General features: G+C 44.8%; 2 protein-coding genes, 1 long non-coding RNA gene and 2 pseudogenes across 7 annotated transcripts; 3 read left to right on the top strand and 2 right to left on the bottom strand.

The window, feature by feature from the left end:
• Positions 1-23476: 23476 nt before the first annotated feature.
• On the top strand, positions 23477-23937 carry LOC133885778 (uncharacterized). The gene is made up of 2 exons (XR_009903257.1): positions 23477-23546; positions 23636-23937. It is a non-coding gene; the product is annotated as an uncharacterized LOC133885778 (long non-coding RNA).
• Positions 23938-33599: 9662 nt separating this feature from the next.
• LOC133884995 (large ribosomal subunit protein uL10c-like) lies at positions 33600-45246 on the top strand (annotated as a pseudogene).
• A 279-nt stretch (positions 45247-45525) lies between these two features.
• On the bottom strand, positions 45526-49592 carry LOC133883903 (transcription factor IIIA-like). 4 transcript variants are annotated; one of them, XM_062323301.1, is made up of 7 exons: positions 49457-49592; positions 49164-49367; positions 48925-49068; positions 46877-47156; positions 46315-46550; positions 46068-46211; positions 45526-45952 (listed from the first exon to the last, which is right to left on the bottom strand). In XM_062323301.1, the coding sequence occupies exons 2-7, from the start codon at positions 49341-49343 to the stop codon at positions 45788-45790; spliced, it is 1149 nt and encodes a 382-aa protein (XP_062179285.1). In that variant the 5' UTR covers positions 49344-49367; positions 49457-49592; the 3' UTR covers positions 45526-45787. The 4 variants fall into 4 exon arrangements, with proteins under 4 accessions (XP_062179285.1, XP_062179287.1, XP_062179286.1 ...); XM_062323303.1 differs by lacking the exons at positions 49164-49367; positions 49457-49592 and adding exons at positions 47246-47296; positions 47385-47528 and having other exon boundaries at positions 48925-49065; XM_062323302.1 differs by lacking the exons at positions 48925-49068; positions 49164-49367; positions 49457-49592 and adding exons at positions 47246-47296; positions 47385-47528; positions 47954-48201.
• Positions 49489-53972, top strand: LOC133883902 (thylakoid membrane protein TERC, chloroplastic-like; annotated as a pseudogene).
• A 1938-nt stretch (positions 53973-55910) lies between these two features.
• On the bottom strand, positions 55911-58371 carry LOC133883904 (uncharacterized). 2 transcript variants are annotated; one of them, XM_062323305.1, is made up of 4 exons: positions 58215-58371; positions 57446-57543; positions 56888-57102; positions 55911-56438 (listed from the first exon to the last, which is right to left on the bottom strand). In XM_062323305.1, the coding sequence occupies exons 2-4, from the start codon at positions 57536-57538 to the stop codon at positions 56159-56161; spliced, it is 588 nt and encodes a 195-aa protein (XP_062179289.1). In that variant the 5' UTR covers positions 57539-57543; positions 58215-58371; the 3' UTR covers positions 55911-56158. The 2 variants fall into 2 exon arrangements, with proteins under 2 accessions (XP_062179289.1, XP_062179290.1); XM_062323306.1 differs by lacking the exon at positions 58215-58371 and adding an exon at positions 57823-57944.
• Positions 58372-72089: the final 13718 nt, after the last annotated feature.

The raw sequence follows: 72089 nt of genomic DNA, 5'->3' as shown, positions 1-72089 counted from the left end.
GAACAGCGCCAGCGGCGTGCCGCCGTCTGGGCGGCTCGGTACCAGCAAAGCTTGTGGTGTTATCACCAGCGCCACGTCCGGGCACGGTCCTTTGAGGTGGGGGACCTAGTTCTCCGACGCGTCCAGTCGCGCGAAGGAAAGAATAAGCTGTCCCCTATGTGGGAGGGTCCCTTCACCGTGATCGGGGTCCCGCGAGAAGGTTCTTTCAGATTGGCAGCAGAAGACGGGCAACCGCTTCCCAACCCATGGAACATTGAGCACCTGCGCAGGTTCTACCCGTAGATGGCTATGCTCGCGGCTCAGGTCAACCAGGCCGGGGGCTTCCCCCCCCCCCCCCCCCGCCCAAGTTGACCGGGGGCTACCACTAACTGGGTAAGTCACCCAACCTTGTAAAATTTGTCAATTCAATGTAAACATTAATGTGCAATCATATGTCAATTTCTTTTTTCTGGATTCCATATGTTTAATCTGTCCGGTGAGGTGCTCGGTTGTGCGAGAAAAGTTCGCTCTCTCATTTTTTCCCCGCTGATAAAAGAATCCTGATCGGTAGGCGCGCGGGCAGCTGCCGTTGACTTACGTCTAATGTGGTAGGCTGTGGCGTTCGTTGTCGTGGCTGATCTCCGGGCACTACCGAGTCCCTGGGTGCTTTGGGTAATCCTATCGCCCGAGCCGCTCGAGTAGTCCGGAGCTCAGGCCCCAGGGGCGGGCTGTCGGTGCTCGGTCTGGTCTGTCATACCCGGGCGCCACCGAACCATAGGACCTCTGGGTTATGCCTCTGCCCGCTCTTTCCACCGGTCTGGGTATTCGAGAGGTCTCGGGTCGAAAACGAGAGCAGTCTATAACAAGTACCGCACTAACAGAGCGCACCAAGCAAAGAAATTCCCTATTCTCTCTTAAGTCACAGGTCGACAATCAAAAGCAGCTCGACCGCAAGGGCCTCGATGCCCAGGTCGCTGATCGGCCCCAAGGATGCTCGGGTGGTCCTACCGCTTAGGCATAAGTGGTCGAGATCACCCGACCCCGTTTTCCTCGCGTGCCCCTTGACGCTCGGGCGCCCCGGAGGAAGGAACCAAGCCCCCGGGCACCCCGAGCTCGGAGCGCACGCCCCTCCTGGATCGGTTGGCCGGAAGGCCGACAGCTGTCCGGTGAGTGGTTAAATTCAGAGGAATTCACATTCGATAATATTTTGTTCCCGAGTCGTCCTCGGGGGCCCTCGCATTCTAATCAGCCCGGTGAGATAGCCTCCTCGCGCACAAAACCCTACCGCGTGTCTACTTTTTCCCTAGAACGACAGAACGGTCCGCAAAAAGGTGCGCCGTGCGTGCGGTAATGTCTGATCGAAGTCTTTCATGGTGGTCGTGATGTTCGGTCCGCTTTCAAGGGCTCCGAGCACTACCGAGTCCCTGGGTGCTCTGGGTAATCCTACCGCTCGAGCCGCTCGAGTAGTCCGGAGCCTAGGCCTCAGGGACGGGCTGTCGGTGCTCGGTCCGGTCCGTCTTAAGCCCGGGCACCACCGAACCATGGGGACTTTTGGTCGCATTCCCACCCGTGCGTGTCTCCGGTCTGCTGACTGAGTGGTCGCAAGGTGAAAAAGTATTCACCGGTCATGGCGTGTTCCGTGCTGGGTCGATCCATCTCCCGAGCAAGGAAGCTCGTGTCTTTGTCTCTTGACTTAGTCGATGCGGACTCGCGAGGGCTCGGGGGCCGAACGCGCCAAGACAGACGATCGGGACGACTCCGTTCTCGGGGACAGAAAGGTCGGGAATGGCCCGACTGAGTACTCCCCGGGGCTTCAAGGCAAAGCATCAGAAGAAACGCTAAGTACTCAAGAGCACCGGAGTTGCGAGCCCAAAGAAAAGCTTTCATTATATTCACAAGGAGAATACAAGCACTTCTAAGGGATCGCTCCCATATTTACATCCAGTCAAGACAAAAATAAAAGAAGAGGAAACTACTACAAAAGCCTAATCGGAGGCAGAGTCGGCGTCGGGATCATCTTGGCCATCCCCGGGGGCTGGCGGCGGCGGCACTTCCCGCCTGAAGCCGGCTGCCACCTCGGCGGCGGTGCTCTGAACTGCTTCCCGGGCGGCCTCTTCCTCGGCTTCGACTACTCCTTCCCGCGCTAGCTCCAGCGGGAAGTTCGAGTCTCTGCTCCGATAGCAGGCCAAGACGTGCTCGGCCACCGCGTGGGCCAACCCGCGCCCTTCCCGGGCGGCAAGCTCCTGGACGGCCCAGGGCAGCGCTTCAAGGCGCTCGCAGACTTGTTGAAGCCCCAGGACGTGTCGTCCGGGGGCATCGCTCTTCTTGTCCGTGATGAGCCGCCCAAGGCCGGCCCTCTCCACGGCCCGCCGCATCCGCCGGAGTATGTCCTCCAGCATCTGCTGCAGGTTGACCCGCGAGACAAAGGCAGAATGTGGCAGGAACTGACACTGAGCGTGGCAGGAGCAGTTGGAGGTGACAGGCCGCGCGCCCTCTTAAATGCGGCATCGGGCCTTTCACAGGCTGACACCTCACCGCTGGACCTCGGTGGGGGCCACCGACAAAGGACTTCTTGGGCCGTCGGGGAACCGAGTGCTCGGGGGTCACTGTTCACCTCCCCGAGCACTATCTCCCGGAAACGCCCTCTCTTGGTCCTCGGAGAACCGAGTGCTCGGGGGTCCCTATTCACGGCCCCGAGCACTCTCTCCTGGAATTGACTGCTCGGATCCTCGGGGAACCGAGTGCTCGGGGGCCGCTGTTCGCAGCCCCACGCACTCTCCCCCGGAGCTATCTTCCTTGGGTCCTCGGGGTACTTGGGTGCTCGGGGGCCACTGCTCGCAGCCCCGAGCACCCTCTCCCGGTACTTAATCTTTTCGTACCTCGCGGGGGCGATCCCCGAGGGAAGGCGCCACGTGGCAAACTGCTGGTCTGGCCTCAGGATTCGGGGACCCCTGATTCCTGATTCATCGATAGCGCCATCCTGCTGGAGGACATAGATGAGACTTTCAATAGTCTCCGCACAACCCGCCTGAATTTCAACCCCGAGAAGTGTCTCTTCGGGCCGAGGAATCGAGGCTAATCCAGAGAAGATCCGGGCCATCGAACAGATGTGTCCCCCAGCTCGCCTCAAGGAAGTCCAGCGTCTCCCTGGCTGCATGGCGGCCCTGGGGCGCTTTATCTCCAAGCTCGGGGAGCGGGGGCTCCCTCTCTTCATGCTGCTGAAGAAGACCGGTCGTTTTGACTGGACACCGGAGGCCGAGCAGGCCTTCCTGGACTTAAAGAAGTATCTCACCTCACCGCCCGTACTGGTGGCCCCCTCCGAGGGCGAGCCTTTATTGCTCTACGTCTCGGCCACTCCTCAGGTCGTGAGCATGGTACTGGTGGTAGAGCGTGACGAGTGCTCGGGGCAAGGTGCTGGGTCCCAGCTCCCGGCTGCCCCCGAGTAGTCTTCAATTCTCGCGGCTCCTCCCGACCAGGGAGTCGAGCCCGACCACTCGGCCAGCCCCGACCACTGCGCCGAGCTCGGGGGCTGTGACAAGCCCTCGAGCGAAGCCTCAGTCCGGGCCCACCGTGTACAGCGACCAGTGTACTTCGTCAGTGAAGTCCTCCGAGATGCCTAGACAAGGAATCCCGAAGCCCAGAAGATGCTCTATGCCGTGCTCGTCGCTTCCCAGAAGCTGCGCCACTACTTCCAGGCGCACAAGGTCTCGGTGGTAACAACATATCCACTGGGGCCGATCCTCCGGAACCGAGAAGGCACGGGGCGCATCATCAAGTGGGAAGTGGAGCTGGCGGAGTTCGATATACACTTCATCAGCCGCCAGGCAATCAAAAGCCAGGCCATGTCCGACTTCGGGGCGAAGTGGACGCCGGTCCCCGAGATCGACCATGAAGAAATTTCCGCATACCCCGGGCACGATCCGCCCGGGTACTGGGTCATGCACTTCGACGGCTCCCTCACGCTGAAAGGCACGGGGGCTGGAGTGGTTCTCACCTCCCCAACGGGTGAAGTACTCCGGTACATCGTGCAGCTGCACTTCCGAGCAACCAACAACATGGCGGAGTATGAGGGCCTCATCGCTGGCCTCCGAGCAGCGGTGGGCCTCGAGATTCGTCGCCTGCTGGTCAAGGGAGACTCCCAACTGGTGGTCAACCAAGTATCCAAGGAATACCAGTGCACGGATCCTCAGATGCCGGCGTACGTGGCGGAAGTCAGGAGGCTGGAGAGGCACTTCGACGGCCTGGAGCTGCGGTACATATCTCACCGCGACAACGCTCTGGCCGATGACCTCTCTCGTCTGGCCTCTGCCCGGGCGCTCATCCCAGCTGGAGCCTTTGAAGAAAGGCTCACACGGCCATCCGTCCTGCTTGCCGACCAGGATGAAGGGGAACCCTCGAGCCAAGTTGAGGGAACCCAAGCAGCGCCCTCAGTGGGAAGTCCCGTTAGGGTGCCGCCGCCCGGCGAGTACGCTACGCTTTCCGGTGGTTCTCAAGATGCCTCGTGGATCGACGAGATCCGAGGGTACTTGAAAGAAAATATCCTTCCCGGGGATGATGCCTCTGCCGAGAGGATTGCACGGCAGTCCAAACGCTATGCCATAGTAGATGGGGATCTCTATCGGCGCGGCACGGACAGTGTCCTCCTGAAATGCATCACCTGGGCAGAAGGTAGTGAGCTCCTCACCGAGATCCACAAGGCCGAGTGCGGTGGCCATGCATCGTTCCGCACGCTGGTCGGGAAGTCCTTCTGGCAAGGTTTCTACTGGCCTACAGCTCTCCAGGATGCTTCCGAGTTGGTTCGGCGCTGCAGGGCGTGCCAGTTCCACGCAAAGCAGGTTCACCAGCTAGGTCAGGTTCTCCATACCATCCCCCTGTCATGGCCCTTCGCGGTCTAGGGGCTGGACATCCTGGGTCCATTCCCGCGAGCAATCGGGGGCTACGAGTACCTCTACGTCGCCATCGACAAGTTCACCAAGTCGCCGGAGGCGGTCCCAGTCATCAAGATTACCAAGAACACGGCGCTTCAATTCATCTGCGGTATCACAAGTCGCTTCGGCGTCCCGAATAGGATCATCACCGACAATGGCACCCAATTCACAAGTGCTCTGTTCGGGGACTACTGCGAAGACCTCAGCATCAAGCTCTGCTTCACCTCTGTCGCTCTTCCTCGGAGCAACAGGCAGGTCAAGCGTGCAAATGCTGAGATACTGAAGGGGCTCAAAACCCGGACCTACAATGTGCTCGCAAAGCACGGGAAAGGGTGGATCGACGAGCTGCCTGCTGTGTTATGGGCCAACCGGACCACGCCAAGCCGCGCCACCGGGGAGACTCCCTTCTTCCTCGTGTACGGTGCTGAGGCGGTCCTCCCCTCCGAGCTCACTCTCGGCTCCCCTCGAGTGAATGCCTATTCCGAAGGCGAACAGGAACAACGAAGACGCGACAACATCGACTACTTGGAGGAGCGCCGGCGACGAGCCACCGTCCGAGTAGCCAGATACCAACAGAGCCTGCGGCGCTATCATCACCATCACATCCGGGCCTGGTCACTTGAGGTTGGAGATCTAGTTCTCCGACGTGCTCAATCACGCGAAGGAAAGAATAAACTGTCCCCTATGTGGGAAGGCCCCTTCATCGTGATCGGTGTCCTGAGACAAGGCTCGTTTCGGCTGGCTGCGGAGGATGGACAGCCGCTCCCAAACGCGTGGTACATCGAGCATCTGCGCAAGTTCTATCCTTAGGTAGACATGTTTGTGCTCAGGCCAACCAGACCGGGGGTCCCCCCCACCCAAGTTGGCCGGGGGCTGCCACCAACCATGTAAGTTACCACTTCTGTACAAAATTGTCAATATCCTCTCTTATTCCGAATTTCATCCCTGGAATCCATATGTTTAATCTGTTTGGTGAGATGCTCGATTGTGCGAGAAAACACGCTCTCTCATTTTTCCCGTTGATAAAAATGAATCCCGGTCGGTATGCGCGCAGGCAGTAGCTGCTGACTTAAGTCTGTCGCGGTAGGCTGTGGTGTCCGACCGCATGGCAGTGCCCCGAGCACCACCGAGCCTCTGGTGTTCTCGGGTAATCCTACCGCTTGAGCAAAGAGTGGTCGGGACCGCCTAGACCCCAGGGGCGGGCTGTCGGTGCTCGGTCTGGCCAGTCCTATCCGGGGCGCCACAGAACCATTGGACCTCTTGGTTGTGCCTCTGCCTGTTTACTTCGCCGGTCCGGGTATTCGAGAGGTCTCGGGTCAAAAACAAGAGCAGTCTATAATGAGTACCGCACTAACAGAGCGCACTAGGCAAAGAATCTTTTCCTATTTTTCTCAAGCTTACATATCAATAATCAAGCACAAAGCAGCCCGAACTCAAGGGCCTAAGTGCCCAGGGCGCTGCTCGAGCCTATGGGGTCCTCGGGTAATCTTACCGCTCGAACATGAGTGGTCGGGACTGCCTAGCCCTGGTTCTCTCACCTGCCTTCCAGTGCTCGAGCGCTCTGTGTGGAGGAATCATGTTCCCGGACGCCCCGAGCTCAAGGCACCTACCCCTCCTGGATTGGTCGACCGAAAGGCTGACAGCTGTCCGGTGAGTGACTAAAGTCATATGAATTTCTATTTGTACATACGCAATAAATTATTGTTCCCGAGTAATCCTCGGGACCCTCGCATTCTAATCTATTCGGCGAGACGGTCCCCTCGCACACAAAACCCCGCCCACGTGCTCGCTTCCCCGGAACGACAGAAACAGACAGTAGTCAGTGTACCGTACGGACGGTGATGGCTGACCGAAGTCTTTTATGGTGGCCGTGGTGTTCGGCCGGCTTGGCAGTACCCCAGGCACTACCGAGCCTCTGGGATTCTCGAGTAATCCTACCGCTTGAGCAAAGAGTGGAAGGGACCGCCTAGACCCCAGGGGCGGGCTGTCGGTGCTCGGTCTGGTCAGTCCTACCCCGGACACCACCAAACCGTGGGGATTCTTGGTCGCGTTTCCGCCCGCACGTGTCTCCGGTCTACTCGTTTGGGAGGTCACAGGGTGGAAAGTGTTCACTGGTCACGGCGTGCTCCGTGCTAGATGGACATGTCTCCCGAGCAAGAAGTTCGTGTCTCTGTCTCTTTGACTTAGCGGCTGCGGACTCGCGAGGGCTCGGGGGCTGAACGCTCGGGTGGTCCCATTGCTCGGACAATGAGTGGTCGGGGCAACTTCGCTCTCGGGGGAGGAAGGCAGGGCTCGGTCCGGCTAAGTACTTCTCGGGACATCAAGCGAAAAGCAAAAAGCATCAAGACAAGCACAATGGAGTTTCGATCCCGAAGAAAGGCTTCTATTATATTTCAAAAGAACCATTCTGGAGGGGATCACTCCCATATTTACAACATTCAAGAAACAAAAATCTAAGCTAATCCGCAGGCTCCGACGGGGGTGAGGACGCGTCGCTGCTGCTGCCGCTGCTCAGTTCCGACGGTGGCTCCCGCGTAAAGCATGCCGCCACCTCGGCGGCAGCGTCCCGAACAGCTTCCCGGGCGGCCGCTTCCTCGGCCTCGACCACTCCCTGCCGGACCGGCTCCAGCGGGAAGGCAGGGTCTCGGCTGCGGAAGCAAGCGAGAACATGCTCAGCCACTGCCTGGGCCAGAGCACGCCCCACCCGGGACGCCAGCTCCTGCACAGCCTTCGGAAGAGCCTTGAGGCACCGCGCGATCTCCTTGAAGCCGAGGGCGATGTCGCCGATCATCTCTTTGTCCAGCCCCTGCTCACCCACGTTGATGTGCCCGAGCCCGGCTGCCTTCACGGACTTCCGCGCCTGATGAAGGATGTCTTTCATCATCAGCTTCACGTTGGTCCGCTCGGCCTTGACGATCTCGAGCTCGTCCTTCATGATCTGCAGCCGTTCCTCGAGGCTGATACCGTCAGCTGCGTCGGCGGGGACGCCCCAGGTGGCCGGGGCCTCGGCTTGTGCCCGCTTCAGCTAATCGGCCAAGGCCACGACGGCCTGCTCTCGGGCTGCCAGTTCGGCCTCCCACTTGGCAGCCTACTCCTCCCGAGCAGTGAGGGCCGACGATGCCGAGGCGGCCTCCGCCTCGCGCCGTGTAATCTGCTCCTCCCGGGCATCCTGAGCCGTCGTCATGATCTCGACGTCGGTCTCACGGATCGCGACCTCCTCCTCCCGACGAAGGACTTCGGTGCGGCCCCGCTCGAACTAGTCATTCCAGCGGGCTAAGTCCGCCTGGGCAGACTGCACGGACTTCTCGCGCTTGCCGACCGCCTCTTCCCGAGCCAGGAGTAGCCACTCCCGAGCGAGCAGCTCCGCGGCCCGCCTCCGGGATGCCTGGTCACGCTCGGTCGCCTGCCGCTCCATGTGGCTGGCCTTCTCCTGCGCGGCGATAGCCTCGTCGCGTGCCTCCTCCAACGCCTCCCGCTCCTCAGCCACCGCGCGCATCAACCTCTCGTGGGTTGCGTGGACCGAGGTGATACGGGCCTCCAGGAGCCTACTAACCTCCTCCAGCCGCCCCCTCTCTTCAACGAGGGCGGCACGGTCCCTGTCAAGCTTGGCTTGCTCCGCCGCCACGGCCGCTTCAAGCCGCTCGATAACCTCCCGGGCGCTTTCGAGCACGTCCGGGAGGGGTTCCGGGGCATGGCTTGACGGTGGCCGGGTGCTGGGTCCCCTGCGAGCCCTCTCTGTAGAGGCGCTCGGGGTCCCCGACGACTGCCGCGCAGGCGCCACCCTCGCCGCAACCACCTCCACCACGGCCACTCGCTCCGCCCTCGGAATGCTCGGGGCGGGCTCGGACGGCGCTGGCTGCTCGGGAGCAGCCGCTGCCCTCGGCTCAGGGCAGGGCAGCGCAGGCGGCTCTAGATCCACCGGCGCGCTCGGCTCTGTGGCGGGCACGCTCGGCCTAGGAGCGAGAGCCGACCTCGGCACCTCTCGCTGCCTCTGGCCTCCTGCAGGGTCCTTGGGCGGCCTGAAAACAAAAAAGGTAAGTACCTAAACCAGCGTCCGGGCAGCCATGCTCGGGGCAGAGAGGGAACTTATGTGGACTTTGGTCCGCGGTACTGCCACCGGGACTCTGGGATTCTGAAGTCGGGGCCCTGCGGCTTCGGCCCGAGATCTTCCTTCCTCCTCTTCGGTGGAGGGCTCTAGCCCTCAGGCCGTTGAGGGGCCGCCTTGGAGCCTACCTCCGGCGGCGGGTCAGTTCGGGCGCCAGCTGTCGCGCCGCCGGCCGAGCCGTGGTCCTCGGGCTCTCGCGCCCTAGACCTGGCCTCCGTCCTCGACTCCGCGCCCGATGATTGGCCGCCCCGGCCACCCACCTTCGCGCCGCCCGCCGCCGGCCGTTGTCGTGGAGGCGACGGCGACGACGAGGATGACGACCGGGGCACGTACGACCGGGGGCGTTTCCCCTTGTCCCCTTGTCCCCACGGCCTCCCTGCGGCCTACCGCCCGCGGTGTCCCTACCACCGGTCCTGCCCACCGCCTGCCTCTTAGTCCCGCAGTTCCGGCGCCCCGGACGGTCCACCAGGCCCAGAGCGTCGAACTCCGGCAGCATCGCTTGCAGTGCCACCCGGCCCGGGTCCGCGCAGACTGCCAGCTCCTCTCGGGGCAGGACCGCCCGGGTGAGGTCCTCGACGCCGGTCACCACCCTTAGCAAGGCCACCAGCGCTCCCTCCTCCAGGTCCCCATCTGCGCCGATGTGGGTCCTCATGATATCATTCGGACCCATGTACATCCAGGCAAAGCGGGCCCACTCCCGCAGGGGCGCCAGGCGGTGGCGCAGGTAGTCGGCCACCACCATCACCGAGGTCAGCACCGCCCGGCGCAGATCATCGATGCGGTTCAGCACCGGGAGCATACGCTCGTCCTCCGCGGGGGCCGCCCCCCAGATCGGCCTGTGGGGCTCCGCCGCTGTCTCGGGCAGCGTGAGGCGGTCATGGGGGTTGACGTCGACGTAGACCCAGTCTCAGCGCCAGTCCTCCCATTTGCTCCACAGCACTTGCGGAATGTAGAGCTCGCCGAGTCCGTCCCGCAGCCAGAAGTTGCAGCAGCCGGTGACGTCCACGCCGGAGGATACCCTCTTCTTCCCGACCGGTCGCAGGACGAAGAAATGCCAGAGCAGGGCCACCGACGGCTGCACTCCCATGAACATCTCGCAGAAGTGCACGAAGATGGCCAGGATCACCACCGAGTTTGGACTCAGGTGGGCGAGTTGGATGCCGAAGGTGTCCAGCACCTGGAGGAAGAAGGTGGAGAAGGGCGGCACCAGCCCTGCGGTGATGAAGGAAACGAAAATGACGATCCGTTCTGGCCGGTCCGTGGTGGGCGAAAAGCTCACCGGCAACACCACCGACGCCTCCCGCTGGCCGGCAGGCACCGTGAGCTTGCGGACTTTCTCCGCCCCCTCCTCGTTGACGATCCGCGACTCCGACAGCACGCTGTCGGAGCCCTTGTCTCGACGGCTGCTTCCTGCCCTCGGCATCTTTCGGGGTGGGGAGTGTGCTGGAGGGGGTGGGGGAGAGAAGGTGTTGTGCGCCGAAGGAAAGGCGAGAGCTCCTGAGCGCAAGGGAGAAGAAAGCAAAGGCAATGATCGCAAGAATGGCGTAAGGGGCAACGGTTCGCTCCCCTCTCCTTTTTTATGTCCTGGGGATTTCAAACGGCGCTTTTCACGGCGCATTCGGCGAGGCGCATTCCCTCAATCGGCGTGGGTGCCAGGCGAATCTCCCTCGATCCGTGCGGTTGCCAGGCGCACTACGCTCGATCCACGCGGTTGCCACGCGCGCCGCCCGCCTCGTTATCACGCGCCTCGGAAGTCGGAGGGACACGCGTCCTTTCGGTTCCCCGCCTAGGCCGTACCAAAAGCCTGGGCCAGAAAGACCAGCACCCAAGAATAGGCCACGTGGCATCGGTGCTGGGATCGGCCTCGATGAAGACGAGGGCCCCATCCGTAGTCTCTAGGCCATCGCCTGCCAATGGGCCCGGGGGCTGCTGTCGGTGACATGGGAACCAGGGGTCCCCGAGTCCCGAGGCCAGGACAGCAGAGTGCCACGTGGCACCCTCCCTCGGGGGTTATCTCCCCGAGGTCTGAGAAGACCAAGTCCCAGGAGGGGTGCTCGGGGCTATGAACAGTGGTCCCCGAGTACCCGAGTTCCCCGATGACCCGAGAAGACCAAGTTCCGGGAGAGGGTGCTCGGGGCCATGAACAGTGGTCCCCGAGTACCCGAGTTCCCCGATGACCTGAGAAGACCAAGTTCTGGGAGAGGGTGCTCGGGGCCATGAACAGTGGTCCCCGAGTACCCGAGTTCCCCGATGACCCGAGAAGACCAAGTTCTGAGAGAGGGTGCTCGGGGCAATGAACAGTGGTCCCCGAGTACCCGAGTTCCCCGATGACCCGAGAAGACCAAGTTCCGAGAGAGGGTGCTTGGGGTCATGAACAGTGGCCCCCGAGTACCCGAGTTCCCCGATGACATGAGAAGTCAGTTCTGGGAGAGAGTGCTCGGGGCCGTGAATAGTGGCCCCTGAGCACCCGAGTTCCCCGAGGACCCGAGCAGTCAATTCCGGGAGAGAGTGCTCGGGGCTGTGAACAGTGGCCCCCGAGCACCCGAGTTTCCCGAGGACCAAGAGAGGGCATATCCGGGAGAGAGTGCTCGGCGCTGTGAACAGTAGTCCCTGAGCACTCACAGTTCCCCGAGGGCCTGAGAAGTCCTTCACCGGTGGTCCCCACATGGGCTCAGCGGTGAGGTGTCAACTGGTGAGAGGCCCGATACCGTATTTAAGAGGGCGCGTGGCCTGTCACTTCCAACCACTCTCCCCATGCCTACTGTCAGTCCCTGCCATAGTCTGGCAGGGAGGCGTGGGGACATTTAATGCACGGGTCCCATCGCGCGTCATCCGGTGAGCCTCGGGATAACGTCGCAGGGCTCAAGGCGCGACGCCTGCCACCCTACTGTGTCAGGCAAGCCCTGACCGGGCGGGCACGCGGGGCTGCTCGGAGGCTGCCTGTGGGCCCTCCCCGCAGCACTTGCTGAAATGCGGAATGATGACGACAAGACCGGACAGGGGCGCGTTTTCAACCCTCCCCGTCAAATCGCGCAGCAGCCCATGACGGTTGCTTTCCATTTATGGTGCCTTGGAACTTGCGCCAATCCTTTCTGGGCACGCTACCCGCCCCGACGGGTATAAAAGAGGGGCGGGCTCCCCGGAGAAAGGGGATCGAAGTCGGATCGGAAGAAAAATCCTTCTGAAAGAGGTCGAGTCCATCGAGTCCTTCTGAGATAGAGCAAGCCTGAATCCGATACAAGCCAACGAAGAACAAGGAGCACGAAGCTCTAGACTTAGACAAACATTCTTGTAACACAGCAGATCCCCAGAGAGACTCTCTCAGAACATTTATAGCATACACACAGGAGTAGGGTATTACGCTCAGTGCGGCTTGAACCTGTCTAAAAATCCCCTGGGCATTTACTCTTTCCTGCATTTGATCATTCCACCCCACCTGCATCTCATTTACTCCCATTTATTTCACGTACGAGGCAGATTCAATATCATCCCCCGGCCGAATCTCAAAAGGGGTCCCTCCGGATCCCTGCTTGTGGAGTTCACCCTCTGACACATTCCTTCCTGGAAGTGGGAGGAGATCAGCATGGATTTCATTACCGGCTTGCCGAAGACCTCGAATGGTTATGACTCCATATGGGTGATTGTGGACCGGCTCACTAAGTCCGCCCATTTCTTGCCCGTCAAGACACAGTACAATGCGAAGCAATATGCAGAGTTGTATCTCACCCGAATTGTGTGCCTTCACGGAGTTCCTAAGAAGATCGTTTCTGATCAAGGCACGTAGTTCACCTCCCATTTCTGGAGGAGCTTCCACGAAGCTATGGAGACTGAGCTCTTCCATAGTACAACGTATCACCCTCAGACGGATGGTCAGACGGAGGGAGTGAACCAGATTCTAGAAGATATGCTCCGAGCTTGTGTTCTCACTTATAGGAAGAATTGGGACATATGCCTACCATTCACGGAATTCTCTTACAACAATAGCTTCTAGGCTAGTATTGAGATGGTGCCGTTTGAAGCTCTTTATGGCCGGAGATGCCGAACGTCGCTAAATTGGTCCGAATCCGGCGAACGGGCTTTCCTAGGTCCAGATTTGGTCAAGGAGGCGGAAGATCATGTTCTGAATATCCGCAAGAGTCTTCTCACAGCTCAATCTCAGCAAAAAGAGCTATGCGGATCATCGTCGCCAAGACCTCGAGTTCGCAATTGGAGATCATGTGTATCTCAAGGTTTCACCGCTCAAGGGTGCTCGCCGATTCCATGTTCGAGGCAAGCTAGCGCCTTGATATGTAGGGCCATTCCAGATTCTTGCTCGGCGTGGAGAGGTGGCCTATCAGTTGGAGTTGCTGCCGTCCCTCTCCGTGGTACATAATGTCTTTCACGTCTCACAACTCAAGAAATGCCTCCGAGTCCCGACGGAAGTCGTTGATGTTGCACCCCAAGAGTTGCAACCGGACTTGACATATTGTGAGCGGCCACTCTGTATCTTGGACGAAGCCGAACGCAAGACACGGCAAAGTTCAATCAAGTTCATCAAAGTCCAATGGAGCAACCACTCAGAAGACGAGGCAACTTGGGAGCGTGGGGATAACATCCGCTCTGAGTATCCCGAGCTCTTTGAAGGCTTGGAAAAGTCGTTGTAAATTTTGCACAGTAGGAACATTTCGCATGTATGTGTTCATCGCCTTGTTAAATGGAAATGTGCATTGGATTCTATCTTTTACAGCGTGGTTCCTAGACTCATCGTGCTCTTCCCCGACTCGTACCGAATCTCGGGGCGAGATTCCTATTAGGGGGGGGGGAGGTTTGTCACATCCCAAATTCATAATCGTGTGATTAATCTTAATCATGCATCATTAGTGTCATAATTATTTTTGATGTAAATTATTTTGGCACACTAGAGCACTTTGTTTGAAATCAATTGGATGAGCGAAGGAAATTCGGGAGAGAAAATGGTTGAATTCGCAGTCAAAACGGACTCCTTTCCCTAACACGTGGGCCCCACACCTCACCCAGCCTCCAACCACTCAAGTGGCAGCCCCCACCTGCCCACTCTCTGTCCTCCTCACTCTCCCTCACGCCCCCCACCTGAGCTCCCTCTCCCTCTCACTCCCCTCTCAAGCTCTCTCTCCATTTCTTCCAAAATCCTAGCTCAAGAGAGGGATTGAAGGTATGCATGTGGTACCACTGCATTCTCTAGAGCTCATAAGCTACTCATCCATCCAATTCATTTTTGTTTTCTCAAAAGATTCGAACCGGATTTGATGTCTTTTGGTGTTCTTGGTTGAAGCACAAGGAACACCAGAGTTCTTCGATTTTCCTCCATCTCCTCCACTTCCCGACGGTCACCCAACTCCACAAGCATCTTGAGTAAGTCTCTTAGGCTCCTCATGGCAAGAATTCGTGGTTTGGTTGGTCGATTTTGAGTTTTAGTAAAGTTCATGAGTTTTTGAGGTTTTGGATCAAAATGAGAATTCAGATGAGATTTGATTTAAGAATTGAGTTGCTAGATGGTTAGTTAAGTTCTAGACTCTCTAAACTCTCCCAAACATATCCCCCTTTGGAGTAGAAAAGATCGCAAATTAATTTGGCAAAGTTTCCCCTCAAACAGGAGCAGTTCTGGAAAGTCCGGAACCTCCGAAAAATTGTCCGGAACCTCCGCATAAAAGTGCGGAGGGTCCGTAGTTACTATTCATCAGACGCGTTGAGGCTTGTAAAATTCATAATTAATTCATCCGAACTCCAAACGACATAAGACTAGTTGCGTTAGATTCATATGAGTGTGAACTACGTGTTAAAAAGGTTGGAACTCCAGAAAATATTTTTGAGAATTAGTTAGTTAATGAAATGTGTTTTGGCTTGTTTAGGTCACGGTTAGTTGTGGCCATGTCCTAAAATTATGAAACCACTTTTGATAGCATTGTATTAACATGCTCTACACATTAAAAATACTAAGAGCCATGAGATGGGTGTTTGAATTTCGTTGGTTAATGAAATATGCGCTAAGGTTTAATGAGTCGTTGAAATAGTTTCAATCTTTAACATTTCATAATTAATTGAATCTAAACCCCTTATATAGTGTATGACCATGTTTAGGTAGAGTGTGTCTAGTGTTCAAGTTGAATCGATCAACGAATCATAGAAAACACATTTTCAGCCCAGGTCCGGAGTGTCCGGATAAAAGTCCGGAGGGTCCGCACATGTCTGGAGTATCCGGAGAAAAGTCTGGATAGTCTGGAGTTTGCCTGAGTTGCGTAATGTCCGGATGTTCCACATAATTTTACGGATAGTCTGCATATGTCCGGAGGTTCCAGAGAATTCTCTGGAGGTTCCGCATTTTCAGCAACTTTTCAAATTGGTTTGAGTGCCAATTTTGGTCTAGCTCGCATGTTTGCACTTTTAGCATGTTTTGCACATCTTATGGCATGCATTGTTGCATTTCATCCATACTCATGGTATTGCACGCGTTATTCTTTTTAGAGAACGCCGATCCGACGATCCCGGAGGCCGAGTTCGATCCCGACGCACCCCACCTTTCTGATCCAGGGCAGCAAGGCAAGCAACTAACATATTTCACCCATGTCAAATTTGAAAGTCTCAATTGATGAATATGCTTATGTATGTATGCATGTGTCGGGTACCCTTGGGTAGAACCTATGCCGATTGCATCTTCCTACCTTGGTTAATTGTTTAAGTAATTTCCTTATAGCCTAGAGATGGTGTTATGTCTAGGTACGAGTACGATATACATACTTAGCAATACTTAGGTCTTTCGATAGAAGTCGAACGATGGTGTTTTCCGTTGCTCGCGAGCATAGGGATTACCAATGATTACAAATACATACTGATGGTGAGATGGTTGGTGAGTGGTGAGTATGAGACGAGATGTGGGCGGTGTTAGGGGTGTCATCTGCCTCGGTGGAAAGTCCAGGGGGCAGGTCGGGAGAGGAAACCCGAGCACCATAGACCGCTTGCATCGTTTAAGGCCGATCGTCGGGGTTGTTGGCTTTAGCACTTACCTTACTCACCACATGCCGATCTAATGGTAAGGCGAGCCGAATACCTTCGCAGTTGTGGCTTTGTGGGCGTGAACATCGACGATGTGAGCGGGCGGGCTTGTAAGAGATACTAGTTTGCTCCGGGAGTAGTTCTAGTATCGCATTAAAATCACATTAAAAACTAAGTTACCCAACATGGCACTATTTGTCTTGAACTGTTTTTCCTACAGCATCAAGGCGCATGTAGGGCATCACAGATCTATCGAAGGTTGCTTCTGCAAGTTTGATCTTTTCTGGATCTCCGAAAGGCGACATGTCATCGAACTGATTGTATTCTTTTCATTCACGGGGTCATTTATATAGAAAACCTATGTGTCGTGATTAGCAAGTACCCACGGGTCATCTTTGTGGTCTACAATACTGAGGTCGATAGTTGTGAATCCGTAGTTGTCCACCACCACGCTATTTTGGTGTTTGACCCATTTACACCGAAAAATAGGGATATGCAAATTCACTCTATAGTCGAGTTCTTAGATTTCATCTATGAACCCATAGTAGGTGATCTTTTCCCCTACTATGTCATAGGCAAATTTATGGCTCAAAACAATGTAGATTTATTACTCTCTTCCTCTACATCTAGATCTAGATCTAGATAAAAAAATCTCCATTCATGATAAAACCTTCTAAGACTAAAAAAACATCAAATTGAAGCTACATTTTTGAAATATAATGCAAGAATCATGTGAATCTACACAATTGAATCAACATTGCCACAAATTTTAGCTAATTCAACGATCTAAATGGCTAGAACCATGAGCACTCTAGGACATATTCAAACCCTAAATATGCCATAAATCTAAATCTATACTTCAAAAATATGCAACCTAGGGATGAGATACTCTTACCTTAGATGTCTCTTCCAGATAATTCAAAAACAAAACCCCTCTGTTTTCAAATTTCGCGACCGCCTTTTGAGCTGTACTGTTCAAACAACAGTGAGCTCGGTCTAAATCAAGCTACTCGTGGACATACACTATTTATAGAGATATTACCACAAGCGGTTCACATAACGAATCACTTATGAAAATTAATTTTCATAGACGATTTCTTATATAAACCGCCTATGAAAATAGCTCTATTTCTACAAACGGTTCACATAAAAAACCGCCTGTAAAAATAAATATTTTCTGAGACGATTCCTTATGTGAACCGTCTGTAAAAATAGAGATATTTTCACATACGGTCCAAAACCGTACAAAACCTTAGCCTTGTACTCAGACGATTTATCATATGAATCACCTAAAGAAATAAAATCTAAATATCTTAAAAAATAATTTTTTAAATAGTGATCCCATACTAGATGCTGGCCGGTGAGGCAGAGGAAGCCATATGGTCGATCTTGCAAGTTACCACAATAAACATATCGTCTATATATGGTCACGTGCATATGCGCCAAGTAGCTTGGTCCCATACATGATCCAAATAATGGAGAATCCAAATAAGACAATCGCCCCAGCAGGAAGGAACACGTGGTTCTCAACAATATATATATCACATTATTGTTCACTCGTACCATGCATGCTTCATCCATGCCATGCTAGTCGAGCTTCATTCATCATCTGAACATGGTTTCTCTTTGTTCCTTGAGAAATCGCATACGAAGAATATGGAAGGAAGAGGTCCTACGAGTTTGATTGTCGTTGTGCTCATCCTGGGTCTAGTTCTAGATCAGAATAATACTTGAAAACTATAGAAAATCCTAAAAAATTATATATAGAAATTTTAGGGAAATCAACAATAATACTTGAAAACAATAGAAAATTCAAAAAATATAACAAAAATATTAAAAAAACATGAGAATCCTAGGGTCAAATTTTAATAAAAACTTGAGGTTTATAGAAAATTAACGTTCATATTTTTTTGGAAATTTTATTACATAAAAGGTGAGGAAGAATGAAATATTTAACGTTCGTATTCTTAGTTTAGAGTAAAATTTTCAAAACTTGAAGTTATATTCAGAACAAATACTTGGTTTCTTGTGTATTTTTCTATTTTATTTATATTTTGGCTTTTCTATATTTTCATAAGTGTTATTTTTTTTTTCTCCTTTTTTATCATTTTCTGGTATTTTTCTTAACGGTCAGAGATAGTTGACCTAACAGGAGTGGCAAAAAGAAAAGGGAACAAATGGAGTAGTGACAAAAGAGAAAAGCGCCATTTTTTGATGGTAGAAGAGAGAATTGAAGTTCTTTCAGTGGCAAAAAGAAAAGTTTCTCTATATTGATCGATTTCTTCCATTTATATTTATAGTAATGACAAGATGGCTTTCCCACGCCCATTGCTCAAACAATATGGGGGAGGAAATTACTTATTTGACCTCACAAATTCAAACTTTCAACAGTCGCAATCAAACTTCCAACTCGAGAAATTCTATGGTTTTGCTAGTTGGATTTTCAACTCATGAGCCTCGCTTGCGGTTCGTGCAGGATGCTGTGATTGGTTCAGCTGCAGTATGTGTCATGCAATTATATTGGTGATGCTAAAATAATGTTATAAGAGTACGTGATAATTGATAGCACTATGCTTTCAACCATTGAGAGGAGATGGTGGATACTTATAGTACTATGCAGATCTTAAATAGTTGTGTGAATATTATAGCACTATTGAAAATAATATTTTTAATACATGCAGATATGATAAATGTCACAACCCAAACCCAGAATTGGGCTCGCATGTCCTCAAGAAAATATAATAACTTAGATCAAATTCTGACAACACATATGCAACCACGTGACTGTACTATGTGCACATAAACAAGTCAGTCGACATATAGTTTATCTAAAAAAAATTCTCACTGTTTCTTTCAACTATGGAGAAAAGGCAAGTGTGTTCGGTTAACTCACTGCACGCCTACCAGGAGATATTAGATTATAGCTGCCGTGAACCTTATCATAATTAAAAAAGTTTTTTAAAAAAAAAGTCTCTTATACAACCATCGAAATGAATACGAGCTACATTCAGATCATTTGGAGAGCTATACCTGAGTCATCCTTTTGTGGAGAGACGGCCCCTTTCTCTCTTTTCCTTCTCTCCTCTCCACCCTGTGAAAAATTTATCGCTGAAAAAAATGGATTAACTCGATAATCATGTTTATCAGCGGGAGCCGGTAAATTTATTTATCGACCAAAAATTTTGATAATTTTTAAATTTGGTGTCTTTTGATTCCCAGATTCAACACGTTAGCAACAAAACGCAGGCCCGCATGGCCGTAGCCCGCCAAACCACCCCTCTAATCCGAATTCATTTATATGTTATTTTTTATATCAAATGGTTTGGATATAATCTATATGGTTTTCTAGAGAAATTAAGCTCTTTTTTAAAAAAAATTGTTCAAAAAGTTTTGTCTACCGTTGGTAAAATTCTAATAAATCCGATAATACTTTTTATTGCAAACTAAGATAATTTTTTGTTACCGATAATTTTTCTCTTGCCTCCACCTCAAAAAAAATCTACATTAGATTGCTAATAAATGACTTATTTATTGTCATTGTACATGTTCTAAAGTATCTATTAGCGAGCGGTTCATTTGGTCCATCTCCAGTAAAACCAGGCTGCAATACATAGATATGAACTGTCGCTCTAAAGATGGTCTCACTCTATAGATAACCTAATGATTTGTGGTTGCATGTGACGCTCTAAACGGACCAAGAAGTGAAATTATATATTGTGATAGCCATGTATCTAATTGCACTATACCATCCCATGGAGTTACAGAAGGACATGGCTGCACCATCTGATCGCACCTGTAGCTGCATGGAAGCTCCAAAGATAGAAGTAACCAGGCGAGAGATAGTGGAAACAATTCATAGTAATTTCAACTATGCATTTTTATTTAATGTCATCATTCAATTATTTTCTTTCCTCAGACATCTCCTCTTGACGAGTAAAGTTATGGCTGGCGCAGAGGTGTAGTGTATCATTCTAAAGCATTCAATATTACAGGATGGTCTTGCAGACAAGTATGACGCCGTTGGGTGGATGAGATGGGATCTGCAAGACGGCCAGACAAGTAAGATGGTCCCATAGGTCAGCGTGCGACGTGCAGTGACAGGACAAGCATACTAGTCGACCAAGTAGGGCATACATGTCTTCCCTTCATTATCATAAGCTAGGCTAGTTAGCTCTATCAGTGTTAGATTAGTCTCAGAATTTTGCACGATCTATTTATATGTATCTCTCTTCTCTTACTGTATAAAAAACAAAGATCAAACTTGTAAGGGACGAAACTCAGTTCTGTAACAAGTTATCACAAAAATATGCTTTCAACGATTGAGAAGACAGATGGGTGATGCAAATCTAAAACTGTAGTACTACAGCACTATTAAAAATAATTGATTGTCCTTCCCCTCATCATTTCCTGTGCTTCGATAATTGATGAACTGGCATCCCTCATGAATCACACGCGTACTGTGGCCGAGTACTATCTTCTACATGGCACAATAGTTTCGTTGGCTTGGGGCCAGAAGACATTGGGTAAAGTTAATACCGTCCACGTGTCCAAAGTGGTGTCTGAGTACCATGGTAGCTCGTCACCTGAATTGCAGCCATTTCTCCCGTGAGCGACGTCACAATACTTAAGAGTATGGAGGACAAGAGTCTGAAGAGTGTGATTATCGGTGTACTTATACTGGGTCTAGTGTTAGAGGTCATCCAAGTGGAAGCTAAGAGTTGTTGCCCATCCACTTCAGCAAGAAATATCTATAACACATGTCGTTTTGGGGGTGGTTCTAGGCCACTATGTGCAAATCTCTCTGGCTGCAAAATTGTTTCCGGGAAATGCAAGCCCCCTTATGATAAACTTACCCTCTTCCCACACTCTTACTGCAATAAAAATGGTCATCAGTGCCGACTTAAAAACGTCATCAGTGACGGTTTTTGAACCGGCACTGATTACTCGGCACTGATAGTTATGGACTATCAGTACCAGTTTTTAAGCCGATACTGATAATGATTATCAGTACCGGCTGAAGAATAAAAATCAGCACTGATACATAGAATATCAGTACCGGTTCTTAAGTAAAAGCCGGTACTAATATTATACATATCAGTGTCAGTTTTTTATGTTGAGCCGGCACTGATAGACCATCCCCCCCCCTCCCCAAATATAGCCATTGCAAATGTCACATAAAGCACATGCACATATAATAATCTCAACACATAATGTATCACACACATACATAATTCATTCTCATCTCATCTCATTCATGCATACCTAACCATGTTATTTCACATGTCATTGACTACAGATCATAACTAATAATAGTTTGCAACAATAGTTCATAATTAACAGAAGTATACAAGAAAATGGTAAGAAACGATGTCATTCAATTGTTCTTGTTGACCGAGGACCCTGAACTACGTTTTTTTGCCTTTTGAAGAATCAGGTAACAACTCGTTGAAAGCCCTTATCAGACCAACAATAGCTAGACTTCATTTGCAGCAATGTCAGCACAACATGCAACTTATTGTGCTCTTCCTTACAGCCCGAGAACACCGGTGTTTTAATGTCCTCCTTCATGCGCTCGAACTTTTCGTGTTGCCTATCACTGGTGAAGTCTCCCTCCGCATTGCGCAACATTTCGTGTAGGTAGTCATCTTCGTTGTCGACAAAAGTATCTTCGAACGCTGACATAGCGATGTCTTCGTCAGCTGTCATATCATTGCCTCTGTCTTCCTCGACTGTGGGCTGCTCTTCATGCACAACCTCCTCATGTTCACCGTGCGCGGTCCAACGGATATAGCCAGGCTTGAAACCCCTGCGAAGCAAGTGTGCACGGATCTGCTCTATGCCTGAGAATTGCTTCTCATTATTGCAATCAACGCAGAGACAGCATATATAGTGATCATCACTCTTCTTTTTTGGCTTTCTGTACGCCGCGGCAGCCACACCATGAAAAAAGCATCCACGCCATGAAAGAACTCTTGGCCGCGACGGTCAGAGTTGTACATCCATGTCCAGTCCATCTACAAATTTATAATTATCATTAGTTTTACCGATCAATAAAAAACCAAAGAAATGATAACCGTGCAATATTTCAAAATGCAAATCTAATTTATTGAATTACCTGGCATCTTGATTGCTCCATGTCAGATGACCCATCACCTTCCGGCACTTAGTCTCGGTTGGAGGACCCACCTTCTAAATACTGTCGCGTCCGCTTGCGACTAGCGGGTGGATTTACCATCCCTATAGCACAATATTCATATTCAATATGTTAATCTTTTTTTACTAATTCACTACTAGAAAATTTGAGCTAGGTTTTAATCTATTTAAAGGTAATTTAAATATTCTTTTTCTTAAATCACTACTAGAAAATTGGAGCTAGGTTTTAATCTATCTAGAGAAGTCTTAAGAACAATGTTTTTCTATTTTATGTGTTTTTAAATTAATGAAACATAAATGGTTAGTAAAATATTAACCAAAAAATTATGTTAATCAACTGTTTCATGACTTGATGGTGTTTTTTTTACAGAGGATGATAAAAGAAGCTTAACAAAGTTGGTGTCATTATTTTTGGATTTCTCCTTAATTAGTTATGAAATTAATAATTTACAATATAATTAATAAAATAAAGGAATTTCGGTACACTTTTCAAGTGTGCTTGTATTTTTAACATGCATATTACATCAATGTGAACACAACAAAATTAGTTTCACCCTTTTCCGAGCTCTAATTATTTTTCTACGTATTTTATAATCTTAACAAATTTAGTTTCACTCTTTTCCAAACACAACAAAATTAGTTTCACTCAGTTTATTACAATCTAGGTGATCCGGCGAGGAATAGAGAGAAGTGAGGAGAGCATGGGCTACTTAAGAAGGAGGGAGATGTCACCATACCTTCGGCCTGGTCGGAGAGTGGCCGGAGGTGGCTGCAGTCGGTGCGGAGGCAGAGGAGGGCGTGGAGGCAGAGGAGAGCTCGCGAGGTGCCCGGCCGGCCGGAGAAGAAGGATGGAGAGGGTGCGGCCGAGCTCATTGTCAGCCTTCTGCCTAAGGGAGGGGTCCAGGGCGACGTCCAGCCGCAGCTCCTCGTTCGGCTGACCCCAAGCGCAAGGTAGAGCTCCAACAAATGGCGGGAGTGCTTTCTACTGGCGGGAGAAAAAGACGCGGGCCTTTAATAGAGCCGGCACTGAAGTATCAGTGCTGGTTCGTTCTAATAACCGGCACTGATACTAAGTATCAGTGCCGGTTCAACCGGGCTTGACCATCGATCGAGCGCGGGAAGTTACGAGCCGGCACTGATACTTCATCAGTACCAGTTTGTGTCTAACCGGCACTGATGGGGCGATATGAATGACCATTTCTATTGTAGTGTCTGGTATCATGACCACATTCTTTTCTTTTTTGTCTATTGTCTGTCAAAATCTAGAAATTCCATATTTAAGCAGAAGATGTTTAATTTGGCAGACGAATCAGATATCCGTGACTTCTGCAAACTGGGATGTATGCACTCTGTTTGTGAAAAAATATACACCGGTAAGATAAATTTATTACATATAGCTTGCTTCTTACCAGTCGCTCGTTGACAAAGGTTTAGCTTCTAATGCATGTTATTTTGGTACCAGCATTTAGCAATGAGGAAGCGAATGATGCCGTGGAACGTTGCAACGATGCATGCCTTAGTTTCTGCACCAAGGACGTTGACGCCGCTACTGTTGTTGCCTAAGCAAGTGCATGCACTGGGGTTTCACGTGGTAGTCAAAGCCATGTTGCTGTTATGTCTTCAATAATTGGATGCTTGCATGCATCCAACAAGCTGTGTCATCTTGTTTCAGTTTCTTTCTTCTATTTCGAATAAGGGTCAGGGTGATATCATTTTCTTTGGAGAATGTTATCATCTATGTCGAATATAACCTTGGCCAATGAACTTTGTAGTGATCGTTTGTCTCGTTATTAAATTTCTGTTTTCTTTTATGTTTTGAAAGTAAAATAGTGTTACAGATTTAGTTAAAAAGAAGTAGTAGCTGTAAAAACAAGAGTAAATGAAGTTAGACGTAACAGAAACAATCAAAGATAGTTGTTAACAAGATAGACGTCACGCAAAGGACCGTTTCTATAAGCATTGGCTCTATAAATTGACTGCTCCTAAAAAACTTCTTTCTCTTTCTTAGGAGAACCCCTTTCTCTCAAACATGCATGCTACTTTATACATATTTAACATGCTTTTGGAAAAATATATGTACTTGCAATTACCCTCAAGAATAGACTTATAGCGTGAAAATGCTTAAGGGGTCATCGTCACAATAAGTACAATTAGCTTTTCGATCATAAAAAATAATAGAAATGCAATACAACTCTAGCTTCAAATGCATTGTTTGGGAAAACGGGCTAGCTTTTGAAAAACATAGCTTGGCGGTAATTTGGTAGTCCTATGAAATTAGTTGCCATCTATAAATGAGTATAACTTAGAGCAAGTAATATTACCTTTGTGTTGGGTAACCATCTCTTGATGGGGTTGTGTGGTTATGAGAGTATATATGACTCCACTCACACACCCACCGCGATTCCAATATTAATCCTAACTTTATTCACACACGAGTGCGCTGGTGGAGAAGGCATGCCTTCCTTTTGGGTGTTGTTAATTTATCTTCAAACTATAAAATTCAGTTCTGTAAAGAATATTACGAAATTCAGGTATATATATATATATGTATATATATATATATGTATGTATGTATATATATATATGTATGTATATATATGTGTATGTATATATATATATGTATGTATATATGTATGTATGTATGTATATGTATATAGTTGCTATTCTATGTCTATGCGCAGCGTATGTGCAGCATGCGCACAGGCACAAAATAGCAACTCACGAGTTGCAACTCGCCGTATACTGTATTGTAACTACCCACTGACCCAACGCGCTTCCCTCCACCTACCCCGCGGGCCCACTGGATGACCTAGCACGTTCCCACTTCGTGAGCAGCGATTTGCAGCCAGTTGCAACTAGGTGTATAGATGAGTTACAACATGTAGTGTAGAATGATTGCGTGTAGAATGATTGCAACTACAGATAGAACGGTAGTTGTAACCACAGACAGATCGGTTACAACTATATGCATGTTATAACTAGATTGTTTACCATGTTGTAAGTGTAGTGTTCACCATATTGTAACTATTTTTAGTTACATGATGCAATTAATTTGATTTTATTTTTTCATGTTGCAACTGTACTGCTTGACCATGTTGCAACTGTAGTGTTCAGCATGTTGTAACTAAAGAGTTCACCATATTGTAACTAAAGTATCTACCCCCACCAGAGAACACTGTAGTTCACCATGTTGTAACTGCAATGTTCACCATGTTGTAACTGCGATGTTCACCATATCGTAATTATATGGACGTAACTCCTTTATGATTCTAAAACTTCATCAAAATATAGTCTTGCTGGATCTTATTTTGTTAAGCACATTTTTTTTCCAACAATATACATCAAACGGATCGAGAATCAGATCTGTGGTTCTAGAGATATTTTATTTTAACGATTCGAATCAACAAAAGATTCTTCGCATGCAACGCTCTGGTGGGTAGATGATGGGTGACGTGGCACAAACTGGTTGGCTGGCTCATGTTGTTTGGTGCATGTTGGAGGCTAAATTGTAACTGGTCTATGTAACAAGTTGTAACTCGTAATTCTTCGGATTGTAACGGACGGATGTGCACAACGCGATATATATATATATATATATATAGAAAAACTAGTATGTACTCCTGGGTGTATGTACTCCCACTTCTCATATACCACTTTTACACGTGTGTTATACTTCTTTATCACTTTAAATATACTTCATTAGTAATTATAAGATACCACAATACAAATCCCACAAAAATTTTATGAAATTCCATGATTTTTATCATAATTTGCGTATATACTTCTTTTATGTATAAAAAAGAGTATATAGCAAAAATGAAAGGCTAACATTGAATTTTTTTTCATACAACTCATATTGGAGTATCTTAGAATTAGTATTAGAGTATACTAAAAATGATAAAAGAGTATAAAGTGTTTGTTTAGGTGGTATATTGCATGTGAGAGTACATACTCCTAGGAGTATAGAATAGGTGTCCTATATATATATATATATATATATATATATATATATATATATATATATATTGGGTCTAGTTCTAGATCAGAATAATACTTGAAAACTATAGAAAATTTGGTGTCTTTTGATTCTCGGATCCAACACACAAGCAACAAAACGTAGGCCGTATGGCCGCAGCCCGCTAGACCACCCCTCTAATCCTAATTCATTTATATGTTATTTTTTTATCAAATAGTTTGGATACAATCTATATGATTTTTTAGAGAAATTAAACTCTTTTTTAAAAAATTTTGTTCAAGATTTTGTCTACCATCGATAAAATTCTGATAAATCTGATAATATTATTTATCGCTAACCTAAGATAATTTTTTGTTACCGATAATTTTTCTCTTGCCTCCACCTAAAAAAAAATCTACATCAGATTGCTTATAAATGACTTATTTATTGTCATTGTACATGTTCTAAAGTATCTATTAGCGAGCGTTCATTTGGTCCATCTCCGATGAAACCGTGCTACAATACATAGATATGAACTATCGCTCTAAAGATGATCTCACTGTATAGATAACCAAATGATTTGTGGTTGCATGTGACGCTCTGAACGGACCAAGAAGTGAAATTATATATTGTGATAGCCATGTATCTAATTGCACTATACCATCTCGTGGAGTTACAGAAGGACATGGCTACACCATCTGATCACACCTGTAGCTACATGGAAGCTCCAAAATAGAAGTAGCCAGGAGAGAGATAGTGAAAACAATTCATAGTAATTCAACTATGCATCTTCATATCGGTGTTCTCTGCCAAAAAAAAAAAAGATCGATTTTCTTGTACATTTTGAGCAATGTGGTACATCTGGGCCCATTATTGCTTACTATGCAATTTGAACATATAGGTGATAAGATCTGATCGCAGGGATATTCTGAAACGTCAAATAAAAAAATAAGTAAGCAATAAGTAGTCTGTTGATACCTCTTAGTTTGCCCCTTCATTATTCCTTCCTAGAAAGGACCTTGCAAATATTAAAAAATAACTCATCTATTAGATCACCAACAAACGACAATTAGGTACCATAAAAAAATAGCTGCAAAGTTGAGAGGACAACCACCCATTTGCAACACCGAGACAGAGACTATAGTAAACCCTAATCATCAACAAAAATATATATGCACTTTATTAATGCCAATTATTTCTATTAAAAAATAGATTTCATCCGGTAATGTTGGTATTTGAAAAAACAAAAACACAATGCAGCCAGCATATAAAATGATGTGCGTGAAATGAGGAAACGTAGCAAAACGATCACCTTTGGTAAATTGTACCTATTTGTAGGGCTTCGATGTCAGTGACCAGTGGCCGTTCGAAACGATCTTGTCAAAGAATTTTTTTGTATACCTAGCGATATTGATAAGAAAATAGATAATACCTATTTGGATTTTTTTAAGGATTGGAGCTGTCCTTGTTTTCTTCCATGTGGTCTCTCTCTCCCCGATTTTGGCATGACAATGGCATGATTCTCCTTCCGAGAGGAAATATATTACTATTTTATGCAGCGCGAGGTGCGTCACTGCTTACGTTAATTCCCAATGGGATCTAATAATCTAACAATTTTTTTTCATGACATGCATCATGGAAGACACAACAAAAGGGTACTACAACATGCCAGTACTATATATAGGAGCTCTGTTATAAAAAGTACTCCTGTTATTTGCAAGATAATCTTTTCAACTCTCTGAAAACTACAATATGTGAACAGTTTACATGTACTAGTTTTAGTATGCTGTCCCTTTTCTAAACAGTATGATTAATGAATCTTCTGTCCCTATAAGTATACCTTAATCACATATATATCATGGTCTTAAACTTTGTACTCCATGGTCCATCCCAGATTAATGAATCACATCAACCTGCTCAATCAAACTACAGAATATATTTGCATACAGAGAGTCAGATGACAGATGTGAGATGAACCAGTTATAATCATTGTTTAATGTCTCGAATGGTGATCAGATGCTGATTCTTTCGGGTACCTGCCAGTTGTATAACTTTTTAACTAGTACGATAATAAATCAGGATTGCCCAAGAAAATTAACTTCTAGTTTAAAATAAGACTCTCAACTTGTTTACAGTTTCAACTTTAAAAATTGTTAGAACTGATCACTAGCTTCAAAAATTACTAGAGCTGAGCTCTAACAAACCGATCCTAAGAGAGCTGTCCAGAGACATGCATGCAGCCAAATAGCATTTCAGTTATACATCAATCCGGATGATACATCCCCATCTTGGAGATCAGATGATACATCAATCCAGAAACCTACAACCAGATAGCATTTCAGCTGATGGAGACGCAGCTGAACGCGCGCGCGATCCGTCGGCATCGCCCGTGTCACCCCCCAGGACCAAGATTGCTAGCTACATCGTCATCGGCTTCACACGTGTAGCTTTGTTCGACCGCACGATATTATATTGTCTTGATAGACATAATTGTTCGACCGAACATGGTTGTCCTGATAAAATTTCTTGAGATTTTGAAACATGTATAGCAGAATCAACCTAGCCTGAAAAATCAAGCTTATATCAACCTCTCCTAAAGACCTATATATGTATTTCAAATGTTGAATTGTTCTTCTTTCTTGAGACGATCTTGCGAGCTTATAGTTCTTTTTTGTAGATTTTATGGTCTTCTAGTGAGCACAGGATTGTATCCAGGATTTAGTGTGGCCCACGATTTGGCCGTGCCTTCTGGTTAACGGAAAAATTGTAGATCTTGTGATTCCACTAAAAAATTGTATCCAATACTAACCGTAGAGTGAGAGAGAACGATTCTTCTAAAGTAACATCACCCCTTAACGTCATCGTTGACATGTGAGAGCCACTGAAAATTGATCTACATATTAGCGACCACGTTAAGGTGATGCTACCTTAGATAATCTGCTTTCAGACTGAGAGGTCAGTGTATTCAGACAAAATAGCCTAACCCAGACCGGGCCAAGAAAATTTTGGGCTTTTGTAAGGCCCATACAATAGCATTCTAGGAGTTTTTTATTTTTTATCATTAATATTTAAATAAATAGACCCTGATGATAATATTTGCACAGATAGACATCTAATGTCCTCTAAACAGGCTACAGCCCTTTCAGATGGCAGTAAGGATGCAAGGTGGTAGCGTCACCTCTTACCGCCCTCTCAAAGAGCTGGTAGGGCCCACCCTCAAGTGTCGTCGTGCAGCGCCAGAGGGCGGTTAGCCCCATCTTTTGGAAATTTGAAATTTTTTAATTTAACTTTTGTATTCATCAATTTAAAAAATAGTGCACATTCATTCGGTGAAAAATATTAGTTGTGCAAAAAATGGTCAAAACGGCATCACAGAGTAGTTACTTTTTGGAAATTTTATATCGATGTAAATTTGTCGATATTTATTTATTTGATGTAAAATTGTATGAGTAATTTTTTAGTGATGTAATGTTGGGAGGATACAAAATCTATTTTTCAAACAATTGTAGTTTTGAAGTACTATTAGCATAATACCCGGTACAGAGGTTACATACGCTGGCAAACATTATATTGGATATGGGGTTTGTCGTTGCTACGCGAATGAACCTTAACCATAAATATATGACGACAACAAATATTAGCATGTACGGTACACCTAAAGACTAACCTAATAGCATGCTGCTGCTAATCCTAATATGTCTTAGTGAGTGAAAATATGACGGGTTACAATAGATGCTCTCTACTGAGTACACCTAGGATATTTGTCCTTTCTCAGGGCATCGGAGCCATCCACCTTAGCGCGACGAGCCCTCTCCCGCTTCCTTTCCCTCTCTGCTTCACGTGCTGGAGCCGCGACGAGCTGCTCCGCTACCTTCCTCATGTGCTCCTCCTCCTGTCGTTTCAGCCGTAGTTCCTCCTGTTATTGCTCATACTCTCGGTGTTCGTACGCTTTCCTCCTCCACCGCATGCTCATATCGACTCATCGCTTCTGGTCTTCATTTTGCTCCATGTCGAGTCATTACATGAAGTCACAGATATATTGAGGAGACTGGACAAATGAAACAAGATGTGAGATTAGTAAAACAGTGCATGAAATCGTATAAAAAGTGTCACATAAGTGATCTATATCGCTATACTGGTGGGTACTCATACGGTCCATATTAAGGCTTGTTGTATTAGTAGTTGGCACACATGAAGAAGCATAGGTCATAGGTGTTGGAGATGTCTTGGGACTCGTGAAGCCTACAAATTTTGCCACATAAGCACATCGACGGTTCGACCCCCTGAGGGATGAAAATCCATCAATGTTTTTTGTTTGGGCTTGGTGGAGCTGATGAAGATATTGCAGTTGAGAGAACTGAGGAATGAGTGGTCTATCCATGGATGAGGGTGGGGTTATTTATGGTGGCTAGAGGTTGGTGCATGGACTGAGTTCATGGGCTTGGCTGGGGGCTGAAGCATAGGATTCCCTTTGAAAGATGGAAAAGTTATGGCATTGATGCTAGATAGAGATGTCCTATATCGGGATAGAAGTGTTGTCATTTAATTTATGATTAAAGCTCTGTCGTACAGTCACTTCATGTCTACAGCCTGCGTCAGGACAAAGGTGTTGTTATTTCATGGTTAAAGCTGAGTCGTGTGGTCACTTTGTGTCTAAAGCTAGACTCACGACAGAGGTGTTGTCATTTTATGCTTGAAGCTCTGTCGTGTGGTCACTTCGTGTATAAGTAGCTTTCTAATGCTTTTCATATATGAGATAGAATTGTGCTTGGATAGTACATTAATTTAAGATAGTAACCTTATACCCGTCGAACTAAACTAATAAAATGGAAATGTAAACAAAAGAAATAGTCGTGGCTGGTATTTGCATAGTTAGTGGATAGATGTTTAATACCTAGATCATCTCAAGATGGCAGAGGAAAGTGGTGACGTAAATTAGCGAAAAAATACCAGTTGTGCTAGTTAATGCTATCAGGGTAAGATGGTTGTCGTCTCTATGGTGGTAATGCGAAGTTGTAAGGATGGGTACCAGCAAATCCACCATCATTTTCAGGGTCATCAATGTTCTTCGGAGATGGAGGCCTCAGAGGGAGGGGTCTTTGTCGCATGAAATTGTCGTTGTCGTTGTCTTGAGCTATCACGGTAGTAGCACGTTCTATTTCCTTGTTGGTTGTACGGCATCTCGATGTGGTGCGTGAACGTCCTCTTGTAATGTTCCTTAAACCTTCTTCTGTAAATACTGCTGGAACATCTAGGCATTGGGAGCATGAAATCGTCATCCTCATCGTCCTCGTCAATTTGTGGGTGAGTAGTAGAGCGCACCCATGTACCCTTAGGTTCGCTGAATGTCATTGTCTTCTACGCGAACTGGGCATCACATCCCCGCCGAAGAGCATATACATCACTAAGAAGTTTGTGATTTCTTTTGTTGATCAAATGTACGTCTTCCAGGAACGCCTAACGCAAAAGAGGAGCATTCGAATCAATAAAAAAAAAGATAAGTAGTATGACCAAATAGAAAATGACGAACCTGAATATTGGATGCATACTGGTCAGACAACATCACTATTGTTATTTGCCTCCTAGAGAAACCTAGCACAGAAGGATGGTTGGCTAGTTTGCACACCCTGAGATTTGTTTGACGCTGCTCGTGCAAGAGGACCCTAAGGTCCTTGTTGGTTACATGTTGGACCGGAGTGGTTAACGCAAAACAGAAAGGTCTTGCATGCAATTTGGCCACAGCTTGGATTAAGTTATTCTCCTTGAAAGGATCATCTTTTTCTTCATGTACAACCTGCAAGGAGGCATTAAGTGATATATGGATCATTGTAGGTGTCCATGGAAAACTTGTACTCGAAGATCCCGCCATAGATTTATTGATCCTTCACTGCAACGTTATGGCTCCGCACCAAAACGCGAGTCCTCGATTATTTAAGAAATATTAAACAAGTATTAAATATCATAATTAATATGTAACAAAGCTTAATAAATAACTAACAAATAAATTAAAAATAATCATCCCTGAAGGTTCAGAATTTATTGTAATTTGCTGTGACAGAGAATAAACTTTGCATGGGTGTAGAAGTAACATCTATCCCTTTGATCTTAATCCAAAGTGAAAACCTACTTTAAGCATTCATCCTAAAGCAAGCAATTCTTGTGTGTTGAACGGTTCATACAATCACATGGTTGATGCTAGAGCTGCAATTAATATTAATCCCAGAGGTACTAGTGATACAACTCCAGTCTATGCCAGTCCCCAAGGTGCTCGTGCTACAACATTAGCTCGTGCTACCACATTAATCATAAGAGGACACTACCGCAAGCATTGCCGTGTCTAAAGCCTGAATCAGGACAGAGGTGTTGTTATTTCATCATTTGGTCTAAAGTCTGCCCCAAACTTCGACATCAAAGCCGAGGAGGAGGAATGGGTCAACCGGTTAAAGAAATGCAACTAGCATGCGGTCACGTGGGGTTAAGAAATGCAGTAATAACATGGTAAGTAGTACATAGAAAGTATACATATCCGAATATGTAAGACTAGTTCATGAATCGAAGATGCATCATGAAACAAACATGTAAGTTACAATAGCAAAGGTAAAATCCTACTGCTATCTCCCCTGCTGCCGTCGGCCATTTCCACCATCATGGTCATGTAGCCTTGCTGCAGGTTCACCCTCACGTGGCCCCTAGAGTAGATCAGGGCGTCCGGTGGACCAACCTACTTGGTAGGCCTAGTAGCGATCACAGGTGTTGAGGCCTCCTCCTAGGTCTGCTGTGTCGGTAGTGGAGCACTAGGCAACTGGACCGCGTGACGACGTCGTAGTCTGGTGTAGCCTCAAAGAAGTCCCTCACGAGGTCAAACAGGGGGTCTAGCCCAGGTTCAGCCTCCTGACTCGGGTACGATGACTGCGATGGTGTCGTCATCGTCCATGTATAATCACTCGAGGTGCTTGCGAATGAATGAATTTATTAGATACGGTAAATGTGCAAATGAATGTATTAGTATAAAATACAATATTGTACATGTATGGTATGCAGGTGTAGTAGTAGACGATCAGGCGTGAGTGCCGAATGGTCGAGGTGCAGATGAAGACATCCTGGCTTCATCATCGTAGTAACTTGCGGAATATATTAGATATACTATTGAATATATTGAATACGGTAGTATATTGGTGCCTATTACCTGAGAGGCATGCGAACGGTGAAGGTATCGGCACTGGCTATGGTCTAGGTGTCAGCGTCGATAAGTATGTAGGTGCACCTAATATATTTTTTGAAATTAATGCATCAATAACAAAAGAATATCGCTAACCGTCGTGCGTATGAAAACTGCGTACATGTTGTGTCCGGCCTTGGAGGCCATGGTCATGGTGACGGTGTGAATGTCGGTTCCGGTGGAGGTCGTTGCACATCAGACCTCCTGGATGACTGTGCATGGTCCCCACTCGACCTGGAAGGAGCACCGGTGATGTCTGCGGTGGATCGGCATGAGGTAAGCTTTAGGGCCCGCGCGGTCTTGTCGAAAACTTGCTTGACAAATCCCGCTACATCCACCGCACTAAGATGCATCCCTTGTCTGAGGCGCTCCATGGTTCCAACTGCGTCTCTATGGATATCGTATATGATATCATCCTGTTGAAACAAACATGAAATGGGAATTTCGGTTTATAGTGGTTCTTGTGGGATTATATGATAAATAAATGAGATGTTAATTAAACATACTGCTAATGCAGCGTCCTCATACCAATGGCCCAGGTAGGCCTCCATAGTCAAAGTGATGTGCTGTCGGATAGTATCTGGGGTGTAGGTGACCCATGTACGTGTACGCGGGACGTACCACCGTAGGTACTCCTCGAAGCTCGGGTCGGCAAAAGGACAAGGCTCCTCGACGGCATCCTCAAGGGCATGAGCACACTTTGAGATGTATGGAGCTAAGTGATCTGCCCAGAGGTTGCCACCCGGTTAGATCTTACGTGTATACCTGCAAGTCAAACCATTAGATAGACTATAAATGAGACAAATGCTATGGATTGTATATTTGATTTTAGTTACCTGTGAACGTGATCCGAAACCGTGAGTACGTTGATGAGGGGGACCTGTAAGCGTCCGAACTGCCTCATCACGCAGTGGGCCTCCAAGTGCCTCAAGACTGAGTACACACTGACGTCTAGGTGGATGTATGCAGGCTTGAAGTAATACAAATGATGATGAGTAAAATATCTTTGAAATCGTAAAGTAAATGGGAAGGTAAATTGCAAGGTACCTGGAACTGGATGATCCACTTCTTCGTGGGCCCTTGTGGATCCGATAGGAACTCGGGCATGTAGGCGGGTGTATCGTGCGTCCGCTAAACAGGGGCGAACCACTGGTGCATGATGATCATCCAGTCTGCATCCACATCGATGACTCCAACGGCTGCTCCAGCGCAAGGTAAGACTAACATGTAGGCTATGTCCTGCAACATCAGAGCCATCTCGATGTAGGGGAGATGGAAAGTGTGGGTCTCAGGCCTCCACCGGTCGACCAATGCAGCAATCAGTGAGCGGTCAAAATAGAATCGCCTCACCGCTGCCTCAGGGTTCTCTGTCGCTCAGCCTCCACCAAACAACACAGTGGTAGGAGTCCAGATGCTGCCAACCTGAACCATTTGGAATATTAAGTGTATGTAGAGCATGCAATAAATAAATAATCAGGTATATACGTAGTTAATTCATGACATACGGGTGCTTCTAACGATCGTCGATCTTCAGTAGCTCTCTAGGGTCACGTGGTCGAAAAACTCCTAACTCCGTCTAGTGAACGGCAAATAAGAAGCTGTGGTGCTTCTTGTCTACTGCAGGGTCAAGAAGCTCGAGGATCAGTGAGTGCGTCATATCTGCATTGAAACCAATATAAACAGTATGTTACATAAAAATATACACACAGTTACATGAACAGTATATAACATACAGGTACACAAAGTTACATGAACATATTACAACATATAGGTACATAATCAAATACAAACGTAAGGTCCAAATACAACGTACATATATAAGGCGAAAACCTTACAAATATAACATCGAGATACGCTAAATACATTCACACTTTACCGTCGTCATGACCCCATCTACATATCAGGTGTATTTTTCAGACAGTACTTGTATGTGTGACCTGTTTCATCGCACTTGCTGCATCGTTTCACCCTTGGACCAGCCTCGGATTCATCTCGTTTCGAATCCGCCGAGTTTGTCGATGTCCCGGTGTGTACTTCATCATCTCAAAGTCTGGCACATAGATTTGTGAGGGATCTAGATTACTTGTAAACGTATCAACAATGTCATAGCCATAAAAGCTCATGGTTCCATATGTTCAGTATCTGATCCTTCATAAAGTAGTGAGGAACATATTGTCTGGGTAGCATATTATGCTTCCCACATACAGTTATGACGTGTGTACACGGCATGTATAGCAATTGTGGCTTCTGACACGTACAGATGCATGTTTCAATCCTAAGTACACACTCTTGCACATGGCGCTCATGTCTGCCACCCTTACGACCCTTATCACGGCACAAGACACTGAACCTGTGCTCTGCAGTTCCCTCCTAATTGGTGCATTTCATATGTGCCTTCTTTGTGGCCTTCTCTATGTACTTACATAGCATAGATCCATATAGCATACAGTTATCTGCCATTGCATTTGAAGCAACTGCGTAGCAATCAATGAAATATCTGCAAGTCCCATGCATAATACCTTCAAGAATTCCAACAAGTGGGAGGGATTTCATACCCCGCATAACCCTGTTATAGATCTCAGCAAGATTAGTTATCATTATCCCATACCTTGCCCCTCTAGTGCCGTACATCAATGCCTATTTCTCTCTTGGCTCATTTTGTATCCATTGCGAAAAGTTCCTAACAGCTGATCCTGACCTCCTTACTATCTAGGGAGTATCTATTAGGATGGGTCCAAGAGCAACCGGGTCATCTCTTGTGTCTGCTAGCTCAGTTGTCTGCTTTGTGGTTAGTTCGTCTAGTCTTGCCTATAATGCGTTAAACTTTCTCTGCTGGTTTTGGCTACACAATTTCTTCAAAAGATTCATCAAGTCCTTATTTTTGAATTGTTTATAAAAGTTTGCACTCATATGCCTCATGCACCACCTGCTCTTCAAGTTAAGCCACTTTGCTCTTACACACTGTCGAACACTGTCATATTGCATATCCAGCAAAGCTTGCAACAACCTTGCATGTCTATCATGAATCAAACATGCATCAGGTTAGTCTAAAACAATTGCATGATTGATCCGCTCAAGGAACCAATACCAGCTCTCCCCGTTCTCACTCTCCACGAAGGCAAACCCTAGTGGCATGACTTGGTTGTTCCCGTCTACCCCAATTGTAAACAATATCTGTCTTTTATACTTTCCAGTGAGGAACGTCCCGTCCAAGCAAATGATAGGTTGACAGTACCAAAATGCCTTGATGGTTGCCATGAATGCAAAGAAAGCACGCTGCAATACTCGCTTCACACTATACTTCACATCAGTCGAGGAGTAATGCTTGATAACAAAGTAACTTTCAGGGTTTCTCGCACATATTGTAGCTAGTTGACGTGGTAAGTTGTCATATGAATCTTCGTATATCTCAAACCTCATCTCAATAGCCTTCTGTTTTGCCCTCCTTGCCTTAGCGTAGTTTATTGTGTACTGGAACCTTTCCTCAATAGCATGGATTATTGATTGTGGCTCATACTTTAGGTTGTCCACTATCTCTCCATACATAACATTGGCAAATAAAAGCAAATGACATGTTCTGGTAGGAGAACTCTATTTCCTTAATGTACATCTATGCGCCCTAACTATTGAGCACTCCTAATAATCAACCCACTTCCACCTGAATACATGCACCCGCCACGGACAATCAGGCACCAAACACTTGACGTCGTACTCCCTTTTGCTCGACTTCACAACCTTGAACTGCCTCCAAAGAGACAACGACTATAATTTCACTGCATCAATAACAGCCTCCTTAGTAGGGTACATAGCACCCTAGGACACCTCGTTCTCATGATATTTCTAAGGTGTCTGATGACCCTCATTCATCACTAGTTTTGAAAATTCCTAATTCCTCCACTCTACAGGAACAAGAGAATTTCCCTCCTTGTCGGATGAATCCTCATCGGCAATGGCTTCCTCCAGCTCATGATCCTCCCTCTCTATCTCTTCAATTATGCTAGGGATGTACTTCCTCTCATCGGCTACACCCTCCGGTTGCATCTCCCGCACATCCCTAACGTCTTGCTCATTCCCCACAGTTGCCGAGTCTGCTTTATCCACCACTGCCTGACTTGTTCCTGCTACTGCTTCCGTAACGTTTATCTCTGTTGGATCCTTCTGGTACGCCTCAGCTAGCAGCACAAGAGGAAGACCACGTTCACATGATATATCTACATACTGCCTCTAAGTAGATGTCGCATTAATCAGGATGAGCTCCCCAAAGTACCCCTAAATAGCATGGTTTAGCACAGCTCTCAGCTTAAGCTCATGTTGTTGGGGATCCAGTTGAAAATGACGCATCAGCCACTTGCACATGCCCACTATGGTCTTCTCATTGGCTCTTCTAAGTCCCTTGATGACATGCTGAAATTCAGAGAAATCTACACCGTTAGGATCATAACTAATTTGACATTCACCATAATATATCTAAAAATATAATTTATCGGACATCCCTGGAAACGTTCAAAAATATGTCCAATGTTAATACCGGAAAACTATACTTCTGATTATCGAAACTCTAACAAAATTACCGATACCGATGATCACCTAACAATACGTTTTGTTCACTACAATAAATATAGCTCCTAAGCAAACTAACTAATTTAAACTAATTAACCATCCGTCTATTTAATAAAGTTTCTAATTATTTATAATTATTACTTACATCACTATTCTGTAAAAACTAGATAATTGAAACTACCGTACTCTAAATAATACGTTTAGTTCACTACAATAAATATAGCTCCTAAGCAAACTAACCAATTTAAACTAATTAACCATCAGTCTATTTAATAAAATTTCTAATTATTTATAATTATTACTTACATCACTATTCTGTAAAAACTAGATAATTGAAACTACTGTACTCTAAATACTACTATACATCTAATGGTTATCCTACCATATTGAAATTGATCTTTACAATATACTACAAAAGACAGCATATCCTACCTTTCTAAACCCTAGATCTCATATAATGTAACTACTGTTATGTCGCTAAACCCTAGATCTGGTGGTACTTTAATTACTAATAAAAATATAAACCTAGAAAAATTAATAGGAACCGAGATCCGAAATTCGCATATAAAAAACAGTAGGGCTTTGTTGCGCTGCCTCCCTCTCCTCTCCTCCCCCTCTCTTTCTTTTTTCCTAGATTTAAATAGCTATTTTGGCTGATCTTTAGCATTTTTATACTATGAGGGCAGTGGAGGGGGCAGGAGCAGGGGGCTAACCTCCCCCTGAGAGGGCGGCAAAGGGGGCTGCCCACCCTCTCAGTGGGCAGTAAGAGGGAGTACGGCCAGTGGGCGCGGGATGGGTCCTACCTGCCCTCCAAGAGGACGGTAAGGGGTGACGCTGCCACCGTGGTATTCTTACCGCTCTGCAGCCCTTTCAAAGAGCGGTAGGCGCCTATTTATATAAATATTGTCATCAAAGGTCTATTTATATATAAATATTAATGATAAATATATAAAAAAAACTCACACTCTAGGCCATCCTAGATAGAATCCTCGTCACCGCCGACGATGACGTCTCCGCCAGGAGGCGCTCCGTCACGAGCTAGATGGGTGCCAGCTGCTCGCAGGCATTTGTGCCACAAGCTCATGGTGGCATAGCTGTGGAGCATCCGCACGTCGCTCCTGCCCATGGCGTGGCTGCTAGTGATGAAGAACTCTAACATGGCGGCGGCCGTGGCAAGCACACAGTGGGAGGCACTTCGCCCCTACGAGCGTGGCATGAACACGTGGCTGTTCGTGCGGTCCGACAAGATCCCTCCGATGCTAAAGTCATACCGCGACTTCTAGAAGGATTTCAGACCTGATACTGGAGCAAGTCATCCCAAGGAGCAGCACGGGAGATAAATGATTCAAATTAGTTGGGTGGCGGCGTTTGATTGATGAGCTGGCATGGTGTAGATGTCGAGCTAGCTTGTGTGGGGCCCTTTGGGCAGCAGGTGGTTGTGGTGTATTTAACATAGCTTGTAACCGAATTGGAGAATAGAGAAGAAAAATGTTCATAACACTCACCTTCAATCTCTCTCCCTCTCTTGAATTTTCTTCATCCTCTAGTTCTTCCTATTCCTGAGTATGATACTCTGGCTCACGTCCCAGTGATCGACACCGATGACAATGGGTAAGTGGTATCAGATTCACTCGGTCCTCGGCAAATCAGTGGCTAAGTTGAGTTCCTGCGAAGGTTGCTCGGTAGGTGTTCGAGTGTAAAATTCCTAGATCAGATTGATTCGGCGTTCGCGGTGGTGACGGAGGTTGGTTGGTTTTCGGTTTGGGTTGCTTGACTTGTTCGAGCGTAAAATCTCTTGATCGAATCCCAATCAAGGCGGCGGTAGACTCGGCGGAGGGGACGAATTGGGAGGAATTGTCCGAATCAATCCTCTCTGACCAACTGACGATCACGGTGCCGCCGAAGCCTTCTCTGCAGACATCATTTGTTTTAACGGTGATGGAGGCAGCGGAGAAGAAATCTGATGATCGTTGGGAGCGCGTGTTGGAGAGTCTGGACATGTTGTTTGCGAAGGCAGGATTGATCGACGACGCTCAGCAGCTGTTGCATGCCCAATTAGAAGTCACCACAAAGTCGGATGATCAATCCAATCGCGATTAGCAACAATTGATGACGAAATTGATTTTACCAGGGCTCTTAGAGCATCGTGGAAGCAGTCTGCCACGTCTAGGCAATACACAAAGGGATCCACTGCTTCCATGCCCAGTTCCTCGTCTGCCACCACCAGCGGCGACTGCAACTGCAGGTGAGCCACCACTGTCCTGCTTGACATTTGGTCCACATCGCTACAATACCGAGTTCGCCAACCTACAATGTCATTCTATGCCCAAGTTGTCGTTTCCCAAGTTTGATGGGGATCACCCGCGTATTTGGAAGGAGAAGTGTCTCAATTATTTCCATATGTATAATGTGGATGCCTCGATGCGGTCGACTGCAGCTTCGTTGCATACGGAGGGCAATGCTGCTAAGTGGTTGCAAGTTTATCGGGTGACCCATGGGTTGGGAACTTGGGACCAGTTTATTGGTGTTGTGGAGACTAAATTCAGTGTGGATGATTACCGGAGAGCAATTGGGGATCTATTGGATCTTAAGCAATCGGTGTCAGTTGAGGACTATATTGCGGCATTTGAAGAGATTTGATATCAGGTGTCGATGCATAACACAAGTTATGATGAGGTGTTTTTTGTGTCTCAGTTCATAAAAGGTTTGAAATATGAGTTGCGCAGGGCTGTTCAGTCTCAGCTTCCTGATTTAGTTGATAGGGCAACTGTGCTTGCTAGAGTATAGCAACAGGTGTTGGCCCAGGGTAAATCTAAATTTCAATACCAAGCACCTGGTTCTCGAAGTTCAAGGAAAGAGGACACCAAACTGAGTACAACTAGGAGCAGTTTGTGGAAGAAACGACAATTGCATGATTACAGAAGGGACAATGGTCTTTGCTATCATTGTGGGGACAAGTTTGATTCTTCTCATGCTCAGCATTGTCCTAAGAAGCCACAGGCCCAGGTGAATGGTTTGGCCTTAGAGGATCTTCAGATGGAATTGTCTGATTCGGTGTTGCAGCAATTGGAGTTGGAAGATGTTCAATCTTTTACTTCTTATCATCTGTCTCTCAATGCTATCTCTGGTACTATGGCCAAGGATCAAATGAGGATTAGAGCTTTAGTTCGAAATCAAGTCATGCTGATTCTTGTGGACAATGGTAGCTCTAATAGTTTTGTTCATGCTGCCTTGTTACCCAAAATTGGGGGTGCAACCGGTTCAGGTATCACCTGCTCAGGTGAGGCTGGCTAATGGCGATACATTGCTCAGCGATAAGGTTGTCTTTCAGTTGGAGTGGTGGACACAAGGTCACACATTTCAAACTGATATGAGGGTGTTTGAATTTGGGTGCTTATGATGCAATATTGGGCTATGATTGGTTGAAGCAGTACAACCCTATGGTTTGCCATTGGGAGAATCAATATCTCCAATTTCACTACAAAGGGAGTGGTATCACTTTGCATGGGGTGAGAGTGCCTACAGCTGAGATTCATAAGATGTATGTAGCACAAGTTCTGAAATGGTGCCAAGGCAATGAAATATGGGCTTTAGCAGTGTTGGAGTACCCTTCCTCACCTGTTGATTCTTCTGCACGTAAGGTAATTCAACAATTATTGTCTGAATATCAAGATGTTTTTGGTGCTTCCAATACCTTACCACCTACCAGAAATTGTGATCACTCCATACCCCTAGTCCCTAATATTGTCCCAGTTAATTCTAAGCCTTATAGATATTCAACTTTTCATAAAGATGAGATAGAGAAGTAGGTTAGGTAGCTGCTGGAGTCTGGTTTCATTGTTCCTAGCTCTAGCCCTTTTGCTTCTCCAGTACTCTTGGTCCAAAAAAAGGATGGATCATGGTGTTTTTGTGTGGAGTATAGGAAGTTGAACTCTTTGTCTATCAAAAACAGATTTCCTATGCCCCTAATTGATGAAATTTTGGATTACTTAGCTGGAGCAAAATGGTTTATTAGCTTAGATCTGAGGGTTGGTTACCATCAAGTAAGAATGAAGGTGGAGGATGAATACAAGACTGCATTTAGAACTCATCATGGCAACTACCAATTTAGGGTTATGTCTTTTGGGCTTACAAATGCCCCAGCTACATTTTAATGTGCTATGAATGACATTCTTGGGTCCTTTTTGAGGAAGTTTGCACTGGTGTTCATTGATGACATATTAGTCTATAGTGCTACTTTGGAGGAGCATGTGCATCATTTGAGATAGGTCTTGGATAAATTGAGAGAGCACCAATTCTACATTAAGAGATATAAGTGTTCTTTTGCCCAAGACAGATTGGTCTATTTAAGCCATATTATTTCTGCTGCAGGGGTAGCAATTGATCCAAGCAAAACTAAAGCTATGCTTAAATGGCCAACTCCAATCAATGTGACTGAGTTGAGAGGTTTTTTAGGTCCCACTGGTTATTATAGAAAATTTGTGAGACACTATGGGATCATTGCTAAACCTTTAACCAATTTATTGAAAAAGAAGCACTTTCAGTGGACTACAGAAGCACAGGCAGCCTTTGATCATCTTAAGAAGTCAATGAGCAATACTCCTATTCTAGCCCTGCCTGATTTCAGTGATACTTTTGTGGTGGAAACTGATGCTTGTGCATTTGGGATTGGGGTTGTTCTGATGCAAAGGGGCCAACCAGTGGCATTCCTTAGTAAAGCTCTGGGAGAGGTGCATCAACACTTATTCATTTATGAGAAGGAGTTTCTTGCTCTTATCATGGCAGTGGAGAGGTAGAGAACTTATTTGCAATGGAAAGAGTTTATCATAAGGACTGATCATCGCAGCTTATGTTATTTGGATGAACAACATTTGTAGTCTGACTTGCAAAGAAAGGCTATGACCAGATTGATGGGCCTTCAATTTAAAATTGTTTACAAGAAGGGTGTTGAGAATACTGTTGCTGATGCTTTGTTAAGGGTGGGGCATCTTCTAGCTTTGCAAGCAGTCTCTGAGAGTGTTCCAGTCTGGATTCAGGAAGTGGTGAATTCTTATGTCATGATCCTGCAGCACAGGAGTTATTGGCTCAATTGGCCATATCTAGTCCTAATGAGCAAGGTTATTCTTTACATAATGGGATCATCAGACATCACAATCGAATTTAGATTGGTTGTAATTCAGCTCTTAAGACCAAGTTGATAGCTGATATGCATTCAAGTGCTTTTGATGGTCATTCTGGATCCAAGGCCACTTATCATAGGCTCCACAAGCTTTTCTATTGGAAATCTATGAAACAAGATGTGGACAATTTCATCAAACAATGCCAGGTATGCCAGCAAGCTAAACATGAACACATTCATCCTGCTGGGTTACTGCAACCTTTGCCTTTACCTGCTGGTGCTTGGCAAGATATTGCTACGGATTTTGTAGAGGGTTTGCCCAAATCTGAAGGATATGATGTGATTTTGGTGATAGTTGATCGATATCCTAAATATGTACACTTTATTCCAGTCAAGCACCCATTCACAACACCTCAGATTGCTCGATTAGTTCTGGATCATGTCATCAAACTGCATGGTGTGTCTAAACCCATTGTCTCAGACAGAGATAAGGTGTTCCTGAGCTCCTTTTGGCGTGAGTTGTTCAAATTGTTGGACACCAAGCTGCTCACAAGTACAGCTTATCACCCACAAACCGATGGTCAAACGGAGAGGGTCAATCAATGCTTAGAAATGTACTTGCGTTGTGCAGTGACTGATTCTCCTAAGAAGTGGAAAAGTTGGCTTCCTCTGGCTGAACTATGGTATAATACATCATTCCATTCTTCCTTAGGATGCTCTCCATTCAAAGCTATCTATGGTCATGAACCAAGACTTGGAGCTTGGCCTGAGATTCCAGGCACCACTCAAGTGTCAGTAGCTGAATTTCTAAAGGAAAGAGAAACACAGCAATTGGCACTAAAAACTCATTTGGTTGCAGCTCAGAACCGCATGAAGGTCCAGGGTGACAAAAATAGGTCTGACCGACGGTTTGAGATTGGGGAACAGGTTCTGCTTAGGCTTCAACCTTATGCCCAGGCATCTGTGGTCAATAGGCCTTTTCCTAAGCTGGCTTAAAAGTTCTTTGGACCTTACAAGGTGCTTCAGAAAATTAGGGAGTCTGCCTATCGACTAGAGTTGCCCGTGTGTTTCATGTATCTCAATTGAAACCGTTTACCTCTAATCACCCTCCAGTGTATGCTCATTTGCCGCAGATTGCTGATTTGGGTGGGCGAGATGTGGTGCATGAAGCTATTTTAGACCGCCGCTTGGTCAAGAAGGGTAATTCCGTGATGCCGCAAGTGCTGATCAAATGGACGTCTTTGCCAGCCGATTGTGCTACCTGGAAGGATTTCTGTGTAGTGCAGCAGCGCTTTCCTAGCGCCATTGCTTAGAGTCAAGCAATGTCTGAAGCACGGGGAGATGTCAGACATGATACTGGAGCAAGTCGTCCAAGGAGCAGCACGGGAGATAACTGATTCAAATTAGTTGGCTGGCGGCTTTTGATTGATGAGCTGGCATGGTGTAGATGTCGAGTTGGCATGTGTGTGGCCCTTTGGGCAGCGTGTGGCTGTGGTGTATATAACACAGCTTGTAATCGAATTGGAGAACAGAGAAGAAAAATACTCAGAACATTCACCTTGGATCTCTCTCCCTCTCTTGAATTTTCTTCATCCTCCAGTTCTTCCTATTCCTGAGTATGATACTCTGGCTCACGTCCCGGTGATCGACGCGGGTGGCAACGGGTGTTACAAAGGAGTGGCTGCTGCAGCTCAATGACTTCTCTGGCGCCGTCTTTGAGGGACGCCTCTACGGGCCCGACGACTACGCCAAGCTCGAGGCCATGCCCACCAGAGCGCAGTCCTACCAGTACCTCCTCGGCTGCCTCCAGATGCCCGCCGTCAACGTCCTCGCCGTGCTCCGCGCGCGACAGGAGGCCATGGCGCAGGCCGACAAACCGAACGTGGAGGGAGAAGCGGCAACGACGGCGGCGGCGGAATAGAAGTGATCCGTCGATGTCGACGAGGTTTCTTTGTGCGCATCTCACTCAGCATCCTTGATCGATGTTGCGACTCAACAATGGCTTGGCTTAAAAGAAGCTCCTTTTTCTTTTTTTGCAAATTTTTGCCGCTACAGTTTGTTCTCAGTTTGGGATACATGTAATAGAAACGCTCGTAAATCATAAGGACTCATTGCTCGGATGTATTATCATGATCCTGAGTTTGATTTGATTTGGAAGCTAGAGTGTTGCTGAATTGCCATTGGTGGTTCAGACTCAAGTGTCATGTGCAGTTATGTTTAGAGTTGTGCCATATGCAGTCCTGCACAGTTATGTTTAGAGTTCAGGCTCCAGTGTCATATGCAATCCTGCACCGTGCACAAGTGTTGTATACTTGAATGCTCAAGTATTCACTCATTTACTTCGATGCAGTAGAGTTAATTGGCTTGTGGCAAGGCCAAATGTGTTTCAACCTTGTCTGTTCTTGATACATGCAACAGCATGCATGCTGGAGAGCAAGGGACATCAATCCAAGACAATCTAAAAACATAGGAATGAAAAACAAGGAAGGCAAGCACACGGGACATACCAACCTGAGCGTGTCAACCCGATTAGCAAACTGTGCTGAAGCTGCGAAGCATCCACTCTTGCATGTCAAGACAGAAGATCTAATGAATACAGCATATTACTGAAAATCATTATCCCTACCATGCTGGTCTAACATATTGTTATCATTTTCCTATACATGCAAAGCACCATAGCGAATAGTTCAAACTACACAAGTGCGCTTGAGAGTCCAAAGATCTCTCGCATTCCTTCTCCATTCTAGTTCAGGACAACGAATCAACCTGAGAGAAGCCATCTCAAATACCCAGTTGCATCATCTTGAGCAGGCGCATCATCAGGAGCCCCTACCCTTTTTCTCATCAAACTCTCAACAGATATGGGTTTCCTCTTCCGCCCCCCTGCTGAATGTGGTCGTTGCTCATCAGCCTCCACAAAATCACCCTGCAAAACAATTCATAGGAAAGCATAAACATCCCAGCACAAGTAGCACTTCTGACAGGGAAAGGCACAGAATTGGAGTTAAACTGTTTGTTATGAGGATGGTTATTTATGTTACCTCAATGTACACATGAGCACTAGATTTCTCATGATTGTCCCTTACATGCTTGTACGAAAATTTCTTGCCACAACCAGAGAATTGGCACACAAAAGGTCGGTGCTGCTCATGGACCGCCTTAACATGCTTGTCCAAATTGGATTTCTGCAGTTTCAAGTTACCAATAATGAAAAACAAAGCAATATTTCGATATATTGAAGAGAACAATCCATAAGAGAAGCAAACATTGTAAGATTGCAAATTACACCTTTGAAAATGAACATTTGCAGTCCTCGAAGTGGCACTTGATCCTTTCATTAACACAGGAACCTTCATGCATTCGACAATGGCGCTTGAAATTCTTCTTTAGCTGTTTAGTGCCACAGATATCACACTGAACATATCGATGACAAGATTGGCTATGTGCCTTGAGGCATTCCACATTTGTAAAAGTTTTCATGCAGCCTGGTTCGCAACATACAATTTCTGTGTAGTCCAGCTTGACTGCACCACAAGCATCAAAGTTCATCACGACACAGAATTGAGCAGCAACTTTTAAGTGCCCATGTAAAAAATAAGCAATTGCATACAGAGCATGCATAATAGACGAAAAACACACATTGGGGTTGAAGATATAAAAAAATCCTGATAGATAGAAGAAAATTTTCCTAGAGACTACAAAGAGTTCATATCGGTAAAGTTGGCTCAGGGGATGGCATAGACCAGAACTTAACATGAATAAACTCTAAAAATTTGATCGGGCTTACACTGTTGCGAAGTGTGATATTTAAATATATTATCAGAAATATGGAACGTCTGGAGTTTCTCACCATGTGAATCCTCGTGCTTCTTTAACTTGGAACCATATTTGAAAGTCTTCCCACAGTTAACCTCTGGACAAATGAATTCTTTCTTGCTTTTACAAGGAGAACCATCCTTATGGATTTCCTGAACATGTCGCTGCATATTACCTTTGATACTGAACTTATGGTTGCACCCTTCGATAGGGCACGCAAATAGTTTCCCTTGATGAGTAAGTAGATGTCTGTTCAAATGGTCCTTCCTGCTATAGCTGAAGGGGCAACCATCTACATGGCAGGCAAAGGGCCTCTGCAACATTTTTAAAAAAATATACATCAAAATAGTTATATCCAAAGCAAAGTTTACTTGAAATAATGTAATAGCACAGCAAACGGTACCACAACGGGGCATGCTACGACATGATCCTTCAGTATCTTGAAAATACTTAGCTAGTACAAATATAACACCCATGTAAATAACAACAGCGGGCACAAAAGTAAAGTCTTAGAATGAGCATGTTGAAATGAACGAGCAAACCTGGAGAAGCGTGTTTATGAGGCACTCTTGATGGAGCTTCTCAGGACAGTCTCCCCATCCTGATAATAGTCCATTCAAGGCCTCATTGCATTTTGGAGTTCTTTGGGATCCAATGCTCCACACATTCATATTTCAGTAAGTAGTCTGCAAAAATAAGCGAATCAAACCACTGCATGCCATAAAACAGCCCAACCAAAACAGAGCCAAATGGCAACTACCATTTATCCGCATAACTCACCGCCAAATGAGTTACTTTGGTTCTTGCAAGGAATATATCATTTCCACTAAAGAACATCATGAGCTGGTCATTCCAGTAAACACATAACTAATGTCCAGCATATCTTTGCTCAACAGCACAAGGAATTGTGTTTCCCTGTGCACTGCTAAAACTATTTGGTTTGCTATTAATTTGATAATTAGACCATCAAGTGGTGACAGTACTAGGACATACTCAAATGGCATTGTAGCGTCAATTTGTCAATTATCAGATACGACTAACAAAACAGACATGCACATGTGATGGCAACAGAATAAACAAACAGCAAGCAGTTCGCAACAGAAGAGAAAACCTGAACAAGGGCGTGAACGAGGCATTGGAGCTTCTCAGGTGGGTCTAAACATGGCCAAATGGGCCATTCGTGCCGGCCCGGCACGGGCCCGACTCGGCACGGCCCGGCTACGGCACGGCCCAAACGGCCCATCTACAGTAACGGGCCGTGCCGTGCCGGCCCGCGTGCCTTCCCCTCGGCCCACGGCACGGCCCGTCGGTGACCGTGCCGTGCCGGGCCGGCCCGGGCACGATTTCGGCCCGACGGCCCGACGGGCCGAAATAGATAAAAAAAATATAAAAAAAATAAAAAAATACATAAAAAATATATAGAAAATAGATAAAAATATAAAAAATAGATTAAAAATATTTAAATATAGCTAAAAAAATTAAAAATATAAATAAAAAAATAGAAAATAGTGCCGGGCCGGGCCGTGCCGGCCCGACTTGACTGGGCCGTGCCGTGCCGGCCCGTCGTGCCGCGCGCTCGGCCCAGGCACGGCCCATGACGTCGTGCCGTGCCGGCCCGGCCCGTCGGTAATCGGGCCGTGCCGTGCCTGGGCCGTGCCTACAGTGCCGTGCCTCGGGCCGGCCCAGTAAGCACGGCCCATTTGGACGTCTTTAGGTGGGTCTCCCCATCCTGGTACTAGTCCATTCAAGCCCTTCTCGCATTTTGGAGTTCTTTGGGATCCAATGCTTCACACATCCATATCTGAACAAATAGACTGCAAAAGTCAGCATAATTCAGGGAGCAAACTACCATACACCATAACACTCTACAAGCCAAAGAGGTACAAAGTCAACTGGAAACTATTGATCATCCACAGAATCGACTGTTAAAACATCGCTGTAGCCACTAGCCACCACCCCTAAAGAGCATGTAGTTCTTATCGTGGTTCTTCTTGCACAAAATATAGACCGGACAACTTAACAGACGAACATTACTTTCACTGAACGTACACTAAAATTCAGCATAAGCCACACATGTGATACCTCAAGCGAATGGCTCTGCATATGTTGCTTCAGATGGGCTGGCTTCTTGAACCTCATGCCACACTCCTTGCAATCATGACTGACCTCCTTGTGTGGTGCACTGCTGCCGCATTCCTGGTAATACTCCAAGCCACCCACTTCATCCTACAGGACACAAGTATTACTCCAAGAACAAAGAACACACACATGACACATCTGAAGTCTAAACCGAGCGATGGAGCCATGAGCAGCACCACTACCTTATGAAGCTGGAGGACATGGGCGCGGATCAAACTCTTCTTGGACCGAACAACGTCGCAGAACTCGCACTTGTACCGCCTTATATCCCTCAACGACGGAGCCTCCGCCGCCGCCGTGCTCTCCCCGGAATACCCGCCGGTATCTTCCCCTTCCCCCGCCCCAGGGTCCCGGCCGCCCATCTGAGGAACCCCCAAAATCACAAGCTAGCACAACCACAACGAAATAAAAGAAAAAAATCAGCAGAAATTCCCAAAATTAGCGTCTCGCGCGGCATCAATCGGTGGAAACTCACCTCGAATCGTGGAAGAAACCGCGAAATCAGCAGGATCAAGCGGCGTCGAGGGAGGTGAGCCGCGGCGCAAGGAAGAGGAACCCTCGACTCGCGAAGCGTACAAGGCCAGAAGCCAACCCGATAGGAGATGCCTATCGAGTTCGGGTTTGTTAACGGGCTGCGGGTACGCGCTGCATCGCACGTGCGCTCCGTTATGCTGGCTGCCTCCACCTCCTACCCGCTGTGGCTGAGATCGAGGCCGTACGCTTCCCCGCCCCACCGGCCTCACCCCGACCGACCTCGTCGCCGGCGATGGCTTCCGCCGTGGCCGCTTCAACCGCCACGCGGTTCCACCCCCAACTCTCGGCCCCGTGGCCGCGTGGTGGGCGCGTGGCGCTTCCGGTGCTGCCGCCGGGGCGGCGTCTCGCGGTCACGGTGGCCGCCGCGCCGCGCCGCTCCGGGGGCAGGGAAGGCGGGAGACGCGGGAGGAAGCAGCGGCGCTCCAGGGGAACCTACCAGGAGGATGGCCTGCCCCTCAGCTCTGGTGAGCCTCTCCCCCTACGCACCCAATTCCCTCGGCTCCGGTTCTTAGTTTGGTTGGAAGAACACTAGAAATGTTTTACTACTCGTGGAAATTTGAGGACGTGACGAACTCGTGTTCTTCGAAATGCAAAATCCTCATGTGTCTGCGATGATTTATACACAATTTTTCATGAGCTATTTCCGATATTACAGTGACCAAAGTTAGCTATCAGCTGAGCACATTTGTGGTGATTTCTTGAGCTTCCTCTGATGGCTAACCATGGATATGTATGCAGAAACGGAGACAAAAAATTCCGCCCCGCACGCTCAAACCGACAAGGACACGAAGCCTGTACCGGAGTCCAGCGTGACCGGGAAAGGTTCGGCCATTAGAAGAGTTACACTGGTGGTGAGTTTCTGTCTCTAATTTTCTGATACAGCTCATAGTTAGTTCTGTACATTGATTAATAAATTGAGTTGTTGCAGGTGCTCGCAGCGGTGCTTTTTGGAGTTAGCATCGCCTTGAGGGATGGAGCTGAAAAGTCATCGGAGTATTTTGCTGGGTGTGTGTTATGTGCATCGCTTGATCATTAACATCTAAACTGTTTTAGGGAGCTGTTATAACTTTGGCTACTTTAGCATTAGGATTTTCTCGATCTTATATGAATAAGAGCCCATTTGAGATTTGAGAAGCACACAACCCTGCGTATTGGCTTTAGCTTCAGGTCACTTTGGAAGGGATTCTCCGTTGTTCTGTGCAAGTTAGTTTGCTTAAATGCAATGTTTGAATATATTTACTTTCTTCCTTTGAAGGACTTCTGATGTAATCATAAATCTCGCTATTTCCATAATGCAAAGATCACTATCTCATAAACACTACTGGTTTGTACGTTTGAAGATGCACTTTTCATCCTTAGGCTCATACCCTCATATAAGATGATTGACCGTGACAACTTCATTCCTTAAATTCAAGATATAACAATGTAACATTGTCCTATTATGTAACAGGTATTTATTGGAACAGAGTTTGTCAGTGGACAATCTCTTTGTTTTTGTTCTGGTTTTCAAGTATTTCAAAGTGCCAAAGGAATATCAGGTATGGATCAGTAGCTATTGTGATAGTTAAAGTCCAATTCTACTTTGTGCCTTTTCTCATCATTTCTGATATCTGAAACAAGAATCGAGTACTTTCTTATGGTATTGCTGGAGCAGTGGTGTTTCGTGCTGTGATGATCATCCTAGGAGTAGCTACCATTCAGGTTGATTGTGCTATCGTGTTACCATTGATTATGCTTGTCATTTTATCATATTTTTATCAACTCTTACAATTTTCTCATTTTCTGTAGAGGTTTGAAGCAGTGAACTTACTATTGGCTTTGATCCTTCTATTCACTTCTTACAAGGTAAAACTGTTTACTTTGCACGATGAAAGATGGCCCATGTTTTACTTCTGTTCCCCTTTAGGTAAACTTAGGTAATTTGCCATGTTTATAAATAACATAATAGTGGCATGCGCGCATTATTAACTTCCTTCATGAGAATGGTAGGCTCATAACTTTTTATTGCCACTTAAGAATACTTGTTCATTTCCTATGAAATTACCCTTTTGGCAAAAGCAGAGTCCTGTCTTTTGACAACTTTTTCAACCAATGGTGGTCTTTGTGCTATATTGTTATAAACTCGTTCAGTATATTCCTTCCATCAGTCGGTAGCTAATATCATAATGAAGTGCTTACTTTTTGAAGTTATTTTTGTTCCTGCTGTATTATTACGATTCAACCTTGTGCTTATGCAAGTAAGTTATCCCTCACCAAAGAAAAAAAAAGAAAGAAATGCTTCCACTTATTTGGATTTTGGAAAGGCTCTTAAAGATTGTCATACAAAGCTTCTTCTAAGTAACTTCAAGATATTCAGCAACGGCAATGCTTACGGGTGCTAATACTACAGTCTTAACATTATGACAGCTATTTGCTGAAGAGGATGAGGAATCTGATCTATCTGATAACTTCATTGTGAAAACATGCCAAAAGTTCATTCCTATCACTGGTAATATGATTTTCAGTTTTGCTTACCTTTCTGCTATTTAGGCTATTAACATGCTCCACTGTCCACTCCAGATTGCCGTAATGACCAGATCCTCACCTAAGTTCTTGACTCACATATTTTAAAACCAAACCACTTATTTGGTGTTAGTATTCACTTGCTTGCATTTGTGGTTGAACTCATTCCTCTGTTCTCTTGTCAGATTATTATGATGATGATCGGTTTTTCACAAATCAAGATGGTTTATGGAAAGTAAGTGTTGTCCAGTTTAAGCTGGATCATTTACTAAAGCTGCTATAGCATGAGCTTGTTGGTACTTGAGATTACTTATTATTGGTCTGCTCTTAACTTGTCTATGTCCTGGAATATGAAAATTTTATCCATTCCCATTATATAGATGTGTTACTATTCCTGCATTCATGGTTATGCTTCTGTTAACAACAACACTGATGCATAATTGAGTTGACCATTTCAAGAAATTATTCTATCCTCAATTCTTCATAAAGTTAATATATGTTCCTGAAGATGTGGTACTTCTTTTCGTTCATATCTGCAGGCCACACCATTACTCTTGACTTTGGCAGTGATAGAGCTGAGTGATATTGCTTTTGCTGTAGGTTCCTTTCCTACCTATTTCATGTACAGTGTTTCCTTTTCTATTTTATGACCCCAAGTATAGGGATTAATATTTCTGATCTACAGATTGACTCAATACCAGCAGTTTTTGGTGTCACAAGGGATCCACTAATAATACTATCATCAAATATTTTTGCTATTTCTGGTAACTATTCAGTCTGTTTATATTTTCCTTTCAATTATTAGCATTTGCAAACTTAAATTTTTTACAAGAAATATCTCTGGCATAGTGATGGATTTGATGTCAGCTTGGTCTGAATCTTGTGTGTGGTGCAATTTTCTGCACTTCTAAACTACCGTTGAGAGTTAAATGATGGAACAATTGCCCTGTAGGTTTGAGGTCACTCTACGTGCTCATTTCTGAAAGCATGGCTGAGTTGGAGTATCTACAGGTGAATGTCCCGTTGCTCTTTCAAGGTTTCTTAAGTTATTACCTTTTTATATTGAATATTTAGACATTATTTGTTTTCTTTTGTTGCTTTCTTTCTTTAGAAAAACAAATCATTCGGTTTTACATCACCCATTGTGGGAATTAGGTCCATACCCCATACTAGTGGTATGGAGTATATATGATTATACAATGTTTTGTATATATGGTTATACAATGTTGGTATTAAAAAAATTATACATTTCACTTATCATATCTAGTGGTATGCTGGTATTGGATTATTGTTGTCAACTTTTGAACCACCCGCACATCTATGTGCAGTTGTGAACAGATCCATATATTGCTCTATATTTTAACTGCACCACTTACTGCTATTGGTAACTTGCTCTGCAGCCTGCTATTGGTATCGTTTTGGGCTTCATAGGGACAAAGATGATCTTTGACTTTTTTGGTGAGCAATTAAAAACATTATCAAATTCTTATTTTCTTACGTTCATATTTATTGCATTCACCTTATGTTTGTGTCTCCCTTAGCAGTACGCACAGTGACATTGCTGGTTTTTAAGTGCTTCCTTTCATCCCATTTAATTACGGATCTCCACTTCTGGCAGGTTATCATATACCCACAGAAGCTTCCCTTGCTATTGTTACCACCTGTCTTAGTGGAGGTGTCATATTAAGTCTCAGGAAAGCATCAAAAGAGGAGCGCGACAAGTAGACAGCTTGCTAAGGACACGCGCAGGTAAAAGGAATGGATCAGCTAGCTGCATTCTTTTCACAGATAGTCAAGCTACAGCAAACAAATGATAAGAAACTCTTAGAAACCAGGTAAAGATGCCCTTTTCAACTAAACTAATTACTTGTATCAAAGATCTAACCTGACAGAACATTGTATAATCCATATATGTAGACTTAGCTAATACTTGTTCAATTAAAATAGTTTAAATAGCCTCCTTTCTCTTCTACATTGGTGGTAAATTTGGAGCGAAAAGAATAAGTAGCTAGAAGTGCCAGCATTGAAGAACATTAACAAAAAAGTAAATCTCACAAAACTACACGTCTGCGCAGAATTATCACAAAACTAGACTGGGCTATCACAAAATTACACGCTTTAGGTGCTCCCATTCAATTTAATAGCATCTGCCTATCTAGTCCCACATGTAAGACACATATGGACATGGTGCCGTTGCAGTACCTCCACAGGGTTCGCCACATTGATCTAGTCAGATGCTGTTGCAAACAGGAGTACCTAGGGGCTGTTTGGTTAGCGGCTAAAGGGAGCCAAGCCAAATTTTGGTTATGCCTTGAAAATTTAGCCTCCGTTTGGTTTGAGGCCAAAATTTGGTCATGTCCCCAAAAATTTTGGCCGGCCAAAATTTTTTTATAGCGTTTCTGGACAAATCTCGGATGGCCAAATCGTTTGTAAAAATTTTTGGCCAGCCAGATTTTGGCTTGACGCCATTTTAGCGGCCAAAATTTGACACTGCCCTGATTTGGCCTCTGGCCAAATTTTGGCTTGGCCTGTTGGGACCAAAAACCAAACAAACTCTTCCTAAAGAGTGTTGTTTTGTGATAGCCTCGCCAATCTGTGTAGTTCTTCGAAAACTTTTGTAGAAAGTGTAGTTTTGTGTTAGTTTTGCACTCGTACATGTAGTTCTTAAACTTTACCCTTAACAAAAAGAAGAAAGCATCTCAAATGGGTTCAGTTTGAGCTCTAGTGTTTGGATTGTGTACGGTTCCCATGACTTAGCATGCAGTTGCTCCTTATCTGTTTTTAACCATCTACACATCATCATGCTGAAACCCCTGCATCACCTCACATAAAAGCATTGGATCCGCTGATACCCATCTTAAGCATTTTAGCCTTAGTTATTCAAAACTTTAAACACCCCTCTAATTGCACTAAGCAAGAATCGTGCCAACCATGTTTGAAATTGACAAGGACTTAGGTAAACTATCATTGCTCGGATATCTACTGCTTTTCTTTTGCTGTTTTTTCTTCCCTGTGTTTTCAGAACATCAGATTCGTTCCACTTCTTTTGAGACTTTCAGATTCATCCGTTGTTTGTGTCTTTAATTCTGAAATGCTGCATCATTCATGCCGTGAATCGTGAGAAAAAGGACCCAAGGAATTATCTAACATTCCTCTTTGTTGGACCTTGTATATCCAACAAATTAGCTGGCTACATACTCTTTGCTTTCCTCTGAGCAGAAATCTTGATTCCTTTTCTACGTATCATGGCACTTACAGTTACATCCAAACTGTTCTTTCTCCCTTGGTGCAGTATGGTCCGTTCACTGTTCATGATCGGAGGTAGAACTTAGAAGGCCCCTGAGGACACTTGCAGTTTGCGTAACACCGGTGCTGCGCAAGTGGTAGCCTCCATTATTTACCGAATTGAGAGAAATTCAGCTGACGGCTGTGACCATAGTATAGAATCACAAATCGATGGTCTAGGACTGGCATTGGTGCCTGGTCCAAATCTGGGAGTTACATTTGCTTGGTTCTGAACCAAAAGGTTTGGGACTACGTTATGAGTGGCCGATTGAAGACCGCAGGACGAACGCATATAGTATATCCTGAACATGATGGGTTACGAACCGTGATTTTACAGTGTAACTTAACAATGCTTTGCTCCTATTTTTTAAATTTTAATAGTGTACGTAGTTTAATCATTGCCATTTCATTCCTCTACCTAATGCCTCTGCCCTGAGATGTCAGATGAATTTGTTCCCTATACATGTAAAGTGCAATAGGACTATTTTGTTTGCTGCGCACAGAATATACTGAAATTTGACCGCTCTCACATCGTACCCCTGAGATCCGGGAACTCTGATATTTGGAACAAGCTTCCAGAATTACAGTCGCAGCATACAACAGAGCAGTACCGCAATGATAACAAATAAGATTACAGTTCACTTAGGGAAGTAGCAAACCAACTGTATTGGGAATGCAGTTTATGCTTCACACTGAAATATGAAAATGCAGAATGAGCAACAGCCTTACGTACGGCTTTGCAACCGGTGTGACATATATATATACAAATTTAAGAGAGCTAAAGCAACTTTGTTGACGACATAATATAGCTAAGTGACACTAATCATAAACCCCTGAAGAGCATAGCCGCATGGGCTCAGACCTTAGAACCTTCAATTTCAGCAGCGTAAACCTGGCCATATTCGCCCTTGTTGTCATCCTCGTCCAGATAGTCAGCCCTTGCGTTGAGGGCCAGCATCTGGCAAACGAGCCAGAAGAGAGAAGCGTCGAGGGCAAGGAAAGCGGCACCACCAAACAGGCCAGTCTTTGCAGTAGGGCACTGGTAGTTCATGTCGTGGTGGATGTTATGGGTGCGGTGAAGGCCCTCAGTGACCGTCGCCCAGAGCAACATTGCAAAAGCCAGGAATGAGACAAGCCTGATTTCACAAAGATTGAACAGAATCAACAATGTGCCTCTTACTTATCACGAAGAGATTAAGTGCAGGAGACAGCATGGTGCACAGTGCAATTATTCAAAAAGTCATACAATAGTGGTAATGAAAACAAAACATTAATAGATTGTACGTCGAAATTCATGGTCATCAGAGTCAAAATTACAGAATGCAAGATTTAGTCTAAGTAATCTTCTAGACGGTGATTCTATATCGTTAGCACTGTTAAGCATTACTGCATCCGAACAAAACTCAATAAAAAGATTTCAGGGTCCAGCAAGACAATTCTGGAGTGCAAACTTGGATGGGTCAATTTGTAGCTCAATATCATCAAATGACACGAGGGTGCAACAACACATCAAAAAATGACATATAAGGTATATTTTTTCCAGTACACATGAGATTTTTAGCCATACAGATGAAAGGATACTTACTCAGCAACAACGAAGAACACAGACAAGCTGGTGCTTTGAAACAATGCTCCACGAGGAACTGACTTGCCTGAGTATGGATAAAAGATAGCAACGTGCCCTATGATAGCAGCTAGTACCAGCGCCACAAGGGACAGACTTCCCATTGCAAGAGTTGGATCACTTGGGAACTTGCAGATGACAACATCCTTTCCTTGGATAGGTGTTCCAGAAGCAGGCTGCAACAAACACAGAATAAAATTTACAAGCGTGTCTGAAGATATTCATAGTAACAATACTGGTTGAAAGATAGAGGACAGTAAGCAGAAGTCTGAGCTGTGCTATAATTTCACGATGCTTGCCTATAATTTCAAGTAAACTAGATTCAAAACAGTCCTGATATCTGGATCGGAAAATTGCAGTAATTGTTATTAGCATCTACGCTAAAATGTTGTGAAGGTGGCTCCTAAATGATTTGCTCACCGTTAACTAGTGAAAATCTGCCTAAATATGTACTGAATTCAGCATCCTTCACAAGAAAAAGCATAATGATCAGTGTTCATAACAGGGAAAAGGCCCGACCTTTTTATTTTCTGAGATGACACCAAGTACGAATGCCAGAAGACCAAAGAAAGTGATGATGAGAGCAATCCGTTGCGGCGGAGATAGAGCCATTGCTCCTGCAGGACAAGCAAATAGCCCATTGAGATCAACAAAATCAGTAACTTAAATAATGTAATACAAACAAAACGGCAACAGTGTGCCACCAACGCAACGCCTTGCAATCCCCGGCCTAATAAACTAGGTAAATTTCCCAGGAGGTATAAAGTAATTTAACTTTATTTTAACAATGATGGCACAATCTCAGTCCTATCAAGTTCGGTGATAATAAGACGAGAACTTAAATTTTATTTTTTTGTCTATTGGTTCCCTCTACGAACACAGGGAAAAGGGTATACCGCAATCAGAAAGATGTTTGTGCCCAGAAATTAGATTGGGGGGAATGTAACCGACACATCGGTCCACCCATTTATTGCACCGATCAATCAATCCCTCCCGCCGAGTAGTGAAGTGCAGCAGTGAAAAAACAGTACCCAACAAGATTGACAGAACGGATTGAGTAGTCGCCTCCCTCCAGAACGAGTAATCGGAGGAAGGGGATTGGGGGTTCAGTTTGACCCCCAGGATGCAACTAGTAATTCAAACGATTCCGCAACAATCTGGACGGATTGGAGTGTCTGTCCCGCAAAAAGATTAAAGATTTGGAATTGATCGCTCACGGCAAAGAAAGGATCTCGCGGCGGGAGAAAACGCGCAATCTGCCCCAGCAGGCCAGGTTAGGGTTCCTTACCGACGAGACGAGACGAGACGAGACGAGGAAGCGAGGTGGTGGTGGTGGAAAGAAAAGCGCCGCCGCCGCCGCCGCCGCCGCCTTCGCCTGGCTGTGGTGGAGGGGATGGAAGGAAGGGCGAGGTGGTTATTTCTTTTTGGCGCTTTTCTCTCCAGCCAGAGGGGATGGAATATTCTTCAGTGAAGTTACGATTTTGCCACCCGGATTCCAAATTTGCCGTCTCCACTTGTTTGTTACGATCATTGACTTGAGATTTGGAGATAAACCATCTTGCGAGAAAGATTTTGAGATAAACCCTTTTCTCGAAAAAGGTTTTGTTGGAGAGAATTGATAGAAAGGAATGGGCTCGGGAATTTTAATGGGATGAGAAAGAGAATTTGAGAAGCCAACTCACACCATTTTGAATCTAGGAGGGGTTGGTCGGGAATTGTTTTGTTAGTATAAAATCGATGCATCTCCACCGTTCATCATGACTTACGCAACACGAGTTCTCTTCCGCCTGTCAGCGTGGGGAGCCAACGCACGGACGACCTATCCGAGCAGCCTGTTGAGGCAGGCTGGGCCGCATTGGTTCGGGCTAGTTTTTAAGTTTTTGGTTGAAAAAAATTGTTGAGAAAGTTTATGCTAAAAATTTATCGGAATTTTTTTAAAACTTTTTCTTGATAATTTTGTTATAACTTTTTTGTTGAAACTTTTTCTTATTATCAAAACTTTTTTCTCAATATTTTTTCTTAAAAACTTTTTCTCAGTAACTTTTTCTCAAAGAAAAATTGAAAAAGATTTTTTGAAAATTTTCCATAAAAAGAAAGTCACGGAGAGAAAAAAACTTTCCGAAAAGGAAAGAAGTGGGCTGTCGGGAGAGAGCCGTGAGTCTCCTTGCTGCGCTCGCGCGTGAAATAGGACGGTCTCTTATGTTACAATTTCTCATTTCCAAACTCTCGTACCAAACGGCCCATGAGAATTTCCTTTTAAACACTCTCTCTTAATTCCGATCACAAGCTAACCAAGTGCCGGGAATAAAGATCCAACTCTTATGTTAACTAGCTAAGTACCCGTATGTTACAATAAAAATAAAAATATTAAATATAATTATATCAATTATAAAGTTAAGATATGAAAATGTGGATATATTATGAGAGCTCGCCGAATGAATATATTGGGAGCAATATTGTAATTTAATTTTAGATAGGATAAAAAAACTAGAATGAGATTATCCGATAATTTCTCTTCTAAGTTCTTTATTTATTTTCATTAGTAAACCAAGTCGTATATCCATACCCGGTAAGAGGCGGTGAGATTAAATAAATAAGATTTTAGTAAAAATAAATAAATTATTTGAATTTTAAAAACACAAGAAGACGTTACCACCATGGAAGAAGAATTTAAGGCTAAATGTTGATGAGTCTGGCCCAATGGAGAATTTTGCTTGTTGCGTCAGCTCAGCCTTGCTAGAGTCAACCAAACACAAAAGATTCTGCATCTGTGTAGCCTGCTCAAGTTCATACACCGAACCAATCACATTCTCGGTTTCCCTGAAACAAGAGTAATCCCAAATGTGAAAAACGACTGATCAAGAAATTGATAGACAAGTCTAAGGTATTCTAAGAATTTACTTGTCAATCTTTATCAGAAAAGGTTAGGCTGTTTTTTAGGACAACAACAAAGTTCTGGAGCCAAGGACACCACCACTTTCGCCTTCTTCCGAACTCGTTGTACTGTTCATCTTCAACAGGAAAATATAATTTCTACGCTCTGCTAATCCCAAACTATATGCATGCATCCCTGCTTGTCCACCACAATCCCATTAACACATCCATCTAATGCCAACAGCAGCAGCAGGAGCGGAAAAGAAAAGGGAGAGGTGGTCCCAAATTAAGCCACATCTTCGTGTATTGGAGTTGGGCACCGCTTGGCATATCTCAGGTCTCGCAGATCCAAGTTTTTTTTTTAACGGTGTCTCTTCACGGTACGATTTTTATTTGAGATCTGAGGTACAAAATTAGGATTCGAACTCCATCAGCTCGACTTCATCCGAGAGTATTGCTATCGAGCTCCATACTAATCTTCAAGCATATCTGACTCGGGAGGCCATTATCCGCAATGTCGTAATATGTGCCGTCCATATTATGACATCAGATCCCTTCTTACTCATTAACAACCTCTTACCACTGGGGGAGAAGATAACTGCATCTCGCTCGAGAGCCTCTGGAGCGCCCCGGCGATAGGTGCTTCCTTGAGCTAGATCACATTCCCAGTAGTAGCTTAGAGAAGAGATCAAGTAGAAAACAAGCAGAGCAGCACTTTTATCCAAGCTGTGACCTCTAGTCCACGTGCTCTTAGGCTCTGTTTGGGACGGCTTTTTGGTCGCTTCTCAACCAAAAAAAATGGACAGAGGCCCCAAACGGCTCGCTTCTCTGCTGCTTATGTAGGCAGTGCTTCTCCCGAATACATATTGTTCTACTAATAAGCGAAAGGCGGCCTCCTACCAGCTTCTTCCAAAAGCAAAGGGAAAATATTGAGAGTTCCCTCGTAGTTATAAGTTATTTACCCGCAAATGTAACTGGTATACCCTCCCTCGTCTATCCTGCCCCGCCCCCCCCCCCTCCTCTCATCCGCCCGCTCGACTCCTTCCTCCCTTGTGGCGGTGATTAGGGTTTCGCCAGCTAGCCGCCTCTCCTTGCCCTCGGTCGCCTCCACCGCCCAGCACCGCCGCTCTACCTCCTGGCGCAGCCTCCTCTCAGATCCGAAGTCAGAGGCAGAGATTCGGCAACTCTACATCGAGGGAAAGCAGGTGCTTCTCTCCCAGCCAAACCTCCTCTGAATCCACGCCCCTGTCAAGATATGTGGTTCCTCCACTCATCTTCCTCCATTCCAAGTTCCAACTCAAACAGCAAAGTTTAACTACTCCATCCCTGACACACTACGTGCCGCCTCGCCGGAAGCCACCACTGTTGCGCCATTGGGATCCACACCAAGAGGCCGCCACCATACCGGCTCGCCTGGAGATGCCCATCATCGCTTGCTCCTAAGTAAGCCTTCCCTCCCTATTCCCAAACTCTAAGTTGATGTCCTTTACTTTTAGTTCATAGCTGGTGATTTCTACCTAATTTTCTTTTTAAAATTTGAGTTAAAAGTTTTGAATTTTTTTAAGCCAAAAGTGATGGAGATTGCAGTGGTGAGGGCATCGCATGGCGCCATGGCCTCCCTGCTTTGGAAGCTTGGCGATTTGCTCACAGGCAAAGTACAAGCTGCTCAAAGGATTTGCTCACAGTAGAAGCTTCGTGTTAGTTTTCCCCCTTTGTTTTGTGTTTCAGTTGGGTTTTAGTAACTTCTGGTGGCGACTCAAGTGTGATCTGAGTAGGATCTGCATAAAAAATTCAGCAGTGTCGAAGTGTTTGAAAAAGGAGAAAAATGTGTACTTTGATGACAAACTCACTGCAGCAGTGTATCATTGACTACCCAGTGGATATCTGTTTTCTTTCTTGAAACGGAGCGGACTCGATACTATCTTGTTTGTTGGTGCCTTGAAATGCCTAACTTGGGAACCTTTTCATATCAAAATTTTGGATTGTGCTATAATTCTGGTGTTAGTTTTCAATCTTAAGATGGATATGAATAAACCTAGCCTTACATTTGGTTTGATTGTTTTTTGTTTCTCTAATCTTTAGCTCTAAGGACAAAGATAATGCCACCTATGGTCTCGTTGGTGTCATTGAGCACATTGGAGACAAGGTGCGTTTTGAGCACTATGTAAGAGCAAGCAGGATTGGAAGTGATCAACAGTTGAGTAGTGGCTCTTCCTCATGGTCATTCCGGTGTGAGTTTATTTAGACCTTGCGAATAATGTTGTATAATTTCTTCTCAAATTTTCATTGTTAATATTGTCATCAAAATGCTGTCCTACTGTCATGCAAGTCCATGATGTATATTTTACACAAGCCACCAAAGGTACGGAATCAGCTCTAAAATTTTTGTAGGGACTGATTTTTTAGTACTTCTTAGGCCCTATGCATCTATTTTGAAACAGTTTATATGCTTCAACTGAATTGAGAGGTTTTATTAAACTAGAGAAGTAAAGGATGTTTCTGGAAAGAAAAAAAAGCTATGAGTACAGTGTGTGGCATAAATCTGTACTGATTTAGCTGAGTTCAGCTATATCACTCAATGTTAAGAAGATATGTATTGATGGATCTATTTCTTTATCTGAATTCAGCATTTGTTCCTCAAGGAGCACTTCACTTGTTGTGCCCCACGCATTATGGATGCATGTGAGGCTTATCTTGGTGGCGATCTTGACGGCATGCGTGTAACATCCTAAGTTTAAATATGTTAATTATTTATAAATTTCACTTTAAATTAAAAAAATTATGATTAATTAGGCTAACTAAGATTAAAAAAATTAGTATATGAATGTATATATACCAGTATGTATACATTCATATATATTAAGTGTACTAAATTGAATAGGTGTTCCAAAGTGCACTAGAATCAATTTCAAAATAATATCTGCATTAAATTGGTTCATATGCATTGGTTTGAGATCTTTATGGTTCTTGTGTGGAGGTTTTAAATCGATAAATCTACTCTTAGATTCTATTCAACTCAAATCCAATTCGAGTTCAAATCCTTTGATTCAAATCATCTTCAGAATCTCAAGATCCAAATTCAAATCATAGTTTAAATATGTTCAAATAAGTTGATCCTATTCCAGGGTCAAAACTAAATTCAAATACTCCATTTGAATTTATTCCAAACTTCCTCCTCATTTTTTCTTTTTTTTTCTTCTTTTCTTCCATTTCTCCCCGGGTCGGATTTCCTCCTCTCCATCTCTTTCTCATCCCATCTAGCCAGCCTGGCCTTCTTCTTTCCTTCCCCTCTCCTTCTTTCCCGCGCTAGGTCGTCATCGTGCCCCTCGGCCCAACTCAACACATGCTGGTCAGTTCGCCCGCGCGCGCGTCCGCGCGAGCGTGGCCGACCACATGCCGCCCATCCGGCCGCGCCTATCGCGCCTCTCCTCTTCCTCCTCCCTCCTCCACCTCACCGCATCACCGGCTGCCGTTTTCCCCTCTCCAAGAAATATCCCTGCTCGCCCCGACCGGCCTCCACTTCTCTCGCTCTCTCTCCACCCATGCTCGCGCACCCATGCCGCGCGACTTTCACGCCCCGCCCGCACGTGGAAGGCGCAAAGCGCCCACGCTGCAGGAAACGCGGTGGGCACCACCCCACCGCCTCGCCGTTGCGCTGTCCATCGACGTTCGCCCGACGTCACGTGCTCACCGCCTCACTGCTCCCTCTTCCTCTACAAATAGCGCAGCTCAAACCCTCTCTGTCTCCTTTTCCCTGTTTTACCCGCCACCGTAGCTCGTCATTGCCGATCCGCTGTCCACAAGCCGTCGAGGAGCTCCAGGGCCACGCCACCATCCCAGTGCTGCTCTTCATTGGCCGAAAGCCTGATGTGAGATCGTCCAAGCCAGAGCTGAGCAGAACCGCCATCACCCCTTCGACGAGTTGCCAACCGTCGCCCTACCCGTTGCCATCTCCGAGTGTGGTGAGTACTCCGAACCCCTGGCACTCCCTCCTAGGTACCTAGGTAGCTGGTAGCCGCCCTCGTACCTCCTTTTCGTGTAGTTGCGTGCCGCTGTGCTTAAGGCCTTCCGCCGCCATGTTGTGGTCGCCGCCAGTATGTGCCTTGTGCTCTGTGTTGTGGCTGGCCATCTTGCCGTGATGCCTAGAGGCCTCGAGCCCCTTTTATTTGCAGGCTATCACCTCTCAGTGCAGGGGAGGTGATGCCCATTTTGCCCACACCACCGCCCCCTCTCCGTCCGTCATCTGGTGTTGCCGCCATCGATAAGCCTCCCGCCGTATCTGCCATAGATCATAGAAGCCTAGCATCCGCTCGACGTTGTGAAACCCCGGCGGAATCCGACTCTGGTGAGCTCTCCGGTGTCGTGCCGCTGCAAATCGCTTGCCGCTACCTGTATTTCCCCTCCCTCCGCCACTCTGCCTCGGCCGGTGCACCTGTGCGTGCACGTGCATGCTTGGTCAGGCCATTGCTCGCGCGCCACGTGGCCCAACCGCCAAAGTGAAAATCGGTGACAACGTATCTTAAAAAATTAATAACTTTTTCATACTAAGTCAGATGAGCACAAACTCTATATGAAAATTGTAGCCCTCGATGAGATCTACATCTTTGTAGTTGAAAAGTTTTTCATTTGAAGACATTAAGATACCCAAATAATTGTTTGAAGTTTCAGATAGAAGATATCAAAAGGATTGCATATGGTGTTAGTATCACTAGCATTTCTCTAGTGGAATGGTAATGAAGGTTCGCGCGAGTTGAGAAGTTCTGGGTTCGAGTGTTAAGAACCGCACTTACGCGTATTTCGCGCGAAAAATCGTGTGACTTGAGATGTCACGACCATGGGGGTGTCTGGTCGGTTAAAAAAATTACTTTCTTTCGGATAAAAAATGACGATCCGGGGACCAATTATTACAAGCGGTTCGCTTAAGGAACCGTCTGTGAAAATCGATTTTTACATGTGACCCACTTAAGAAACTGCATGTGAAAACTTATTTTCATATGCGGTTCCTTAAGTGAACCGCCTATAGTAATAGGTTTTCACAGACGGCTCTTTTACACCTGTGAAAATCGTCTATTTTCACATACCTTTGATTATAGACGGATGCACTAAATGCCTATAAAAACGAGTTATCAACCGTCTCTAAAAATAGTTTTTTTAAGTAGTGGAAACACCGTACCGAAACCAAGAATCATAATCGTATCAAGCGAATCGAGAGGGCAAAACACATGACTCAAGCACAGGGAATCGTAACACCAAGCAAGAAGAAGAGAAGAAACGATCTCGCCCAGCTCACCAGCAACCCTTTCCACCTCCTCTTTCTCCTCCTCCTCGGCAACCTCCTCTCCCGGTCAGTACCAGAGAAGGAAATTAGACGTAAGAGAGAGGTCAGTAGTAGCAGAGAATGGAAGAAGAATCCAAACCAATTTGTAGTGTTGAAGGGATAACCACCTGCAAGTTCTCCACGTTCTCCAGTACCCTCATCGGTTGTCATGGAATGTGTCGGCGGCACGGAGTGTGGCACCCTTGCCGGCGGGTGCTCCATGGGGGCCTAGCGCCGCCTGTGGCTTTGATTTGGAGGGTGGAGATTTGGTGGACAGATGTTGACGGCGGTTCTAGCCGTCGTGGCGAGGGGGTCTAGGAGCGGATGACGTTTGGATTCGATGCGGTACAGGAGGGAGAGAATAGGGAACGAGAGCGGAACATGGATGTCAGCCCAGGGACTTTCAAGGCATCCCTGAGCCACTGCGAGAGCATGTGGAGACCAAAAATACTCACGATGCGGGACACCGATGATCTACCCAATAAAATAAGAAGCTCCAGCCTTAAGGCCTCGTTTGAGTTTTTACTTTTGATCTTTTTGAAAATTGTGCTTTTCATTTTACTCGAAAATTATTTTTTGATTTTAGCTATTGCATTTTACAATATATATTTTGATTTCTTAGCACACAATTTTTTTTAAAAAACTATTTTTACTTCTGGATTTCTGATAGAAGCAAAAGCTAAAAATAGACTAAGATAAACAGCTCATTAGTATGATACAATAGATGCATGTAGAAGAGTGCAGCTTCAATGTTGGTCAACTCTTGGACACACAGCAAAAGCCTCCGAAAAGCATCGGCCGCCATCTTCGTTCCCTCGGCAGGTCGACCAAATTTCACGATTTGCTCGATCATACCGGCAACCAGAATATGCACCTACCCTCATCTCGTCATCAGCCTACGTATGGAGGAGTATATATGGACCAGTAGCAAATTAATTTTGCTAGTGGATAATACAGGGTAGGAATGTTAATGGTGATTTGATCTCCGATTCTTTATGTGCAATTCTCCGATTAGAAGATGTAAATAGAGAGATTTCGTTCCCTATGAATTTATATGGGATCGGAAACGAATTTTTGCTTCTCGCTATATCTCCGATATTACATATATACATATTTTTTATATATAAATGTGCAAACATTATATTACATAGAGTAAATAATAAATTATTCTTATTCTTTTTTTATCTAACATACGATATTTAATCAATCTTGTATTAATTAACCTTATATGCATCAATAAATTACTTATTTATACTATGAATATATTATTAATATATAGAAATAATCAATATAATTCAATTTTACATCCTCAGATCCTTACAAAATTCTCTGTGGGGATAAGAATGGGAGAAATTTTTCTCTAATAACTAAATAAGGATGGAGATGAAGATGAAGAAGATTCTCCTGTGAGGATCGGCTCTGTTGCTATCCCTAATACAGCGGTAGAAACTGGACTTCAACTAACATCGCTCTGTTCGTTGTCAAGAATTAGCTAGATTTGCATTGGTTTGTAATGGCGGCCGTGTCTATCAGCAAGAGGCCAATTATGTGCAAACAAATTGGGGTAAGCTCATCTCAGTCTACTAAGTGCTTGATCAGTACAATCTATGCTACCGGTCGATCTGAACGCCTGCCGGCCATTTCGTCCTCACTGATTATATAAGCAACAGAAGGGAATTATATATTTATGTATATATAGAGAGTACATCCCAGATATAAAATAACTACGCTACATAAGCCCAACCGGTCCAATGCAGCCGGTCCACGTGCGCCCAGCCCACGCGCCTGTGTGCCCCGTGCCCACGTGTTTGCCCCTCACGCCGCGCCACCACGTGTCCTCACGCTTCCCTACGCCTGCCTGCTTAATTAGAGTAGTTGTTATTCAATACTTCTTCAATAAATATTAATTAGTTATCATTCAATTATTCTTCAGTAAATTTTTCGGATGCTTTAATAGGTACCTTGTATTAGTTTTGCTCGGTAGTTATGTTACTAATATACTCTGATTGCACTAGCTAGCTCAAAAATATAATGTTGCAGCATCTGAGAGTGATGAGAGTTGGAGTATTTGCCAAGCTAGCTACCTTATTAATCAGAGCCAGCCAGCCAGGTGATCAGTGAGATTGTTCTTTGCGTGCACTTTAATTTTCTCTTACACTCTAGAGTCTCCATGAATACATGGAAATGATATTAACAGAAGCATATATATGGGAATGAAACATATATAGATATATGATGATGCAAAAGAGAATATTTGCCAAGTAGTATATACATCTGCGTGTATATATATATACACATGGCAAATCTATTATATATCTAGGTGTATAAAAGAATTGTGCTGCACCACTGTAGTCGACTGAGCCAAAATCTTCCCATGCACGGCAGGGCGCAGGTGGCGAAGGCGTGCAGGGAGTAGACACTACGTGAAAAAAGCTCAAAAGTGACGGGTCATAATAGTCATGGGTGACGGGTGCCGCACCTTTCACCCCGAACACGTCACGGATGACAAGTCATAAGTGACGGGTCAAAACTTTACCCGTCACTTATTACAAGTTATAAGTGGCAGGCCATAGTTGTGACCCGTCACTTATAACTGACGAATATTTTTCCTATTTTTTTATACGAAAAAAGTAAAAAAAATATTTTTTTCATCCAAGAGCCACCTAATACAGGGACCATTGCATATGCCCAGTCCACATCATTTTAAAATATATTTCGGTATTTGCATTTTGTGAGACTCAAACCCGCACCCAGGGCTTTACGCGTGACTCACTTACCACCTCAGTTTTCACATGTTTGTGATAGAAACCGTATATGCTATCATTTTAACCTTTGCTACCAAAGTTCATAGGTGATGGGTTATAACTGTAACCCATCACTTATGTAAGTCATAGGTTATGACCCGTTACCGATGATGTTTTTTTCTAAAACATTGGTCTGGAGTGTGTTTAGTACAAAGGGTATAACTTTTGCATACGGACTTCAATTTCGATGTTTTTTGACTCTACGAACATCTACAGAAATAGTTACATCTGTTTTTCCTCGACTTTTTGGGTTCGGAGAATTTTTTTAGGCCAAAAACGGCTTGAAAGATTGAGTTCTCGCCCGCAGAAGTTTCTGCACCGTTTTCGAAACGCACTTTTGTGTCCATAGCTACCACCCCTTACATCAAACTTAAGCAAAATTGTACAATAATTTTTGTTCTAATACTGCTGAGGTGAGAAAAAATAAGAGAAAAATAAAAGAAAATAAAAAAATTAGCATCATATATATATATATATTCCCGAGGCTGTATTATATTATATATATATACACCCCTGATAAATAGAGAAAAATAACATAGAATACACATATATATGAGTATATGTTCATACTACTATACGTATATATACACACACATGGCATAAATCAGGAGTACATACACTCTTGCACCACATGAAATGATATCTCTATATATGGATCATGTACATCTATAAAAATAACCATAAATGTTATCTATATATATCTACATAAACATAAATATATGAATACCTAGGGATATATATACACATAATACATAAAATGATAGCTATATGTATTGATCAAGTCATTGATGACGGGTCAATTACCAATGACTGGCAAGGATGACCGTCACTTATGAGTCATAATAGGTGACGGGTCACAACTATGACATATCATTTTTATCATCAGTGACGGATCATGTTATGAACCACCACTTATTTCGTGTCTCCTTTGTATGTTTTTCACGTAGTGAGATGCACGTGGTGCTCATGTAGGAGGTGGGCCTGCACTGGTGCCTTGGGAGCGACGTACTGCTGGAAGGAGACGATGGCGGCTAGCTTCGCCTGGGTGGATGACGAGGTCACCGACGGCTTCACCCAGGCCAAAGCCGATGTCGACGCCGAGTCGCCCTTCCTGGCTGTGGGCTCCACCGCCATAGTGGTTGTCCGTGGGGCACCGCCACATCATCATCGTCGCCAACTGCAGTGACTTGCGCGTCATGCTCTCCCGTGACAACGTCTCAGTGCCACTCTTCGTTGACCACAAGGTATCATCTTCGTCTTGACAATGACATCTACTCAACCACCTCAGATTGTTGTTTAATAAGTACATAAATTAATATCTAATGTTATATTACAAGTATCCGCACATGAGATCAGTACTCTACTACCTCGGATTGTTGTTTAATTCAGATGGGTAGGATCATTATACAATTACAATATGGTAGACATTTAGTTACGATTTGTGCTGTACTACAGTTACAATTTTGATCTAGCACAATTGCAGTCACCTTTGCGCCAACCCCAAGTTACGATTAAGAAAAATATTCAGTTACGACAACACATATAGTTGAGTTACGATCACATGATAGAAAGTATAATTATGATTAGATTATGTACAGAGTTATGACCATATATATTTGTAGTAATTGATCTATCTTGTGGATCGTAACTATACTGCTTTTGTGATCGTAACTGTGGGTATGCGTAGAGGTGAACATGTTACGATCATATGATAAAAAGTACAAAATTACGACTAGAGAAGATACTAAGTTATAATCATATATATTTATAGTAACTTACATGCCTTGTGGATCGTAACTATACTGTTTTTTATATCGTAGCTAGGGGTATGCGCAAATGTGAACAAATTACAATCACATGACAAAAAAAATACATAATTACGACTAGAGAAGTTACTGAGTTACGACTATATATATATTATGTGACTAGATATACTGTAGTTCATTGTTACTCCACCCCTAATTATGATCTCAAAAGTAGTATGATTGTGATCACAAGATATGTCAGTTACTGCAAATATATATTGTCATAATTTGGTATCTTTTATAGTCGTAATTATATGATTTTTATCATGTGCTCGTAATTTTTTCACCTCTGTGCCCACGTACCCATGCCCTTTCGTAGGGTTAGTTAGTACAGTCAGTGATAGAGGATTACTGTGGCTAAGGTGGGTTTTAACCTTTTTCTTAAAAAAATTGTTGAAAATTTACTTAATTTTGCTACTTAATTTATGATAAATACTAGTTTGATTTTTTTAAGAAATTATCTAAACATGTGGTATTTAAGCTGACCCTTTTTTTAATTTTCCTCTAAGCTCTACTACTGCATACAATGTACTCCCTCTGATTGCAAATGTAGATCGTTTTAGCCTCATCAACTATTTTTTAAATATAAGTCATTCTCGAATTTCTATGCACTTTTTTCTCTTTTGTTCCCTTCTTACCCTTGTTTAATAAATACTATCACTCTCACCAATGAATACGTTATCTTTTCCAATGCAGAATAAATAAAGGGCAATAAAATTATTTGATCTACTTTCTTAATCTCTATGTACAAATCTAAAATGACCTACATTTATAATCGGAGGGAGTATTTAGTAGTATATGATGGATGGCAGTTGAGCTGCAGTGCAGCACTAGCCGTTACAGCGTTACTTCAGTCAGGAGGTGATTTCTCACGTGCCGCTGGCACTATATATACATACATATACATACGTATGTATGTATATGTATATGTATGCATGTATGTATATATATATGTGTGTATATATATGTGTATATGTGTGTATATGTATATGTGTGTATATGTATGTATGTATATGTATGTATGTATATATATGTGTATATATATATGTATATGTATATGTGTGTGTATATGTATATATATGTATATATATATAAAAGAAAATTAGGCTAGTAACCTGGGAGTATATACTTTTGACTCGTATATATTTCTTTATAAGTGAAATATATATTATTTTATGAGATATTTGCACTACTTTCTGAGATATATATACTACTTTTTATATGTATATACTATTTTTTAACATGTGTTAGAGAGAATGTACACCCAGGAGAATATAAAATGCTTTGTATATTATTTTTATATATACAGAAAGAGATAATTGTCTATGTGTCATTGAATGTTAACAAAATTATCAATTTGCCATTCAGAAAAACCATGATTCTTTCCACGCAAACACTTAATATTTTCCTTTCCCTATATGTCATCACTGTTATAACGTAGGTGACGGCAATGTCACACATGAGATGAAAACACTTAATTTTCCATCCCCTGCGTGTCACTGTTGTCACCTCCGTTATGACGGTAATGCAACTTAAGGGATAAAAAACTAAATTAGTGGTATGAAAATGACCATGATTTTTTAATATCAAATCTAGAATTTTGTTAACATTTAATGATGCTCATTATATATAATATTTAATGCTACGAGTCTATTCTGTGTCTAGTCGTACTGTTACGCCAACCACATTTACAACTCAAAAAATTGTCAGTTACGACTAAAAAAATTGTCAGTTACAACATCACAGATAATTGTGTTATGATCATATAACAAAAGGTATATAATTACGACTAGAAAATATATCCGATTTATGATTATATATATTTGTAGTAATTGATATATCTTGTATATCGTACCTATACTACTTTTAAGATCTTAACGGGAGCGTGCGTAGAGGTGAACAAGTTACGATTACATGATAAAAAGTACAGAATTACAACTAAAGAAGATATTCGAGTTACGATCATATATATTTGTAGTAAGTGGTATATCTTGTAAATCGTAATTATATTGTTTTTAGTATCGTGATTAGGGGTGTGTAGAGATGCACGGTGTGTGTGTGTATATATATATATATATATATATATATATATATATATATATATATATATATATATATATATATATATATATATATAAACTTATACCTGTATTCCGATGCCATTAATCGATTAGCTTATTGTAGGCAAAATTAGGACGCCATCAAATTAATTGTCAAATTAAAAAGTATCACGAGGCGAGACGAGCTTCTGGTGCAGGACGCCACCAAACTCTGACCGACGCATGCATGCTCGCGACACAACTGTTTCTCCCTCCAACCAAATCTCCAGGATTTTTTCCCGACCTAAAGATAAATGAGCACAA

Source organism: Phragmites australis, chromosome 11 (genome assembly GCF_958298935.1).
Source record: "Phragmites australis chromosome 11, lpPhrAust1.1, whole genome shotgun sequence".
NCBI classification, from domain to species: domain Eukaryota; kingdom Viridiplantae; phylum Streptophyta; class Magnoliopsida; order Poales; family Poaceae; genus Phragmites; species Phragmites australis.
The sequence above is the reverse complement of the archived record's forward strand: the minus strand, read 5'-3'. Positions and strand labels throughout refer to the sequence as shown.

What these genes read in the sequence shown, in the direction of transcription:
- LOC133883903 (XM_062323301.1), bottom strand. Translation starts at nt 49,343, where the DNA reads ATGGGCGGCCGGGACCCTGGGGCGGGGGAAGGGGAAGATACCGGCGGG. An exon ending in TGCAGAGCCATTCGCTTGAG is followed by an intron (nt 47,157 to 48,924) that starts GTATCACATGTG and finishes AAAATGTTGCAG; the next exon opens with AGGCCCTTTGCCTGCCATGT. An exon ending in GTGCTCATGTGTACATTGAG is followed by an intron (nt 45,953 to 46,067) that starts GTAACATAAATA and finishes ATTGTTTTGCAG; the next exon opens with GGTGATTTTGTGGAGGCTGA.
- LOC133883904 (XM_062323305.1), bottom strand. Translation starts at nt 57,538, where the DNA reads ATGGCTCTATCTCCGCCGCAACGGATTGCTCTCATCATCACTTTCTTT. An exon ending in TCATCTCAGAAAATAAAAAG is followed by an intron (nt 57,103 to 57,445) that starts GTCGGGCCTTTT and finishes TGTTTGTTGCAG; the next exon opens with CCTGCTTCTGGAACACCTAT. An exon ending in GTGTTCTTCGTTGTTGCTGA is followed by an intron (nt 56,439 to 56,887) that starts GTAAGTATCCTT and finishes TTGTGAAATCAG; the next exon opens with GCTTGTCTCATTCCTGGCTT.